The following is a 71710-nucleotide window of genomic DNA, read 5'->3' on the forward strand; positions in this document are numbered from 1 at the left end:
AATGTCCCAGATCTTTAGAGCCTGCATTAAACTATCATCACGGGCTAGAATAAATAAACTGTGTGGATCAGAGACGCTTACAGATCAAGGGGAAAGCAGGTGGTAAACAATACTGTGTGGAAGCAAGTATCTTTTCCTGGATACTTTCTTTTTACTGGCGATTTGCACACAGTAGGTAAACCAAATCCCTGGGTGCTTGGGAAATCTCGTGGTTAATCCAGAACTGAAGGACATGTTTTATAAATGCTGCTTTATTATCATACTGTTTGTCCAACTACCTGTACTGATAACAGGATTAGAGGGAATTAACATATGGAGAAAGCTAAAGACAGTTTCTTGGGGTATATATTATGGCTATTAACTCTAAGAGTACCAGTGCAATACCTATAGTTTGATATAAAGCTACATATTTTGGACTAGATTTTGTTTCACAAAAGATAAGTCAAGCCCAACATCACTGAAGTTCTAGGGGAAATTTCCATGGGAAATGGGCAGATGTAGGGAGGACCACGCCCCATGCCTAGGTAATACATCAACATGTGAAACAGTGTCATGAGGGATAAGTATGACCCAAGTGTCCAATGATAACGATTATGGGGTTGCATTCATTTAAGCACAAATTGAAAAGCAAATATTTAAAAACCATTTGGTGTAGCTAGCTGACATTTCTGATATGCACACCACTGAAGTATGTGCCATGACCCCCTCCAGGCTCGCTCTTCTCACAGCGTGAGCATAGGTGAGAACTCCCAAGTTGGGATAATATTTAAAGAAATGCCTTTTCAAAATATCCATTTAAATTTTATTTTATTTCTCGAAGAGAATGAGGAGCAACTTGAATGGAAAAAAGAAAGATGAAAAAGGAAAGTAAAAACCTCCCTAAAACCTGGGAAACTCAGAAATCCAGTCGGCTGTCTTGGCTCAGATGTACCTCATGCGAGGCCAGATCCTTGGCAGGGCAAGCTGATTTCAGTGGAGAAGCCCTCTTTTGTCAGCTAAGGATGGGGCCCGCACACGCACGTGGAGGACGCGGTGGCCCCTCTCTTGCGCTTGCTGGTGACACGCGGCCTGCCTGCTTTGGCCGTCCTCTAGGCTGTCCTCAGGGCCTCCATCCTGCCCCCCTCTCTTCAGGTTGGGTTGGGGGTTTGGGTTTGTTTTCAGTTCCGTTGAGAAATATCGCTCTGACAACCCTAGAGCGTGGGGGCTGTTTAGCCACCACAGAAGTACCACAGAAGTGGAAATCTTCCAGGCGCTGCGTTGCCAAAAGGCTGCAGCCCCGATGCCGGCCAGCGCTGGCACGTGCTAGTGTCTGGGCACCTCTCTGCTGCCCATGCCCATGCCCTCAGCCCACCCGTCCGGGGGTTTTACACAGGACTCAGCACCTACCAGATTATACCGGTATTTGGTTTGGGGTTTTCTTTTTTGTGTGTGGGGGTGATTATCCCATCGGGCTGGATCGAAGCTGAGTTGAATTTCAGCTTCGCTGCGAGGCATGACCGAGCTGCAGGCTCCTGCTGCAGGGCTGAACTGGCCCCTCTGTTCCTTCCTAATGCGCGTTAGGCACATTGGGGCCTTTCTCCACTGTGCATTTGTAACTCCCATTGACGCTAATGGGTGTGACATGTGTCTATCCAGTGGAGAATAGACCGCATTGACTACAGCAGCTCCCCGGCCTTGAGTGATGCTCGTCACTTGATTAAGCCAAACTAATGAGGCACGACTGGGGCCAATGGGAATGTGTGGGACTCAGGCATCACAAAAGCTGGTGGAAACCTGCAGTTTTCACTGGGGGCTGGGTTTTGTTTTGCCAGGCAAGATGCAGGATGCCGCAAGATGGGGTGCACGGTAATGGGTGCTGTCACAGAAATAAGCAGTGGGGAGAGGGTTCACCATCGCTGAAGAAAGCACCCTGAATTGCCCTCTTCTAGTGGTAATTGCATGTGGGAGTGTCTGGTATGCTCGGCACAGTTTGAAGCTAGGTTTGGTCCTGGCTCTTGCTCAGTGTGTTTCGACACCAGATCCTGAAGCTGGCCCTGTGGCTCTTTCTGCGGGGCATATGTACGGGTGTATTTCTGGCTCTTTAGCAGGCAGCCCACAGGTGGCTAAGGCAGGCAGCGTCCTTTTCAGCAACATTAAACAGCATCACTTTGGGAAATGGGAAAGGTGGGGAAAAGCAGAGACCCTGCAGTGAGTGTTTCTTGCAGGTTGCCTGCTCTGCAGGAAGAGTCGTCAGAGGCAAAGTGCTTTCGCTGTGCGCTTGCCCTCCAGAGCATTGCTGGCCACCACCTGGGCCCAAATCACCCACAGGCTGGGCCAGCGCAAGAAAAGAAACTTAAGGTATGTACCTGGCATCTCAGCCTAAGTCTGAGTGTGACTGTGCTTGTGGAGAAGCAGGCCGGGAGGAAAATCAGGACTTAGGAAGAGGTTGACACCTAACAAACGGAGAGCATGGACGTGGCCTCTGAGAACAGGCACATACCCCACACGAACACGAGATGCTGCTTGCCGAGCCGAGGCCGGGTACCCTGGCCTTCCTGTGAAACACAGCATCATCCAGAACCACGCTGGTAATGCGAGGGCACCAGCTCGTAGTCCAGGGCCAGACTACAAAGGCAGATGGGTCAGATGTAGGTCTCGGGGGAAACAGTGTTAAAAAAACCTAAGTTCTATTTTAAGACTTGCTGTTTTGGAGACCCTGGCTGAGAAGTCGCCTGTACCTTCCCCTGTACTTTACCTGCTGGTACATTCCAGGTCAGAGGAGGTTTGTATTTTTGTCATATTGCAATACTTGCCTTTATGTAAGTGCTGCTAAGAATAAAATTAGCAGTGGGAGAAAAACATCGGTTTGATGTCTAAATTTGGAAAACTTGATGAATAAATCTGTTAACGTCGTTGTGGAGAAAGAAAAGAATAGCAACCCTTTGTTTAAAGAAAAGATAAAATAAATATAAGAGCTGATAGCCCCCTCTGGTTTTCTGAGGTGGGTTTTTTTGTAATGTTCTCTTGTCCCCTTCAGAGGGTAACTATTAATTGACTCTGACTTGTGGGACTCTGGCTTGAGAAGGCATGGTCAGTTGGATCTGAGGGGCTTTGCCATGATTATCAAGTGCTTTCAGCACCTGTAAAGGGAGAGAGCAAAGGGGGGAGGGGGTTCATCTGCTCGAGCAGGTGTCCCTCCAGAAAGCAGGCTCCTGCCAGATGTTCAGCATCACCTCTGTCCTCGCTAGCACTGTCTCTGTGGGTTGTCCCCTGTCCTAGGACACTAATTAATCAGCAGGGAGGCCATGACAGAAAGCAGGACGGGGCTCTCCAAGGTTTGGCAGAGAGACTCCAAGCTTAAAACTGCCCCAAGCACCTCCAGTCTCCTCCTGACCCTGCATCGCAGGCTGCGTGGGCCAATGTGCTGCAGCCAAACCCCATGGTGACCAGCGTACACATGAGCCTTCTGGCTTTGTCCAGAGCTGTAGAGGACGCTGCCATCTGCACCTTGCAAGGCAGGCGCCTCCTCTGCCTGCCCCAAAGTACAAGCTAGTAAAGTCCCTGTCACAGACCGTGGCACTTTATGGCAAGCACCACCTTCTCTGCCCAGCATCTCTGGCAGTTGCACCCACCACTTTTCTTTGCATATCCAGAACAGGTCACTCTTACCTTTACTGGTAAATTATACCTTTAGTGATAAATCAGAGATCATTAAGCATTTGAGGTTGAAAACAAGAGGTTAGAGATGAAAAAATGTATGTCAGACAGTAGACTAGTATAGTCCTGGTCTATCTTAAGAAGTGGATAACTTCCTGGTCGTCTCATCTGTTTTTCTCTTGAGGTCCCTTATTTTTGTTCCAGCTGTTAGAATTGCAAGTTCAGCATTCAAGTCCTGCAGAAATGCTGCCTTCAACCTGTTCCTTCTTTCCTCTCATCCTAATAGTCCCCGCTAAATCTTTCTGGAGTAAGAAGCTGGCATAGAAATGTGAATGTCCTGTTTAGTTCTTCTGCCCAAGTGGCAGCCTTGGGTGCTTAATGACCACTTCCCTCTCCTGTTTCGTACTAAATTGGCTGGGCATGGAGGAGAGGCAGTGCATAAACTAAGCAAATGCTGTTTATGTTCTTCCTGTAGCTGCCCTTTGGACACCTACGGGTCATTAATTCCTTTGTTCCCAGCCAACCTGCCAGCTGGCAGCTCTCCTGCCCAGTCTGAGCCGTTCCCTTCGTGTGGGCTGCTGATCCGTTCCCACTGAGCCACACTACAGGATGTGTTTGGGAGGGATCGGGACTCTTAGGATGTTACTAAGTCTCTGCTGAAACTAGAAGTGATACAGGTGATACAGTCATAATACAGACAACCAGGAGCTCGGTCTCTTTTCCCACTCTACCCTCCACATACTGGCAGTGTTAAATGAAAGAGCAATATTATTACTTTGGTGGGGGCATCAGGCCACGCTAGCAGGTGGATGCCACTGCTGAAGAGAGGCTAAGAGCTAAGCTGTGACTATAGATCCATCACACAAAAGCCCAAAGCTGTTACCGCAGCCTCCAAGAAACAGCCTCTGATGATGGAAAGAAAATCAGCGTCATCTCATGACACCGCCGTTCCCGTAGGTTGTGTATCTAAAAGAAGGCAGGCTGAGGAACAGAGCATGGAAATCCCTGCTGATCAGGAGCAAGACTATTTTTCTCCTATGAGAACATTTGCTCAGCTTTTTGATTTCCAGTGTTTCCAGTTGCCATATCAACCTGAGAAATTTGCCTAGCAATTGACAGCGTATTTTGCAACAGAAGATTTAAAAGTTTAGTTGCATCAGCTCCAGCATCTGATTGCTTGATTTCACTTAATCTTATTTTATTTTACTCCTAGTATTTGCTTTCCAAGCCACATCAGCAGATGACCAAGGATGCCCATGCTCCCTTTGACGCGGCGCACCTTGGGTTCAGCAGCCCCTGTGTAGAAGTTAGGCGACAAGCCAGACTGCAGCAGACATCAGTAGCAGGGATAAAGCCTGCGGGACACATCCTTCTCGGGTGGTAGGCTGGGAAAGGCCACAAGCATCAACAGAAACACTCTGGCTTAAGCTGTGTGGCAATGTCAGCTTTTACGTTGCTCTGAAGGGCAGGTGCAGGAGGCACAGTGACGGGCAGGGAAGTTGCTCCTGGCTTTGCTGTTGGACAGTGTGTTGGTTTTTCTGGAGCCTGCATCCACCCCTGTCTCCCTCCCAGCACCGTTGGGTGGGGAGGGAGCCTGCATCCGTTCCCGATGGTAGTCCAGGGCCTCCATGTCCCCCCATCCATCCATCCATCCATCCATCCATCCATGTCCTCTCGCCAGCCTATCCCTGGCCATTCATGGGTCACTGGTGTAAATGGGACCTGAATCCACCCCAGTGCAGATGAATCTGTGGGGACTTAACAGTGGTTTGTTGTGGGTTTTTTTTTCTTTAAAAAGAATAAGAGTGGAAACCAAGAAAGTCAAAAAGCCCCAAATGTTTACATTTTGAAGTGGAGACACCACCACAGCAGGACATAATGGCTCTCTAGTGGTGGTTTGCCTGAGACCCTGGAGATTTATGTAACAAGAAACACAATTCCTGCAAAGAACATTGTTGAATCTTTTCAAAATTTCACTCATAAGCCATTTTATTGCTAATAATATGGCTAGATTCTCCTTTTGAAGAATCTGGGAATGTTTGACAAGAGGGGAAAATGGAGAGGACTTGAGGCACCATAATCTGTATTTTCCATTTACCTTGCTTGAAGCTTGAGCAACACATGTGCCACAAATGATTTGTTTATTCCCAAGTGCCCCCAAGGAGCCCAGTCTCCATTCTCAGGCATATAATGGCTATTCAAGCGAAAGCTTTAACAGATTGTTGCAGATCTGATATCAATGCAGCAAGAGAAAGTGATATGCAAATATTCAAAACTGAAAAAACTACCTCCTGCCCTTTGCCTTTGGAGGTGCAGTGTCAAATCTGGGTGGTGTCACCAATGCAATGAGTTTGTTAGAATCAGCTCTCCAGAGAACTAGTTCCTCTTTTTCTTTTTTTTTTTTTTCTTTTTTCTGCTTTGCCTCACAAAACTGTCTCATTGGTTGAGATAGTTTCTGTCCGTAGCACTCATGAGTAAGGAGAGCCCAACTGGGGCTGAAAGCCACAATGTGTTCTGATTTGAGGCTGAGGAACATTGGTAGGAGAAGCTCCTGCTGTGCTGGTTTGCTCCCCGTCGTCTTCAACCAAGGCTCTTACCCTCAACGCCTTCCCCTGGGCATTTTCTTGTGTGGTAGAAACAGTTTTGGAAGAGTGACACAGCCAAAACTTGAAGAGCGTGGAGCTGTAGTTCAGTTTGGGGCTACAGTCTGAACAAAACTTGGTTCTGTCCACACCGCAAGACAAATTAGGGGCTTTGCTAGTTCTTGACACAGCCCATGTTCCTCTTTCTCTCCGTATAATGTGTGTGGGAGCTGGGCCCAAAACCCACTTCAAAAATGTAAAAATAACATGTCATCCACCTAACCATTGAAACTGTGCCAGCAGCTACTGTGTGCATTGAGCAGCAGGGAAAAATAGTAATTTTACATCAAAAACACCATAAAAGTTTTCAGTGTCTTCTAGGCTCTTGTAAAACTGCTATTATCTTGTCCAACCCCCAAGGCTTTTCACACAATTATCAATTATGCTGTGTGGATTTCAAAAAAGGCAGCGTCTGAAGCACGGACCACGTGGCAGATTGCACAAACAGCAGCGGCAGCGCGGCTGTGCCCGGTCGGCAGGAGGTCCCCGTGCACCTCAGCTCTGACGCAGGCTCCCGCCTCAGGGGCAGAAACCCTCAGAGCATCCCCTGTTGCCCTCCTACCTTCTGCGCTCTGATCACAGGAGCTTTGAAGCGAGCCTTGCCTCTTGCTCCATTGTTACTGCTGATCAGCCAAATGTTCCCAAGGAGCGTGGGAAGGTGGGTTTGCATCTCAGAGACTTGATGCTCCGCTTCGCTAACGCCAGCCAAGGCTGGGCACCTTAGGGTCTGGTGGGCTCTGATGAGGGCAGATAAGGAAGAGGGCTTCAGAAAATAAACTCTCAACTTTAATTTAGCTAGTCGCTTGTTTCAGCACTAAGGAGGGAAATGCCCAATAGCCCAAATGATAGGGAAAAGATATTCCCAAACAAGCGTGACCAGTATCATACAGAAAATTTCCTCAAAGCTGTACTTTGTGAGAGTGCTTGGAGCCATAGCCAAATCCCATATCTGACTCTGGCTAGGCAGTTGGTTTCTATTTTGAATTAAAGGTGATCTCTGAAAACCACGGCCATGTTTAAACATGAACTGGGCCATAAGCGTCTTATGGGCTGTGGTTACCAAAAAAAAAAAAAAAAAAGCTGACTCACAGTGGGAAAGGATTGGTTTGGAAGGTTCCCATGCAATCCTCCCCACCTTCCCGAGGTGCCCAGCCTGTCCCTAGAGATCGGGACACCCAGCACTCCCCTGTGCTTCTCTTGGCCTGTGCTGGTCATCACTATTTCTGAAAGACCAACCTAAGGTCATCAGATGAGAGGTGTTTCTTCTGGCCTGTCAGTAGCACAAATGAGAGGAAAGAAAGTGGACTTCAAAGCTTCAAATATTTTCCAAAATGCGTGCCCAATTCAGACAGCTTTGTCCAGTTTCCTTGCAAGTGTGAGTTCCAGATCATAGTTAAGTCTGGCACAAGCTGCCCTAATACCATTGCCAACCACATCATTTCTGCATTGAGCCCTTGATAAGCAGTGTACAGAAGCAGATTTGTATAGGAATTTTCCAATTAAGCATTTTTCTAATTCAGAAATATTAATTAAAACCTGATGCATCTTGTGGGAACCTCTTGGTTTTGGCATATCTCATTTTCTGTTTAAAACTTTTTTACTTGGTCAGCATTTCATAATGAAAGATCTTCTCTTTCTTAGAACACATGATTCTACAGGAAAAATGTATTAAGGAAAAAATAATATTTAAGCATGGAATAATGCCGAAAGGTTTCATTAAGAGTCAAGCAGCACCTAACTGGTTTTTGTTTCTTTCAGACTACCAGCTTGCAGAAATTGAGATTGCCATTTCTGGTCCTATTTTAGGCCGGGGAGAAAATGTGAAATTCTGAAATCTTTGCAACACTGGAAAACAGTTTTCCACCAAACTGTCCTCAGGTGAGATTGCAGAAATTCTTGTTTTCTCCTTCCTCCCTGGCTCTGTTACCATGCAATTCTGCTCACACTGTTCTCCAAGACAAAACTCTGAGCTAGGCTGAGATTTGTGCTGATGGTGAGCGCCTGCCTGCCTTTTTTATTTTTTTCTGTCTTTAAATAAAACAATTTCCTAAGGCAATGAAATGGGGCTGATAAAAAGCAGCTTTTAAAATTCATTTTAGTAAATAATTTGAAACCAGACCATAAAGTCTCATAACCGTAGGTTTGTCCTTAATTGTACCTCACTGACAGCCCGTTTTCCTTCTCCCCTGCAACCAGTCTCCTTTTTCTTTAAGAGCAAAACATTGTATGCTACCTTAGAAAGGTTTGTGGGGTTTCGCACAAATTGAACAAGATCTGTAGGTAAACAGTGTCACCTAGTGGATAAACGGCACAAATTTTCCCAAAATGTGAAAGAAGTTTGGCCGTGTGGGTTTTCCATTTTGTCCTAGAAAAAAATATTATTTCAGATTGGAAAGAGCCCTGTACTGAGAAATGGGATTAGGTCCAAATCGCTGCAGAACTAAAGGTGTATAATGCGGTGGCCAGCACTGAGCTGGAATATATGTCATGTGCATGGGCACAGAGCCAGTCACATCAGCAGATACAAAGGGGAGAACCGATTCTCCAGCTCAGCGCCTGAAGAGTGGAAAGTTAAAGCAGCACAACGTGAAATACTTATTTCATGGATATGTAAAGGTGTACAGGGCTCCACGTCATCTCCTGCACCATCAGCTGCCCCTCTCCAGGCGCAGAAAACGAGGATGTCCGTAGGTGCCTTTGCCGTGTGATCAGCTGAGGCTGCTGAACAGCAAAAGTAAAAAAAGTGTGAAGTACTTGGGGCGAGATATTTGGCAGAGAGCATTCATGGAAAAACCTCTCATCCTGAGAGGGCGGGATGATGAATTTGGGAGTGTAGTGGTAGGTATCTATGAGAAAAGCTGCCTAGAGCGAGCAGGAGATATGATAAGGCTTGAAGAGCCTTCAGAGTTGGAAGTGACAGGTTGGAAATTCAGGGCACGATAGCCTCAGTCGGGTAAAATGCTCCAGAAGGAAGGATGTGCTCATGAAAACTAAACTGAGGCTGCATATCCTGAAGAACACTTAGAGTACGTACTTTCTGACTAACTTGCTGTCAGGATCCCCTGAAGTCAGGCTGAATTTGAATTTGAACCAAAGCACTGGAGGAAGAACTTTTAATATAAAAAGAGCTGAGCCAAGAATTATGTGGAAAACCGTTCTTCAGGCTCTTAGAAACATGGGGGGGGAGGATAATTCAAGCAACAAAGGTAAGGAGTCAGGTACCTTGGTTTCTAAACAAAAGAAATATAGGCGTTCATCTGACTTTGTGCAGGTTGGGTGGGAAAGGGGTGGTTTTGTGATCCCCTCTCCCCAGCCCCCCTTCTTTCTCCTCCTGTAAAGCCATCACTGCGGTCTCTGAGCAGATCCTGGGAGCAGGGTTGGACATGACTCTATTGTTAAAATTACTTTTTTTTTTTTTTTAATTCCTCTAACATCCTACTCTTTTCCTCACACCTTAATGTAGCTGCTTCCCCAACAGACCCCCTTGATGGGGCAGTGAGGGCACAGCTCCTAGGGGCGGGGAAGACAGAGAGGACCGTGCCAGTGGGAGCGGGGAGCCGATCATGCCTCATGTGTTTGGGCAGGGTGGTTCTCTGATGTTATCACCCAGTGCAGGCAGATACCGTCCCTTGGCTGCTGCTGGGTGATGGGATCATAAGGTAATTTGGGTGGGAAAGGACTTGGGGACATTTCCAGTCCAACCTCCTGCTCAAAGCAGGGTCATCTCAGGCTATGGCACGCTGTTCAGCACAAACCTTAGATGATGGAGAGAAATAGCACAGCCCCTCTGGGCAACCTGTTCCAAAGCTTGGCTGTCCTCATGGTGATATAGTTTTTCCTTATATCTAGTCAGAACCACCCTTCTTCCAGTTTATATCTGTTGTCTCTTATCCGTGTCCACCATGTGCATGTCTACCGTGCACCCCAGGCTGATTTCTCTTGCTGAAATCTGTGGGTTTGCTGTCTCAGTCAACTACTCTGCCTAAAATTAAAGCAAGCCCTGCCAAGAGCTCTCTCATCGGTTGCATGGGCCTGACACAGGCAAAACCATGATTTCACTGGTTTCATTCATGACTTGTGTAAGAGTCTCTGAGATCAGAAGGGGGGGGGGGGCTGCATGTTCCCTATGGAAAATTCTCAGCGTGCTGGATCTTATTGAAAAATGCATTTGTGCAGGGATAGAGCATGGAGGCTTCAGTCACAGACCTGCTGTGGTCTGCAAAACCAAGCCCTGGCATGCACCTCGTTCAGGGGGCTGACAGGAGATCACACAGGACACAGAAAGGGGGAGAAGCAAAAGCAAAATGCTGATCGATTTTTATGGCAGGTTGCTCTGCTAAGTTTGTGTTTGGCCTCTGTTTTTTTAATTTTTGTCTTGTATCAAATGGATGGCCTGTCATTCTTCTCCAAAAGGGTGAAAGTGAGTATTGTGAAAAGCCCAGGGAGCTAAAATATGCTGCAAGTTGGGACACTTTCTCACCTAAGTATGCACTCTGTTTCCAGACCAGACACTGGCATAACTGTATTTACTCTGTTTGGTACAGTCTTCCTTCAAACTATTTCATTTTTCTTTTTTGTCCTAGTCGCCTTGGACCAGTTCCCACTGATCGAATCAGTGGAAGGCACCATCTTCTACTGGTCCTCACTGTGGGCATCAGCTGACACTGGCTTGGTCACATCACTTTGATTACTCCGTGCCTCAATTTACTCCTCCATTAAGGTAAGCTCTACACTGACTTTCCTCAGTGCTTTTATTCCTGGGAACTCAGAGCTCTTCCCTTAGCTATCCTCTCTCAGATAGTCAAATCATTACTAAATCACACGCTTTTCATTTTTCCCTTCTCAAAGAAGAGGTGATACTCATTCCTTTGCTCATTTAAGTGTCTATGGGGGGCGGAATCCTGTTTCGGTCAGTGATACTATGAGATGTAAAAGCAGTGTCTTCCTCACAAGGTGGGAGAATCTTCCCACATGAGTTACAAGTGCAAAAAAACCAGTGAGCAAAAATGCCTGAATGGATCAAGGATCCCACTCCTGGGAACAATAGAAGGAAGTAATAGAGGTAGCACCTGGAAAAAGCTGCTCTCATCAGGAAAGGCCTCCTCCCCTGTAAATATCTGCTAATTCTAATATTAAACAAATAGAAATTCACCGATTCTGTGGAATCCTCTTTTGCTTCTTTACAGAGACACTTGTAGTAAAGCCTGGGTTGTTTCTTTTTTCAACAATAATTTAAAAAAGAAACTCTTGTTCCATCAGGAAATCATTTTTTTCAGCCCAGCCATCTAGTCTGAAGTCTGAGGAGAGCTGGCATATCTCCATAACAGTGTGTAACGTCAGCCCAAACATCTTAACATTCTCAGCCTGGCTCCATCCCTGCTGTCGGCAAACCTATGGCTGCTCTGGCTCGGCCTCCTGGCTGCGTATGCTCCCACGTCCACGGGCTCGGACGGCACCACGCCGAGCCCAGGGTGGGCTGCCAGGACTCCAGGGACAGAGGTACTGCGTAAAGAGGGGTTCTGCCCGGCAGCCTGCCTAAAGCTGAGAGCTCTGTCGCCTGCGTGCAGAATTCCCCTCCGCGCTAGGAGCGCACACGAGTGCTCCTAACCCCCGTTTGGACCTGCTTGTACACACGTGCCAAGCGGTGGGAGACGACGACTGCGCCGGCAAAAAGGCAAACTGCATCACCCGGGTAGATGAGGAACCTCTGGCAGCCAGGAAAGGATATAAAAATATTACCACATTAACATCCATCCCTTGGGCTGTCTGCGCAAATGAAGATCGAGGGCAAGCAGCAAGCGTGTGTGTGTGCGCACAAACACCACAGCTGGTTTGGAAACTTTCCGTTCCTGTTCTTTTTTAATGTGAAATCGGGCTTCAGAGTTAGTGGTCTTTTTTATTTACAAAACAACATTTCTAGACAACATATTCTATACCTGAGTTGCAAAGAAAGGTTAGAAAAATCTTCACTTGCCTGTTTTTAAGCATGTCCTTGTTTTAAAAGGTTAAACTCTCCCACTTCTTTGATTTGCTGTTTTCAGTATCCATTGGCTCTCTCCAGTAGTTCCAATCTCATATTCTGAGGGAAAATAAGCCTTTTCTAACCAGCTCTATGAATGTGGTCTACAGAGGACATCTGTTGACTCCAGCTCCAGTAACGTGGCCCATGATATAGTGGGAAGGAAAAGGCACAACACAATATATCAGCTTTAAGAAGAAGGGGTGGAGGGAAAGCATGTGTGTATCCTCTGCCTGAATATGAAAAATGCAGCAGCTAGTGCTGTAATAAGGGAGGCCATCTTTTATCCATTTAAATCATCAGCACGCAAGAAAAGTGAAGCACAAGGCTCACAAGCTGTCTGTATCCCGTCCTTCAAGGTGGCCCCATCCACTAGTCACATTGCTGAGTGCTGGGGAAATTTGAGGAGCAAATAGCTTCCTCTGACTCAAAAGCAGAACAGCAAAGCAAAAACAAACCAAAAACCAGCCAGTGTGTTTCTGAAGCTCCCTGTTTAAATCTGCTCCTCAGTGTGCATAGGATTTGTTTATATTAGAAGCTATTTCCCAGGGTGATTCAGCTGAGGGCATCAGGGGTGTGAGGCTTGAGGACTTCAACAACTTTGAAAGGAGAGCCTGGAGGAACTATGAAAGACTTCACGTTTCCTCAGCTTCCCTCCCAGCTGCACATTCATATTTTCCAGGACTGCTATGAAATAAGCTTTTTATCTCCATCACCAGGTCACATCCAGTCCTGGAGGAGGTTGTGCCTTCCCGTAAGAAAACCTCTGGGAGCTTTGGGAGCTGGCTCTGAGCTACGGGCCATTCAGTGGCATCTCCAAAACGTCAGCAGATCTCAGGTCCTTTCCACATGAAACAGCCATGTGAAAACCCACCCTTGTTCCTGGCTTTTCTGGTCTAAGGCTGACTGGCTGTAGACCCTGATTTGCCCTCTTGTCCCTTGGGGTGGGCCTCCAGGGTAGGACATTAACGAGCCAACAAGGAGGCAGTGATACCACTCTGTACATGTAGGACTTCAGCCTTCGATGGTTTCATTCCAGCACCTTTCCCCCCAGTAAATGCACTGTTGATTCTTGTTCGTGTTCTAAAAGCAGCATTAAATGAGATGTTTTAAGCTGAGAACATTTTCCCAGCTCCTGGAAAGGGTTAGACACACAGCCCTGAGGTGGGCCAAGTGTGTGATTGCCATCAAACTAAGCAGCCGCGTTCTGCTTGTCTTGGATTTCTTAATATGAGACGGGATGATTCATAAAAGGAAATGCAGAGGCCACACAGGTTGTCAAGTCTCTAGTCTAACCAGGTGTAATGACTGAGGTTTTGCAGGCGAGCCGCAGTTAAGGCAAAAAATAACAGATCATGGGTCAAATTCATCCCTGCTGCAACTCTGCCATCTTCAGTGAGTTACCGCTGTGTGAATCTGGCTCCGTGATCCTCACTCATAAAATAAAGCAAGATCCCTCCTGCAGCAGAATCGGTTGGAACAGGAGGAAGGAAAAAAATGCTTCTTTCTAACTCACATTAAAAATAATCACTTTTTCCTTGCACAATGTGGCAGACAAAACCAGTTCTGATAGACACCAGAGTACAATTTCCTCACAGGGAGGAAAAAAATTGGCGTAACCAAGAGGCCTCTTTCATCTCTGCTCAATTCTAGCCGATACAGGGAAGAGGGGACAGCATGTCTGTGTATCTGTATTAGGCACATACATATCGATATATAAATACAGACACATATATATGCAGAGATACAGATACATAGATACGTAGATGTGCTGCCCCCTTTCCCTGTATTTATATCTATAAATCTGTATCTAGATATATATCTATAGATAACTATATATCTATATAGCTAGATATATTTGTGCTTCCTAGGTTGATTGTCACCAGCATGAGATCTGGAGGTATTTAGGAGGAATTTTGCACAAACACAGCGTGACTTAGAAAAAAATGATTATACTTCTGTTGGTTAGACCTGTTGTTTAAAAATAGTGAAGTATATGTGTTTTAAATGCCTGCTAGAGTATTCACTGCTGTGTTGTGTTTTCTGTCTCAGCTTTTTCTTCCTGTTTGGCAGGTCTGTTGTGTATGTCAGCCCTACGGGAATGCAGAAAAGCCACCTGAGAGAGAAAATTGCTAATCACTAAAAATTACTAATCATTCTTTCACACTAAACAAATCCCACTGAGAGGTTTTTAGTTACACAAAGGTGGATTTTTTTTTTTCTTTCCCCTTTTCCCTCTTTCCTCCAGCTAATGATACAGAGGTGCAAAATGCAGGATGTCACATCCTACCATGCATTAGCTGCAGTATTTTTGCATGATGAGATCTAGGTCTGAGTCCAAAATAAAAGCACAGTAGCCTGAAAATCTTCTAATGCACACCGCTAGCACTTCACAACCAAAACAGCAGGAAAAGCAATTCAGACAGTCGTAGAATAATCTTTCTGAAGTTATTTGTATTCCAGCAGCGGTGAGGTCCCCTTCCTGAGAGGGTGCCCCCGTGCACTTGCCACCTAAAAGAGTTTACAGCATTGGCAGATGAGGCATTTGATCTGGAATTCTTACAGCTAGGAAATGCTGAGAGTAAGTGCTCTTCTCAAGGTTGTCTGGGGCCTCTCTAGAGGAACTAGAGGCTAGACACACTTCTGAGTCCCAGAGTCCGAACCACGGGAGCCTGCTGCCCCTCAGCGCGACGCGCTTGCTCTTAGAAGGACCTTCAGTGACGCGTCCTGGGAATGCGGAGCTGTTGTTCTTCCCATTATACTTCAACAAATCCATTCACACCTAAAATTTCTCCTTTGTCTTTGCTAACGACGCTCAAAACCTTTCACTGGCTGAAGTTCCTCTTGCTTGGCATGAGGCACCGGGCAGCAGTGAGCACATGGCAGGCAACGAGCTCGGGTGCTGGTGTACGGCTCCTGCTGCACAAGGGCGTCCCCCTGCTGCAGCCCCGAGCTGTGGCCTCCCTTGTGCGACCTGCTCCGCCGAGTGAGCTATTCAGAAACTGCAACAGCTGGCAGCGGCGAATTCTGGGGAGTTTCCAGAGAAATAGCCTTTCTGGGCTAATAACTGGGAAACCGTCTCAAACTGAGGGGCAAGGAGTTCACCATAAAGGAAAAAAAATCAGTGGCAGCCCAGCTTGTATTTAGTTATGCCATTAATGTATAGTTTTAAAACAGTAAAAACCAGCCTGTATATCTTTGCACTGTCTATTCCACTTCGGGCCCCAGAGCACAGCTACGCACCTTCTGCTGACAAGAACGCGGCACATTTTGTCATTTCTTCAGCCTCTTTGGAAAATGCTTCAAGCCTTGGATTTCCCAGCCCATACGGGGCAGCTGAGGTTTCCTCAGGCTCAGCCACTACACCACAGCCCTGCAGCGTTCCTGTTTCCTGCCTGAACGGGTAGAAAATGAAGGTGACAAAATTACCTTGTTTTGAGTCCATCATCAACAATTTTATTGTGACATGGGTACGGATGCGCCCTCGCTGAAGAGGGCCTGTTTAATCTATGTTTACACATTGTCGTTTGATTCTCTGGACCAAGTTTAGGCCTGCTGTAAGTGAGCTGATCCCAGGTACATAATACTTGGAACAGATTTTTCTTCCCACCCCGTTACCCTCGGGTTTTTCCTATATCCATGAACACAGATGATGTCATCTAAACCAAACCAAACAGAAGTGCAATATGTTTTCTACCACTGCTGTGAAGTACTCTGAAACTCACCTTTCTGTGTCAGCTGTGCCCATTCAGGTTACAAAGCACGAGACCCTCTCCAGAGTGTTGTTACTACACCCACAGAGAAATAATGGAAATCCAAGAATGGCTCCTAGGGAAAGGCTGCCGTGAGGTGTAAGCAATGTCTAGCTACAGGTCCACATCTAATCTCTTCCCTGGACAAAACAAAGGCAGACAGTGCACTTAAAATACATCTATTTTCTAACCAGCCCAGCTGCTGCTTTGCTGTGCTGACGAGCAGTGACATTTAAATGCTGTTGCTGAACGTTAGGGTTAACACCTTGTGGGAAACACCTGCAAGGAGCTGGCACGGCTCGGCTCCGCAGCTGCCCGGGGAGCACTGCCACTCTCTGTTCCTGCGGGTTGCCATGGCTTGTGGTTTCTAAATCACTAAGTACTTTGCCTTGAAATATTTTGTGTATAGAGAAGACACACTGGAATTCTCTGAAGTAGAACATGACATTACATAAATTTGATGTTTTGACACACTGATATTTTTTTAAGCTTGCATAATTCGCTGAATTCCACCCAAATATGCAGTTTCAATACTTCAGAAACATAATTTGTTGGTCAATTTTAGGCTTCCTGAGAAAGACTTATTTTTTCCATTGCTCCGTTCCCCAGGGGTCCCAGCAGGCTCCAGTAGAGCCTCCATGGAGCATCCTTTGCGTGAGAGGCCGGTGATGACAACAGGCTTCCTCCAAAGTAAGTGTAAGGACTGTGCTGTAAAGCTCCTGTTTTGTGGCCAGAACATGCCCAGCCTTTATCAACCAGCGATAGCTACTGGCATTTGTAGACCACAGTGTTGCTGTGAGGTGGGTTAGTACTAATTACAAGGTGTTTATTCAGTCTAAGTAAAATACATGGCATTTTACTCATTAGCACCCAAAATGGCACATTTAACTGGAACAATATATTAATACAAACAGGGGATTACAGCTGAGCAGGGTGCTTAACTGTCTACAGTTAATTTATAGCTAACTGAAGTGCTCGTTTACCCTGGTTAGAGTATACATCCACACAGCAACTTTGTGAGCGAAGGATTTCATCACACTTCAGAGAAGCGTACTCGCATGTTATCTGACCTTACTGCCATTAACGTGCTTGCAATAGGAAAATGTACCTTTGCCCAGGTAAGGTTAAAATGGCCTTTGTCAACACAGCTTTTCTTCAACTGACCATCTAATAACTAAAGCACAGCAAAAATTCAGTCTATTTTCTTGTGTCTTGTATTTACTAATCTTTCCTATGTCCATAATCAGGGCTGATTCTCAACTAGTTCCTATGAGATTTATTATGAGATCATAGGCTGGTTTCATAAAACTCACACAGAAGTTTATATGGACACTTTTATGACTGATAAAGCTTAAAATGATTAAGAATGGGTCTCAGCTCAACCCAGAACAGTTATTATAATCCAAGACAAAAAAGTTTTCTATGGGATTTGTGTTGATTGAAGTTCACGCATACATTCATCTGGTGGTTCCTTGCTAGGTATTTCACCATGCTACCTGCAAATCAGATGAAGAACAGCTTGAGCTGGTTGAGCCATTTAATTGCTCCATTGAAAACAACTGAGGAAGAAGCAGACCAATGGAAAAAGAGGGTGTTGGTCTTGTTAACCCACAGGTGAGGTAACTTTCTGCTTTTTGGCGAGGTTATAAAAGGAGGAAAAGAAGAAGAAGGTGTTTTTCTTAGGAGCAAGCATGTAGGAGTAATTTGGGACAAAAAAAGAACTTAGGTAAGAATTATTGTATGGGATGATTCAATTCACTAGGCCTGCAGTTAAAAATGTAGTTGCTATGTGAATTCTAATTTGTTCTTCCTTTTTTGACAATGTTTTTACTTCTGTTGGTTTCAGGCAAATTTCTGGGGTGAAGCCTTTCTAGAGGTCTGTGGATGTTTGTTTTGCTCTTTATCAGGTAGGAGGCAATGCTTTTCTGGTGGATAACTTTGGCTGTCTGCTAGATGCCCATCAAGCTGCTTTCTCGCTTTTCTTCCTTAACAGGGTAGGGGAGAAAATTATATATAAAAGCTTATGTGTTGAGATAAAGACAGGGAGACTGATTAACGATCAGCATCACTAACAAAACAGAAAAAAATTAACTTTGGGGGAAAATTACTTTAATTTAATACCAATTTAAAAATAGAGGAGGGTAATGAGAAATAAAAACACCTTCCCCACCCCTTCTTCCCGGGCTCAACTTCACTCCCTTGTTCCTGACTCTTCCACCCCCTTCCCCCACGAGTGGCACAAGGGATCTGGGGGGCTTGTGGTCAGTTTGTAACACTTTGTCCCTGCCACCCCTTCCCTGCACTTTTCACCTGCTCCAGTGCAGGTCCTTTCCCACGGGCTGCACCTCTTCAAGAGCTGCATGTCCCGGCGTGTCCCTGGGGCACTGGCTGCTCCAGCATGGGTCCCCCTTGGGCCATGGGTCCTGCTGAAACGCCCGCTCCTGCGTGGGCTCTCCATGGGCTGTAGCTTCCTTGAGGGCACATCCACCCGCTGCAGGGAGGGGTGCCTGCGCCAGTGTGGCCCTACGTGGGCTGCAGAGCAACAACCTGCTTCACCATGGTTTTGTGAAGGGGGGAGCCAGCCCCGAAACCTTGTACGTACCTGTTCAGTATTTGTGCTTGACTGTGCTTGTTGTGCACTCTCTGTAAGCGCATTTTATCGGCTGCGTTTTTCTTATTAGGTGTTCATCCTAACAGGGATTGCTACCCAGTGAAATCTTGTCAGTGTTCCGGGTTTTTTATATCACTGGTCACTCTGCCCTAACCCTAGATGTGTGCGCTGAATAACCACATTGTTCGTTTATAATGTCCTTGGCTTTTTCTATAGCCTTGTCCCTATGATATTACTTGTGGACACAGTGGGCTGGATTGAAGATGGTGAAGTTAAAAGTGGTGATGTATGCAGCTATGTAACTGTGAGAAGAAATCTATTGATCCCGCACACTTCCTTTTCTAACCTGCTGTAAGGTGTTTCATCATGCAGGATATCACGGAGATCTTATATTTGTTACTTAACATACATTGAAAGGTCTGACTTCTGTTTCTTGCTGGCTTTCTGAATGGAGAAAGCTGTTGTTAACATATCTTGCGTGTCAGAGATCAGGCTGTCGTGATACCTTATGAAGCTTTGATTGCATGTAGTAATACGAGAGGAACGGCAAACTGTTATATTAATGTAGCTGAAGCACAAAAAGTGGAACTATTGACCTTGCTAGCTCTGCATTTGGGGCAAATGTTACTGCAGTGAATAGAGTAACTTAGGCATTAAACAGAAATTGTTTTGCAGATATTTTTTGTATGTGTGTTTTGCTCTGGTATAGATAAATGAATGCCTGAGAAGGGCTGGGCAAACTGCTAGAGATAGTTGCAATTTCGCAAAGGTCAGGAATTTTTTTGGTGAAAACTTTACTTTTGGACAAAGCGGCCAATAATGAAATAGAAGCAAAAATTATTTCTGTGGGTTTGTAAGTCACTGAAAAAGCCTCTGTTACTCAACTTCCTCATCTGACATACTGCCTTTTAAACCAACCAAACAAAAAGCCTTTACTATTGTCCTTGCCTGGCACGGCACTGGTATTCCCTGAGCGGGACCAGCAGGTATCCAGTCTGCGATGCAACACAGCTCGTGAGCATCCTCCAACAAAAGGCCCGATGAGCTACACCGGCTGGTTCCTGGGGTACACAAAAGACACTGCAAAACCATATGGCAAGAGATACTAATAAGTGTGTGCTGAAAGGTACGTAGAAGCTAGAGGGAAAAGCAGAGTGCTCAGCTGCTTCCCGTTCTCTTCACCCAAATCCAGTATCAAAATCAGCCTTGCAGGGCACGTGTGGGAAGATACAGCTTATCTGTGGGCCGTTTCCAGGCTTGGTGGTGTTATGTGCCTGCCCGAGGCCCTTATGCCATGGAAGTGATTCCTGCCTCACAGTTCATTTACGCAGCCTTGGTCTTTCGGCTGCATGCGCATCGCATTTGCTTACGCAGCTGCTGCCCCAGCGGGGGATAAGGAAGCTGGGGCAGAGGCACCAACCCACCCTGCCCAGCCAGCCGTGGGGTTGCGTGGCTTGCATCACCCAGTGCAGCCGAGAAAAACTGCCCTCTGCCCTTTCCACAAAGGAAAGCCCATACATTCGAGCCCAGCGCCTTTTCCCAGTCTCTCTGGAAGTGGCCTCCTTTCACCCCGCTGGCGTGCAGCTGCCTCGGGGCGCCGCAGCACGGGGAGCCTTCTGGGGAAGCCCGTGCTGTGGCCATTAGCGCTGCGCCGACAGCAGCCTCTGTGGATAACGAGAAGCCCTTCTGCCTTGCTGCTATTAAACTGCTGCCTTTTCACGAGAGGAATCCTGAATTCTTCCTCAAACCTAAACAAAAAAGTGAGCCTTTTATTCGTTTCATCATTATCTAGGGCTGCCACATTCAAATGATTCTCCAGCAGTCCCTTCATTTCCGAGTGCACACGTCGAGAAGGGATCGGAAGCCTTTTGATTAAGAATAAGAGGTGATGACACTACAACCAGTGCAGGGTTGTCATCATTACCGTGTACCTGCACTTCCACAGAGCTCTCGCTCTGGGTTGCCTCTGATATAAAGCTGCTGTACTCTGTGCCCTAATTGAATGGAACTATTTTATAAACACGCATTCCCTGAATCCCAGAAAAGATCCTTTTAGAGGGGAGGATATGGGGAGGGTGGTGGGGAGGTGGGGAGCTAGATGGGCTCAGTTCCTGGCAGACCAATTTTGTCTGAGAGAGATTTCTTTGTTCCCTGCAAAACTGCTTGTCGTCTGTGAGCAGATATCATGGGGTTTTTTTCCCCTGCAACTCAAATGATCTGACCACCCACTTTCAATCCTGCGATTTTCTGCTTTTGGCCTGGACTACAAGTCAACTATGTCCACCTTTAGCTCATAGCAGGCTGCAAGTTTACACAAGACACCTAAAGGAAAACATCCTTTCCTCCCTGGCCCTGTTTGTTGACTGTTTGTGTCTGATAATTTAACTGTCTGACTTGGCTACAGTGATGACCCTTTAGCAGCAACCCAGGGAAGAAACCTGCCATCTGCCCCCCAGGATGCTCTCGTCCGTCTCATGCGATTGTGTTCATGTGTGCATCCTAAGCCCGCACCGCTTACTGTGGGAGCGACACTCTGCAGATGACTTGTTAAGCAGCGTCCCTCTTTCCAAGCGTGCTCTGCTCCTGCTCTGCAATCCCCACCGGTGATATACTGTTTTCCAGGTTAACTTTTAAGTGCTGATTTTGACCCATATTCCTGTCCTGGCTATTTTGCTGTTCCCATGCAATATAACTGCAGCTGTAGCAGATAGAAGTGCTGTGCCTAAGCCCTGAAGGATGCAGGATTGGTGCTGGGCCAGTGCCTTCTTGGAAACTGGTGCCCTAGTTGCAGTTCAATAGTTAAACTAATCCTCTGCTACCTGTGTGTTTAAAGGTGAAAGGCTTTTATTGTTAAACAAGCTTTCCCTGGAGCAGACATTTTAGTAAGAGCACTCTAAAACTGCTATATGAAATTGTACTAATAGACAACAAAATTACAGCCAATTCCTGGTGATATTTCAATAGCTATGTATGAAATTTACTGCATAAGGGATGTTGAGTTAAAAGTGGCCAGAGGAGTTACTTTTATCTTGGCTTACATATAGCATTACATTTACACCTGAACGCAGGGTGAATTATCATCCAGAGGAGTTGAGAAGGAATCTCTTTTCTCCAGGAATGGCAATTATATTTGATTAGGTACATGGGAGCTTTTTCCTCTCCTGGCCAAGGAGCTGAGGGCAGTGCTTTGAAGACACCCAGCCTCATGATCAAGGTGTAAAGCATAATGACAAATGTGAAGTTCCTGCAGGGTCAGAGTCAGCTACAATGGTTCAGGGGAGAGGGCATCGGACTGGGACTTAAGAGGCTTGACTTGACTGCCCTGTTCCTCCACTGGGCTGCAGGACAAATCACTTCCTTTCTGTGCCACAGTTTCCTTATCTGTGAAACGGTAGTAATGAGCCTTTCTTCTTCGTTTCTCTTTGTAATCGCTCCAAGAGCTGCAGGTAAAACATGCTATACAAGCACTTGGTATTGCTGTGTTTGATTTGTGGGATTTTAATGTGTGATAGCCTAATGCAAGGAGTTGTTTCAGATTTGCACACATAAGCTCAAGGACCGTGGTGTTTGTCATCCTGCTGTTAACAGCTCTTCCCTGAAATCATTTGGATGTACAGGCAGTACTCTGGTTTTGTTTCTGTTAGGATATCTGCAGCCTGCAATCTTAGTGCAACAGGATTTGCTAGTCAAGCATAGCCCTCGAACAAAAGCACCCAGAGGATGTGCCTTTTTAGTTCCTCTCCTTTGCACAACGAACCCCCTATCCCTTTTGCCTCTGGTCTCTGCTGGTCCCCTGTTGAGAGGCCTCCATGCCTGTGGTCGTCAACAGTTTGCCAACATGATGATGAGGGGGAGGAGGAAAAAAAACCCTTTGACATGTGTAGTAACCCAAGCCTCATTCCAAACGTGTTTGCTTAAGCATTGTAAAGGGTTCCCTCCTTCCCATCCCCCATCACTTCTCCCCTCAACCTGTCTTTGTCTCAGGATGGGAGGAGGCTGTTGGAGGGCTGGGGGGGTTCTGGGGGGGTGCCTGCTGCGATCTGGGCACTCCTTGACAACGTGTGCAGAGTCCTGGTCACCGGCTCCTCTTGCTAATGAAATGCATTGGGTTGAAGAGTCCTAATTGTGAGGTGATACCCCACTGAGCGTCAGAGCAGGCGGGGTGTGCACGATGCTCTTTAGTTTGGGTCATTGGAAGTGATAGATGCGGGAGGATGGTAGATTAGGTCCTGCTGAAACATGAGAAGCTGCCTGTGTTGGTGAATGTCACCCAGTGCTCTGCAAATGCATTCAGATGAAATCGCTGCAGTCTTGGGTTTCAGGCCTAAGTGACCGCTACAGGCACCAGTAGTTCCTGCCTGGGGAATAAACATTTGCTGAACACGCTTCAGCATAATAACACTTGGTGCAGCAAGTGGTCACTCACCACCCTCTGCTGCTTCTCGCTGTTGTGATTATCCAAATGCCACACAGACCACAACTATGTCAATCTCGCCTAGAAGCGTTTTTCCAATAGGCTGCTGCACTTCACTTCCCTTGACCAGAAGTCAGGGTGCAATATTTGCTCATTGAATATATTTGAGTTTATTGTGCTGGTTTTCCCCATCTGTTACCTGGAGCTGGAGAGCAGGGCTCTAATGGGAGATGCCGGACGTGCCGCCTTTCCACTAGTGTAATATGCAGATAGAGCTTGGTGCTATGGGTCACCTGAAATATAAAATTACTTGTCCAAGGCCATAAGCTTCCCCGCCTTCTCCAACCCTCCAGCTCATGTGCTGAACACCATTAGCATTTTGGGATAGGAGCTGTACAGTGCAGATCAGATCATTTATTCGGTGCTGTGGGATGTGAGATCTCACTAATACAATAAGGTGGATTTTTTTTTTAGTGGTAGATCAGTTTCCAGGAGGTCCAATGGGTGTACCTTCTCGTGACAAAACCATGACTTGCAGAGTGAGGACATGAGTCAGGTTTCTGGACTCCTGGCCCAGTATGTCATCTGCAATGGGATCTTGTTCTGGGGTTGGAGCTCCACGATGCTACTATGGATTTATGCAAGAGACCTACTTGCAGTAAGAGATGAAGGGGTCTGCTTAGTAAAAATTAAACTGTACCTGGAAAACCCTTGTAACAATGTGTGAGAAATGGACAATATTATGAGTTCTAGATCATGAAGATTACAAAAATGGAGAAGTGCTTCTCTTGCGTTTCATCAGGCCTTTCTGAAGTATTTAACTCTGGAATAAAATTTCTCCTCCTGTTTTCAAAATTTATAGAGCCAACGATGAAATTAAGGATGTCAACTGGAAATAAGGAAGCATTTGACTTTGACACTAAAATTAATTAAACTGTTATTACATTGATCTCTACAGCATCTGTTCCACTTGTACGCAGAAATGCTAGTGTGCGCTACGGGGCCATTTCATACTGGTGGAATTGGGTGCTGTGATCAGCCATATGCTGATAAAATTATTCTTTTGTCAGCAGGTCTGCCTGAAATTGCTCCAGGAGCTGGAAACATGCAAAGCAACAATGCTTAGTGCTGAGTGCTTAAGATTGCTGGTATGAAAAGGACTTTTGGTCTAGTTCCATACCCCACATACACTTCATACCTCACATGCAGGTTGGCAAGCGTGTTCCTGTGTAAGCATCAAAAACTGGACGGTTAGAGCACTTGTGTTTTGAGACCAAACTTTGTTTCCTGAGTGCTTTTTCACTTGTTTGTAAAGCTCCACCCAACTCTAGTCCACTTGAATCCAGTAGTTCTGTTGCCACTTTGGGGGGACTGGGTCAGACCCCGGGGAAGTCAGGGTAGCAGAAAGCTGACATACAAACCCTGCTGACTGAGCGTGTCAGCTGGAAGGTATACGTAATTAGGTTGGCTTGTTAGATGGGCCTTGGTGACCCGTCTGTGTTATACTTGTGCAGCTTAGAGCTAGATCAGTCACAGGCACCAAATTCCATCAGAATCTAAAAGGGTCGTGTGGCAAACGACAGAGCCGCATTCACGCTTTGCCTTCCTCTACGGTTTGCATGCAGAATTTGCAATGAGCTCCTGTTTCACGACCACAGAGAATGTGAGATTTGTCAGGTGCTGGGAGGGGAACTGGGAAGAAGAGAAACAAGTCGGCCATTGCAGTAGCTTGTAGAGTAATGACAGAGGAGCTGTCTCGGTCGAGCGGTTGCCTGCACTCCTCCCAGTGTGGTCAGCATTTCACGTGCAGCCCTGCAGGGATCAAAAAAACAAAACATGACATGGGCCAAATCCATCCATGGCTAAAGATACCCTGATGATGAGCATTTTGATTGTCTGGGTACTGTCCGTATCTGTAATTAGACCCTAAATATGCACCTGAAACACAGCTGTTAGCCGCTTTTCCCAAAAAAAGCTTCTATTTAAAATGGGTATTGTGTCAGAGAATTTTCTTTTCAGTAGTTTCTGTTTACAGTTGAAAGCAATTCTCTTCAAGCCTTGAAAAGGATGTAATTATTTGCTTTTACAATTAAAGCCATAAAAGCGGCTAGCTGTTGTTGTACGTTCCTTGAAAACACGCTATCGCTTTTGATGACTGTGATATTATTAATCAGTTAATTATCATCACTGGATTAAAATAAAAATGCCCAAGTAAACACAAACGCCTTCCCCTTAAGGAGTTCATCTGAATGCTTCTGAGTTTGCACGTGTGCTGCAGAGCCCTTGTTACGGCTGTGCCGTACCTCCGCGCGCAGCCGCCACGCGCTCACGACGCGCGCAGGCACAACCCGCAGCTCTGGAAGCTTGCGAGCCCCGGAAAGGTTGGTGCTTTAACAGCTCCATCAGATGTCACCGCAAGGTATCCGTCTGTCAGCAGTGGCCAGCTAAGCGATTAGCTGACACAGCCACTCACTCTATGGGTCGCTGGCAAAACAGACAGGTTCAAAAATTCAAGACATTTGTTCCAACTCCTCCCGAATGTCTTGCCGGCTTTGTTCAGCCATCAGCTCGGCTGTCTTGTGCAGGCAAAATAACCCATGTTGGCACTTAAAACAAGCTGTTTAAAAATAGGCAGTTGACCCATAGTGGGCATAAATACTGACTTTTGTTTGTCTGGACGGGAATTTTTTTGGCCTTCCTAGGGCTCTTTGCCGCCTCTGGTAGAGTAGAAAGGAAAGGCAGCCCCATCTTCCATGCTGAGCATTGCATGTGTTTTGCATGCACACTTTCACCTGTCCTACCTGGTAACCACATTAAGGTTCTTAACTCTGGCTTCAATTTTGTCCTGTTTTCACAGTCCTAGAAAAATCCGCATCAGCCCATGAAGCTGGTTTTAAGAGACACATGTAGCTTTTCTGCCTCCAGACATGCAGGTATCTGAATCCACACTGAAGTGGGAAATCTCGTTTCATCACGTTGCATTTCAGACTTGCCCCTCCCATCTCCTTTATTCAAGCAGGATTTGTGTGAGCTATAACCAAGGGAGAGTTTGGTGGCTTAAAAATTAGTGGTAATGTCCTAGCCCTGTAGATAAACGTAAATGGGTTTTATGATTGCGAGCTTTAACAAGCCACAAAAACTAATGTCCGAAGACATTAATAAGTATCAAAGATCTATGGTGGAGATGATGGCTTAAGCAATGGACAGTCCATTCTTAAGGCACACGGAAAAAGCTTTTCTTCATTAAAGCTTCATTTAGCACTTAGTCAGGAGGTTGAAAGTTGCTTTCTGTTTAACATTTAACTTCTTTGAGAATTACCCTAATGATATGTTACATCAAAGTTTCGTAAGGGCCTGCTTTCTTGAATTGCCTCCTCTGCATTCATGCATGTGATCTCTCTTGAAGTGGTAATGGCTGGTGATGAAAGCTAAGGGATGGGTGCAAGGTGATCTTGCTGGCCAAAAAAGTTGCACAGATGGAGGAAACTAAAGAGCAGTTTTCATGAAATATAAAAGAGGCAAGTGTGATTGAAAGTTGGAGGATATATTTAGATAGAGCAGGATCATGTCCTGTGTCTAGTTTCCATGGTGTCAAAATCTTAGCTAAATCCTCATATCATAAAAATAAAAGTAGACAGAAATGTACTGTTTTAAATTTCGATTATGTGTCAGAGGGGCAGTAGGATTTGAAGATCTTGTCAACAGACAAAACAGAGGAGTATTATTCTTTTGTAGGGTTCAGCACACAAAAGATACTACTATGTTGACCACAAAGACAAATGTTGAGATACACAAGCCAAAGAATGTTTTGTACCATGTGTGTAAAGGACTTTATGTAACTTACACTGGGCTTGAAGCACCCCAAAAAAAGGCCCATGTTCTCCTATTATTAAGGTTTTGACTTCAAGCTGAGAGAGAAAAGCTATTCAGATCCTGAAAGCAAAATGTTCTGCTATGTCAGTTGTCTGTAAAAGTCATGCAGCATCCCACTGAGAGGCACGGCAGAGGGAAATGAATCTACCATTCCTCTGTCCACCCCTCCAGCCCTCAATTTAACACACTTTTTTTCAGAAATCTTATCAAAATCAGTGGGTGTATTTCAATGTACCTTTCTTATTTCTTCACACAAAATATGGCAAAACCATGAAACCCATTGTCCTGGTTTCAGCTGGGATAGAGTTAATTTTCTTCACGGTAGCTAGTATTGGATTTGTGCTAAAAACAGGGCTGATAATGCGGAGATGTTTTAGTTGCTGCTGAGCAGTGCTTACGCTGGTCAAGGACCTTTCAGCTCCCCATGCTCTGCCGGCTGCACAAGAAGCTGGGAGGGGGCACGGCTGGGACAGCTGACCCCAACTGGCCCAAGGGATATTCCACAGCATGTGACATCATGCCCAGTATATAAAGCTGGGGGAAGAAGGAGGAAGGGGGGACGCTGGGAGTGATGGCGTTTGCCTTCCCAAGTCGCCGTTGGGTGTGATGGAGCCCTGCTTCCCTGGGGATGGCTGAGCACCTCCTGCCCGTGGGAAGGAGGGAATGAGTTCCTTGTTCTGCTTTGCTTGCACATGGCTTTTGCTTTCCCTGTTAAACGGTCTTTATCTCAACCCAGGAGCTTTCTCTGCTTTTCTGATTCTCTCCCCCATCCCAGCTGGGGGCGGGGGAGGCAGAGTGAGCGAGTGGCTGCGTGGTGCTTAGTTGCCAACTGGGGCTAAACCAAAATGCCCTTTTCTCCCTTCTCCTTAAAACCTGAAGAGGAGGAAATTTGTCGGAAGACACAGCACTACTTTCATGTGTTTGTGAGCACTGAAAGCAAAGATGGCCTTATTTTGATGAAGCTCCTGTATTCCCCACTGGTGTATTTTAGCAGTCCTGTCCTCAAGACTACAGAGACTCCCTGAAGTTACACAAGTCTACAGATGCCAGCAACTCGGTAAGAACAATCCATGGCTCTGCACTCAGGCTAATTACTGCTGAAGTCAAAGGGAGCCGGATTATTTCATGCCAGAAAGTGCTTGAGCTGCCCCAGAATGAATTCTGTGTGCAGAACCATTTGCGTGAGTTTTATCGTTTTCCATCCTGAATGCTAAAATTGAGGCAGAACAGAAATTAAGCAATTTGCCAGAGGCTGAACAGAGAGATGCAGGCTTTAAGGGGGGAAAAAGGAGGGGCTGGTGACTCCCAAGATATATTAATCAGTTGGCAGGTTGCTCTGTCCTACCAGCATGCATTGCAAGGAAAATTAACTACCTAAATGGCGTGATTTTGAAATGATTTTGACTTCTAGCATCTCCCTCAGCTGTTTTTTTTGGTAGAGGAAAATGTGGATGTTAGCCAAAACTATGTATTCCTGTATTGGCCAGGTATTGTTCAAGCACCAGTACTAAGAGCAGGACTTGGGCCTGTATGTTTGTCCTATGCTCGTTGCTCTATACTACTTGATGCTGGGTCAGGGATTACTCCTCGCTGTTCAAAAACCAGCAGAGGTACGTTCACATGAGAAGCCCTAAAATTCACTGAATTGATTGTTAATTAGGAAGGGGCAGAGGACAGAGCCCTGTCTCTAACTCCCTTGCTGAATTCTTGCAAGAAAAAGTCCAGCCTCAAGTACATTTAAATTTTTACTGCCAAGTTAAATCCTTGCACGAAAAAAAAATAATAAATCTTACAATGGAAATGCTGACAGGTCCTTAACTATAGTAGCAGTAGCAGTCTCTGCAATAAAGATATTGCATGTTATCAATAATCCTCTTTTTGCCTGAATCCCTGTCTTTCTATCGAGAAAAGGCTTACTGACTGGGCAAATCTATTTATAAATGTTGTCTTGGCACAAGAGGAACACATGGACAATGCAGTGGAGATCTGGGGAGGCAGCCGTCTGACGGCACGCATGCAGCAAGCTGAGTGTCAAAGCAGGGCACTTAAATTTTCTCTCATTTCTCTAAAAGAGGGAATGGGGGGAATTAAGGAGGAGAAAAAGAAAAAGCTTTGCTTTGAACAAGGCAGAATCAGAGGAGTTACAAAAGATCGAGTAAACTGCCACACTTGGCTCGCTGAAGAGCTCTGAAGGGCTTTCACATACTGCTCACCATCGGACAGAGTCACCTGAATTGGGAACCGGGGTGTCTGTGTATTTATGCCGTGCAGAGGCACGGGCACCACGATAGCCCCAGGTGATAAGGATAGCTCTTCCTGGGGTTTGGTGATACCTTGCTTTGAATAAAATGATGGAAGGGTAAAGCTGGAAGGAAAAGCAATAAGATCTCAAGGAGGACACTCACTCTTTTTCCCCTCCATGCCATTTTTTTAAACAATGTTTTTCTTTGAATATGCTGTAGTGGATTTCACACCTGTTCACTTCTAAGCAAAGTCTTACAAGGATGATGTTGGATTTATTTCATCAGCAGTGTAAACTGGCAAAAAAGTGGAAGTCCTGTAATTTACCTTCTTTTCACGTTAGTGATATTCCAGTAGGAAGTGGCCTTTTTAATTTCAAATGGTAAGAAATACAAATTATAATGTTTCTTAATCTTCCTGTGTACCTGCAGCTGAGCAGTACCAAGTAATTGTCTCATTTCCCCAGGTCCTTGGTCCATTTCTAACCAGTGTGATAGAGAATAAAGCCACCTGGATATTTATAGTGACCATGTTCCTGTGAGTACCAGGGCTTGCTTTCTCCTTTCTGTAGTTGCTTTTCACGAGTCATTGTATGCATAGCATCAACACCGCACACGTACAGACACTGAGCTGCTGTGCGCTGCAAGTTACCACCCAACTCTGCCTGCAGACTTTCGTTACAACTCTTCACAACCCTTCTGTACGTAGTCATCTTCTGGAAACACCGAGCAGTTGATAAGGGAAGCATTTCACTCTTATTGATGGGGTTGACAAAATGAAGTGGTAATGGCATATGTGTGGAGCTAAAGGGTGCACTGAGATGGTGCGCAGTGGGAGCAATACAGCTCTGGTAATGGTAAGACGGGTGTTTGGACAGAGGTGAGGATGTGTGCTCCTAGCTTTGCTTCTCGTTTTCTGGCAGCTGTGTTGTTTCGCAAAGCCCACAAGTGCTTCCCAACAAAGCACTTTATGAATCAGTATACCTTGGGCAGGATTTCTTTTTTCTTTAAGAGCTCACTGTTGTGCTAGCAATGTTTGATGTCAGGCCAGGGATTTTGAAAATCCCACTCTGAAAGTATATGGCTATCCTCTATTACATGGATGTCAAATTTTCCTCCTTTTTTACCCAAAGGCTAAAGTTTACTCAAAGCAAAACAGCAAGGATCACATTGCTCTCGTCAAACTAGGTTACAATGCACAACCAATAAGTAGGTCATTTATCTGAATGGGATACTGTATAAGTAGCATGTTTGCCACAAGAGACTTATGAGCGAGTCCCCTATGGTGTGTATACAATAGTCTGCCGGTCTGATTCAATACCCACTGATGTTTAAACCAGACCTTGGTTTAAATGGAGATGGATCAAGGGGTATGCATCATGTATGAACTATGGATGTGTCTTTTTCCACAAGGGCTTACTGAAGTAACTGGGGATGTCACAAAAGGCCAAAATTGATTGTATAGGTTCACTTTCAGTCTTCACAAGCCATTTGAATGATCCAGACATATTTGTCCAGAAAATGCAGGGTATGCAGGGGAGGAGAATAATGCATGTGGTGGCATTAGCTCGGGACATAGATGAACTGTTCAAACCTTGCAGGTGACCCGACTCTGACCCTTTTAGCAACTAAAGAGATGTTTTTCTTTTACGATTCTGTTTTCATTCTCGGCTGGCTTTGGCAGAGCAGCTCAAAGTTATCAGGAAGATGATTGTCATGGTTTTAGATGGGATGGAGTTCACTTTCTTCACTGTAGCTGGAACAGTGCTGTGTTTTAGATTTAGTATGAGAATAATGTTGATGTTTTCAGTTGTTGCTGGGTAGTGCTTACACTATCAAGGACTTTTCCAGCTTCCCATGCTCTGCCAGGTGCACGAGAAACTGGGAGGGGAAGGGGCACAGCTGGGAGAGTTGATCCAAACTGGCCAAAGGGATATTCCATATCATATGACATCACGCACAGTGTATTAACTGGGGGGAGCTGCTCTGGGGAAGCAGCGATCGCGGCTCGGGGACCGGCGGCGTTGGTTGGTGGGTGGTGAGCGGTTGCATCACTACTTCTTGTTGTTTGGTTGGTTTTTTCCTCCCCACAAGGTTTTGCCTCTTTCTCTCTCATTATTTTCCTTTTCATTATATTATTGTTGTTATTATTACTATTACTGGTTTATTTTCATTATTAAACCATCCTCAACTGACGAGTTTTCTTACTTTTGCTCTTCCAATTCTCTCCCCACCCCACTGGGTTGGGGGGACTGAGCGAGTGGCTGCATGGCACTTAGTTGCTGACTGCGGCTAAGCCACAACAATGATAAAGACAAAATTCCCAACTAAAGCAAAGAAATACTGAAAATCTTGCTGGAGAGGCTGTAATCTGGGCAATTGTCTGCTGACTGCTTTTGCTAATGGAGCGCATCACATCCAACAGCCCTAGCTTGGGAAAGCAGTCACGATTCGGAGCCTGGGAGCTGTTAAGCTTCCCTTCCAGCACTGTGCGTTTCAGCAGCACTAGAAAAAAATCTCCCTCCCTCTGCAGTGAAATTCCATCTAGGGAAGAGCATGACCCAACATGTTTAAGTTTAAACTGTGACACGGCTTACGTGAAGGATAACCTTTGACAGCAAGGACTCAGGAAAGCGCTCACCACAGGAGTCATCCAGCTGAAATCCCAGTGCCGAGTTTGCTTCCCTCTGAGTTTTGAAGACTCTGACTATAATTAGGAGGTGCCTTTGATGGATTCCACCAACACCTCTTCTCCCAGAGGACAGAAGTCAAAGACTGTGGGTAGTGGGAGATCAACTGTGAAAGCCAAGACTCCAAGTGTATTGTACTGGAAAACCATAAAGAAGGGGACAGCATGATCATTAATTTAAAAATATTTACAGTGCTGATAACATGACACAGAAAAAGGATTGGCACTGAGAAAGGATTGTTCTGCAGAGGCAAGTTCTTCCACAGTCCTCATTACAGGAATTGCCTTGCTCTGCAGAACTGTTATTCAACAGTACAGCATTTTCCAGCGATTTAAAAAAACCAAACACCAGAGAAAACAGCCCTCTGCCCTTTGTGTAATTGCTCAAAGTCTGGTTGGTCAATCTAGGGTAGAAAGGTTGAGCACTGAAGAGCTGAGTAAGACCAGACTGCCTGGCTGTACGCTCTCTGCAACTATCTTTTTTTTTTTTTAAGGGACAGGAGGTGCATGTGGATTTATTCCCCTGGGTATCCGGGGTTATTTGATTTCAACCAACATAACAAGAAAGAAAATTATGTGCCTTATTAGAGGTTCTGTATATACCTCCCTGGCTGAGTCCTCATGCCCCACCTTGTTGTAGCTCTACCTACTAGCAGCACAGGTTTCATGCTGGTCTACCTTTTGCCTTTGGTCTTTGCACAAAATTTTAGTGCTGAGAAAAATGCACTTAAACCAACTCTTCTGGTTAAGGTGTAAAATTAATTGTGGTTTTGTTTCTCTTGCCTATATTAAGAGACTTCACTTCAAGGAGCACCCTTTAAATCTGTGTACAGGAACCCTGGGTGCCATCACCACAAATACTGTGTATATGGTGTGCTACAGAGCAGGAATGGGTGACCAGGGCCTTCATTAGACAGCAGATTCCCGCATTAAGATGAACATTAGCAATTTTGGCCTCAAAAACACTTCTGAAAACAGTTAAAAGGCACTGACAGCAATAAAATATTAATAATTGGCAGTTTTAAGAAGGTAAAAGCACTTCCCAAGGGGCATCTTGTGGTGCTACAGCCTTGCCTTATGCACAGTTTCCTACCTCTCACTTCCTTCCTCATTAGGTTAGCATTGGGATAAAAGAGCAGAATGGGTCAGGAGGTCCCGTTCCAAGTAATTAGAGAGTTGCTTCTTTTATCTAAGTGTACCTTGTTAAAGTATATCAGTGTCAGCCAGGTTAATTGGAACTTTAATACATAATTGATGCTAATTTATGGCCCTTTTTGTTCCAGGATGCTCATGCGGACCCCAAAGTCAGGATACAGTTTTCTTGTTATTAATTATATACTGAAAACCAATATCCCGTTGGGAGGAGACCCACAACTTATTATAGTTGCATGGCTTTTCTGCCCCTAAACCCCTCGGTTCACTAGCATTTCATGTTTTTTTTAAAAGCTCCTGCTTAGCCTCAGCATAAAATAAATGTAAACGTTGATTTCTGCTTTCACCAGCCAGCTTCCCTCAGCTCAGTGGAAATGTTCCTTGGTTGCGCTGCTGTGAGAAGGGTAGGGCTCCAACGCTGTAGCTGACACTGTTGTTCCCACAAAATGCTTTTCCTCCCCAAATTGGCAAAATACCCATGAAGAGAGAAGTAAAGGCTATCGTCGCCTCTCAGTGACTTTAAAGGGCGAAGTCAGGGCTGCGCACTGCTTTTCCGGGTGGACACTGCTGAGCAGGAAACGCCCTGCAAAGGCCAACGCGGCCGAGTGCTCTGGTTTTGCCCTGGGGGCGGCGGTTTCCCCCCAGACAGGAGCATTTGGCACAGCTGCAGAGCCGAGCTTCTGGTGACGTTTCATCTGAGGCACCTGGGAGCCTGGGACGTTCTCCTCCATCCCGCGGCGACCAGGAAGGGCGCAGAGGAGGCCTGCGGTACCCATGTGAGAAGAGGCTGCCCAAGGGAATCGCGGCAGGTTCAGGACAGCCCGTTCACTTGTTTTCCTTGTGGTCTGCACACCTCAGTCTCAATGTCTATGGGCTCCCAGTGCTTGTGCAGGCAAAATGTGAAGAATACTTCTCCCTCTTGTCAGTTTAGCTGAGATTTTAGTCAGGTTTTTTTCTCAAAGGTGTTATTCTAGCACCTAAGTGCAGCAGGGGTTGCACAGATAATGTGTTACCAGATGCCGCCCCTGCTTAGACGCGTCCCAGTTAACGGTGGTCCTACAAGTACGCTGGACGCTCACCTGCTCCTGTACGTTGCCAGGTATTTGCACTGGTTAGACCCAATACGTGTGCAACCGGTTGCTCCTTTAATTTGCTCCTCGGTGGTTCTTGTTCTCTGGAAACCAGATGTGGCACAACACGATAACATACCTGTAGTGGGTTGTGCTGGAATACGACACAACGTGTCAAGTTTCTTCTGAACCTTTCTGAGATCAGGTATCAGGCAAAAGAGGGTCATTTTAATTATCAATGATTAATTAGTTAGATGATTGTTGGACAGATGAATCCAAAGATTATATAGCACGCTCTATCAGTATCTGTAACAGAGAAGAAAAATTAAGATTTTTAGGTTGAATGAATGGAAAGAGTGGTGCTCAAAATGTCACATTTTGAAATGTGACATTTGTGTAGCATTTCAGAGTTGAAGGTGATGAGGTGAAGTTGCATCTATCAGTGCAACCTCACGGACAGTGACAAATAATTAGGGATCACCCTGCATTTTAGAAATTACTTCTTGATTTAAATATATTCCTATGGCTTTTTGGTTCTGGTTTCTAGATGTCCAAACGGAACTATTTGTATTCTTACTGGTATTTTGGGATTTGAGCGCTGCGCACAGCTGGTCTGCGCCAGCAGTGCTTGCCCAGTTATCCCACACGGCTTCTCCTGCTGATGCTGCTGGCCGGTTTGGCTGGGGACCTGTAGGAGAGAGTGATCCTGTCCAAATCGAAGGCAACACTGATCACAGAAGGCAAGGCACAGACATTGGGATGGGATGTTTTGGCAGCAGAAAACCCCTTGTGGTCAGATCTGTTGTTTTTAATGATGCCTTGTGTGTTTTATGGCTCTGTATATGCCCGGGCCCCGAGGGCACCAATGGTCCTTGCTGGCCCTGAGCCCCGCTGCAGCCAGCGCTGCGGACACAGCTCGAGCGCTCGTGTGCCCAATACTGCACATAACCTGAAGGGATGCCAAACGTCGATATAAGCTCAGTGCCCTGTGCCCTAGACCGGACAGCCTTTTGGAGACCAGTTTACCCAGAGGGGAGCTAAGGGGATGCTAACGCTTTGCTCTCTTAGGTGTTTTAGCAGCGTTTGCTTTTGCATCGTGTGAAATGTTCACATTAGTCCAAGGCCCACCACTGCCCCAGGTATGGTGCAGGGAGCCTGGAGGTCAGTCTGCGGCTCCCATTGGGAACAGAGAAATACAGAGCTGCCAGTGAGCTCCAGCCGCTGCAAAGCGATGCGGGGTTTGGGCCTTTCGGTAACAAAGCTGCTTTTGTGACTGCCCCCTCAACAGAAATGGTGTCGGCCACTGTGGCAAAGAGGAAAGAGGGTTTGGCAAGTTGATTAGGCGCATTGTTGCCTGGATGGCTCGATCGGCCAGCGTTTAATGCTTCAATCTCCATGTGACTATAACCACTTGAACTAGCTTAGCTTCCTTGCACTCGATGCTTTTTGGGTGCCAGGCTACACAAGGCGAATCTCTTTTCATGAAGTTTTGGGAGGTGTAGGTAAGCCAGCATCTTGAGTGGTTCTGATAACTGACGTGACGTTGCACTTTACCTTGCTATATAGTGTTTTAAATGTGGCACAGACTGGGTGCTCTTGACAAATTAAAGGCGCAGTTCCGTGTTCAGGGTTTTTTATTTAAGGAATAACATGAATACCTAGAAGCATGCTTTCCAAGGAAGGTGAGACTGAGACAAATACCACTAAAAACTGAAGAAATCTTCAGGCTATAAAGATTGCATGAAAATCTCCCTTGGCTTTTTCTTTCCTTATTCTTTCCTGTTTGAGGATTTCATGAGAGAGGACTGAGTGGAATCGATTAACCTCACAGAAGCCCCAGCAAGACTTAATATTCTCAAAGGAAGGTCACCAGGTTTCGGTTTGTGCCAGCACTCACTGTCCTTAGGTATTGAAGGCTGGGGAGCTGGAAGTGAACCTTGGTCTCCAGCAAAGGAACTAGAGAAATCTGCCGAGCAATTTGAATAGAAATTGATGTAGCAGTGATTTTTTTATTTTTTTGGAAGTTGCTCGTGTTTTCAGGACCGTGCTCACCTCAGAAAGGAGGCTGGGGAATAATGCTTCACACGGCTGATTGTTACTGCTTTGGTGGCACAAAATAAACAGAATGGGAAGGCAGTGAGTGCATTAGGGCAGGGGAAATAAAGAAGCATTTCTAACCTCTCGCAGCAATAGGCAGCAGGGCACATAATGAGCTCTGCTGCACTAGTGTGAACTAAAGGAGCTTTTTCTTTCCCCACCTCCCTCCTGATGCTGCCTCTACCTGTGCCCCGTGGGGAGCAGTCAGCCAGGGTTAGCAGCAGATAACCCTGTCTTATTAAGTGCAGGGTCTGATTTTAGGGGTTTTTAATTAGATTTGATTAGAGTATTTTCTTCTCCCTAAAGGGTGGCTGAGAAGCCTACAGGCCATCAACTTGGATGGAGTTGGCTGGGATTTTTTCAGAGTTGGGCCAGAAACTGTCATCTCCATCGTAGCTGCAGCAAGGCTCCTCAGATGAGGAGCCAGTGCTGGAGTAAACAGCCCTTAAGAAAAACAAAGCCCCTGTTTTCCTGTAAATGTCTGCAGTAATTAAAAACAAGTGAATCGTGGGTTGCCTGACATACCCACAGCCTTTGCGTCTCTGCAGGCACAGGCTTGGCATGACAGGCTGGTGGTGGGAATTTCCTTCCTCTCAGACGTTTCTCACTCTTGCTGAGACTGCCTGCTTGTCCCTACTGCTCTCCGCACCATAGGTACTGCTTTGAATTAAAAGAATAATGAGAATACTATCAACTCATGAGCCTCTTTAAGACAAAGAATGTGCAAAAAGTACCTCAAGGTCACCTATTCCTAACCAGCCCCCCAAAGAAGCCCAAGGACTTTTTTTTATTATTATTTTTAGGAAGAGAACGTAGAAAACAGGGGGCTTCACTTATTAATAAACAGTTTACTCCAGCAGTGACTGAACAAAACTGGCTAATCAGAGCTCCCTCAGGAGGGCCAGCAAAATTGGGAAGGGTACCACTGCTCATACCAGGAAAATAGCTCCTTCTATAGCTCCATCACTTGCTAGAAACACTTAAACAAAATGAGAACTACTCTCCCGCCTGGTCCCCAGCCCCAGGAGCAGCCCTTCCCAACTGTCACTCTGCCTATGGAGGTCCTTTCTGGCTGTTATACAGGTTTTGATTTTTTTTTTTTACCTCAGGGATGCTTAAATTACGAGGCTGTGCTTACCACACATAGCAGATGCTGCTCCCTGGGGTTTTTAGCTGCTTGGTTTTTAAATCACGCTGCTGTTGCAAACCAATTAGGTCTCTTTTTGTGTGTGTTGTTTTCCTGGCCAGAAGAGTCCAGTGGATGTTTCTGCTCGAACTGTTCTGCTTACCTGTAGCCATGTTTTTGCACTAGCGGGCACTGATTGCACTGATGATGCTGTAGGTGTCCCAAACGGCCAGTGCTTTCGTGCGAAAGGGTAACGCGCCACTCGGCAGATGCCAGCTCTAACTCAAAAATATTCAGGCGTTATACATCACCCCTTCAAAGCGGTTCACGTTAAATCAGTAGCGACGTAGTTCATTTCAGATTCAAGTTTCTGTTGTAGTCATCAGCGTACGTGTTGCATAGCAGTGTTTTTAAAAATCTTAGACTTCAAAAAGAGAGGAATGGGGTTGGGGTTTTCTGGAGTCTATGTTGACAAGCTTAGGCTACAAGCACTTTCTAACACCTATGACTGTTTGGCTCCAAAACAAAATGTGCCTGGAAGGTGTTCCCGGGGAACGCTGTGTAAGCGCATGGTGCGGCGCAAGCCTCGCGCGTCCTGCAGGCGCGGGGGGCTCCCCGGGGAGCTGGCAGCCGCCCTGCTGCCAGCCCGAAGCTACGGAGCGGGTTCCCGCTCCACAGCTGTCGCCAACCCCGCGGGCGCGGGCGGCGCCGGGCCCCGAGCCTGGAGCTCCCGTCAGCGGCCCGGGGCCGCAGCGCACCGCGGCGCCGGGCCGGGCGGGCCCCGCCGGCCGCAGTCCCGGCGCTCGGCGGCGCTGACTCGAAGCGTAAAACGACGCCTCTGTTACAGGTGGGGACAGATGCCAGCTCGCCCAGCTCCCACCTGCTGCCGAAAGTCCCGTCTCTCCATTTGCAGTAGCCTGCTTAGCAAAAACCCGGGCTCCTTCGTTGGGTGTACGTCTGGACTCGAGACCCCCAGCTGAGCTGGCTCTCCTGCTTGGAGTGGAAGGCAAGTGCCTCTTTAATGCTGAGCTCATAGGGCTGGGACTGCCTTAACGTGAAACAGCGCTCTCCTGCCTGGCTCAAGTGGGTTACAAAACCAAATGTGCTCGGTCGCTGTGTGCCTCCAGCCCAGGACAGTGGGAGGCCTCACGACCCAAGTATTTATCTGCAGGCAGTAAAAGAGGCCGCCTGAGGAGGTGACGGGCAGGAGGGAATGAATTGTCCCCTCTCTCCACTGGGTGTGAGCTACCCTGCCACTACAAGGACACACCAAGGGCCTCCCGCATCTCAAGGGCCGAGCGCAGGATTTGCTTGCTTCACCTTCCCTCTCCCACCTACCGCGGTGGCTGCGTCTCGGGCACTTGGAGCAGCGTATCATATGGCCTCGCTCCCCGTCCTTGGCCCCACGGGCAGACCGTGCTGACCCCTCTGGAAAGGTAGGACACGGCGTAGGACAGTGATGCCAACGACGAGCCCTCGGGAGCAGATGGGCGCGCCCTCGCACGCGGCCTGTGCTTACCCGGGCCCGTGCTTCGGGAGCGGGTGCTAACGCACGCCGCTGCTGCGGCTGTCGGCGAGGTGAGGGGGGCGCACAGCAGGTTTGTACTCCAGCCTGTTCTCGGGAACTCATGTACCTCGTTGTCGAGTCCCTGAGGTGATGATGTAGAGTGCTTTTGTTTGTATGTTTGGATGTGGGGGGAAAATCGTTACAAGCCTGATCCTTTGCAACTTCAATGTTGCCTGCTGAGGGCACTGGGAAGCTCTGAAGTAGCTACCTGCTGCTGCAAAGCCTCAATGTACAACTTACAAACCATGACACGATTCTAGAATTAAAGGTGCTGGTTACGAGCTATGTGAACGGCCGGAGCAACTGTGACTGGAAACATGGACAATGAAAACCTGGTTGAGTTATGTTTCTGCAGATAAACAGCTGGAATTTTTATTCAAGCTATGAGGAAAACCTTTGCTGTGCGGGTGCCAGAGCAGGGGCACAGGCTGCCCAGAGAGGCTGTGGGGTCCCTTCCCTGGAGACATTCACCCCCCGCCTGGACGCGGCCCTGTGCCCCTGCTCTGGGGGTGCCTGCTCACGCAGGGGTGGGACGGGGTGAGCTCCAGAGGGCCCTTCCAGCCCTGCCAGTCTGGGATTCTATGAACTTCAAAATCTTGTATTGACTTTTTCAGGTTGTGACAAAAAGCATCCTTCTAAGATTTCTTTCCCCCGTAGATCCCATGCAAATTTTAGATTTGCATCCGTTATTCATGGGAACTATTTTATTGTTGGTTCTTTGGGGTTTTTTTCCTCTGTGAGTGAAGTCATCCTTATATAAGAGCTAGTATTTGGCCTGAACTGCCAGGTGATGACTGTTACTTACATGCCTGACTCACACTTGTTTGTTTGACAAAGAGTTTATTCTTATTTTTACACAACCGTTTCCAATCCCTTACCTCGAGTCTAGCACGCCAAAAGTGCTTGCCTTGCAGAAGTTCAGACTTCCCATTAACCACTAAAATTCACACTGCAATGTATGGCATCATAGATTTTTAAGGAAGTAATCTATACCACTGATAATAAATAGTCAAAGGGCACTAATAAATGTCTCTTGCCTGAAAGTATGTCTTGATAGGGCGAATGTGAGTCTAGCCTCCATATCCACTCTGCATGGATAAATGCAAACCAGTGGACCGAGTTGCTGGCAGCCTACACTGACTTTGGCCTGTATGCAAAACGTATGATTTCAGTATGAACTACTTCAGCTGACAGGTCCCCAAGGGCTTTTCTTTAACATCCTTCAGTGTGGTGTGATGGAAAAATGCTGATAACATGCAGGCATATTAGCGTAAATATGTGAATTTGAACCCCCCATATTATAGAATTTGTTGCATTTTAAAAGAAGATAAAGAAGGAACGGCTGCTCTGGGAGCAGGAGCCAGTGCCTGGCTTTGGATGAGAATCTAAATTTCCTCGGTCACAGGAGCGGCCAGGTCTCGTGTTGGAGCGCTTTGGGGAAGGCGAGTTGCGTGTGGCTGCGCGTTCGACAGATGAGCAGAAAATGAGTAGCAGGTCTACTTGGTGACTGCGAAGGATGGGGGACCTGGCAGGAGAGAGCAGGGGATAAGGTCTTGACAATGCTGCAACTTCCCATAAGCTTGTTTTGTTTAAGTCCATGGTTTTGAACATCTGGTCTATCAACTCCTCACAAGCATTTAAATTCCATTTCCTAGTGGCACCGAGGGATACGTTATTAACGCAGGATGGTGGGAGGTGTGTTCACAAATCCATTTATCAGGTAACGGGATTAACACGCATACCTCCCAAGCGCTGCTTTAAAAAACTTACCTCTAGATCTGCATATGCAGCGAGTACAGCAGCCGCGTTACAGCACACGAACGAGAGCACTGGACAAGGGTTGTGTGGGCCTTCCTCACGTGCTGGTATTCGGCAGCAGCCTGAAAGGGGCCTCTTACCGAGTCGGGTGGAGGACACCAGCTTCTGAGCCACAGATACAGTGAAACGAAGGCAGAGGAGGTTGCAGCTACATCAGAAGCAGAAAAGCGTGACACCGAAACACCGGAGGGCACCGTCCTGGCTGTACCAGCCTCTCTCTTGCTTATGGTTTCAGTGGGAGACCGAATGGGCCCAGGCAGAGACGGGGGAAGATGCAGGTGATTTAAACGTAGGATCAGGCCTAAACTTCACAGTTAATTTCTGCTGTGTCCTATACAGCTCTGACCATGCCACAGCCTATGTTTGTTCGCATGCACCGGTGTATTATGACTTTTTGAGGTTTTATTTCTTATCCAACCCAAATTCTATATTTTTTCTACTTTCTACTATATTCTTTATAGTTAACTGCTTTTCTAATATGCAAATTGTGGTTCAATGTGTTCTTTTTTTTTAAAAGTCTCATCCCTAGAAGCAGTTCTTTGAGTTTAGAATACGATCAACCCAGCATTTTTACTATTATGAGCATCTTGCTTTTATTTTACAATAAAGGTAGAGAAAATGCATCAGGGAGGTTCTCTATGAGAATTAGGAGAACAATGTTCTGTTTGTACAGGGACACGTACCCTACTTCGCATGACCTTCTGCTCTGTATGTAGCCAACCACAAAGTATATTGGCAAACTATTTCCATAAGCAAATACAGTTTAATCCAAACTTTATCATTTTTTTCTCTTTCTTTAAAAAATTCCTTGAAGAGGAAAAGAGTTAGAATTTTCTCTTCATCTTTGTTGGTAGAGGCATGAACAAAACTCCTCAAGCCGACACCGCTGAACCTGTAGGTGTTGGAAAGACAACCCGCGGCTCTGTGGCACCTCCCTTTATAGCTCGCTCTTTCCCTGGTTCATTCTTGCAAAGCAGAGATGAAGGAGCAGTTTCAGTATGCAAGGAACATCCCACCATTTGCAGAATGAGCTGGTTTTTAGGAGATGCTGGTTTCCACATCTGTAACACCCTGGCTTCAGTAGGAAAGCGCTGCTAAAAATTCCCCTCCCCTATGCAACCTGCTGCTGCTTCTTACTCCCCTGCTGCAGTTCCGACCCCAGCCCCATGGTGCTGACCGTGCTGGTAGGCATGGCTCGGGGAGACATTTCTTACCCTGACTTTGCTGCTGAAGCCAACACAACCAGCACGCTCTAAGTTTAATACTCACACAGCACATGTGTTAATGTCCACCTACTGAAGAATATGCACAAATTTAAAGATTAGCAATAACACAGCAAAATATATTGTGAGATAGGATATGGAGTTTTATGGAGGGGGAGAGGATTAGTAGATCTTGCAAAAAGCTGCTGCAGTAAAGGAAGTGCTGAGATTTTAATAACCCAAGTTATTAAGTTTTATCTCTGTTTTTCTAAAGCTCTGCATCAAGGTTTTTTTGAGCCACAGGGAGGATTTACACACATGCATCATCTATTAGTGGGATCTGGAAGCTGAGCAGAGACTCTGGACATCCTGGGACAAGCTGGGCCCTAACTCAGTGGTTCTTCTCATCATACAAGTACAGGGTGTGGGCTGGGCCACGGCCCCCTCGGGAGTTGCTGTTCTGTTTTGGCTCTTAACCTTCAAATGTCAAGGTAGACTAGACCTGTGCGAGCCCAGCACACGCTTTTGTCCCTTGGAACCAAGCAGAACATAGAATAGACAACGTTTACTCTTCTTTTGCTGCTGCAGGGCCAAAATTGGAAAGAATCAGTCTGGCATCTGTACGGGATCCGGAGGAAAACATGTTTATCGCAAGCACCCACCTTAGCTGTGACACTTGCAGTATGTGACCGTGAGTCCCTTCCATAACACTTCAGGGACCTCTGCCTTTAAAGAAATTTCTGGTAATGGCACTAACGAAGTGTAGCTATTAGAGTACACTGAGCTGCTGCTGTCCATGTTCATGATGAGACCCCTTGCTGACTTGTCCTCGGGAAAAAACTGGGTGCAAAGTGAGAGAAACTTGTTAAGACTCTACAGTTTCAGGACTGACTTCAGGAGTAAAACATATGTAGTATCTTTGTGAGGCTAAAATAAGATCTCCTACAGGTTAATCTTGTATTAATCATTGGTTTATATCCTGGTTCACGTGCATTCAGTATCCAAATGAGCCAATTTGGAAAACTTGGGGAAAATCCTTGTTTGGTTGAATTTTTTTAATCGAAGGAAGACTTTCTGAAGTACAAGATGTAATTGAGGTTCCTAGCTGGCTGTCTGGGCCCAGTGAGATGAACAGCGCAGCAGTAAGTAGAGGTGGCAATGGATGAATGAACAGGGATAGGAATATTGGCTGTGGCTGTGCTGGGCTGGCTCTGCACTTCCCTCCAGCACAGCGTCAATGGGTGCTCCCGATGCCCTCTGGCAGAGCAGGCTCAGAGGTCTCCGCCTAAGACCTCTCTGTGGTGGCAGCGAAGCAAAGCGCTAGCTGCCATCGCGACCACGTCTACTGCAAAACCCGGCCATTGCTTCTAGACCTTTGTACCACCCTCGGAGGAGGACTGCTTGATTCGTGTTGTCCTTGCTGGGAGAGCCCCGGCTATAAAGGGGCGCGTTCGCAGAGCCAGCGGGACGCCTGTGCTGTTGGACGTTGTCCTCCTTGTGCCCTGTGCGTGTGCCGGGAGAACAAGGCCTGCAGAGGCTGCGTGCGAGAGGGTGGGTTACCACCCTGTTCTGATGTGGTAGCGTGGAGATGAACGAACAAAACTTTTTCATTAAACCACCTTGGTCCTTCTTGCGTGGTCTGCCCGTGCCATTCTGCATGTGGCCTCTGATGGGGAAGGACTGTAGGCAACAGAACACGAGAAGCTCAAGGTGGATAGGGCAGGAGCAATGGAGAGTGAAAGGTATGTGCAGGGAGCTTAAGTCCTTAAATCCCAGTAGGTAGTCACCTTTTTCCTGTTTTTTCTAGCAACAGCTTGTCTTCTCAGTTGTGACTATACCCTGATTCCCTCCCAAAGAGAAAACCAGACCATTTACTCCCAGGGAATCAAGCCCGTATCCGAGCTCCTTTTTTTTTTCCTTAGTGCATATCGCTCCCAAACAATCACTGCACCCGTGGAAGTCTGGCCTTACACAGATTTCTTTTTCCACTAGATGGTGCTTGAACACCTCCTCACGGCACGCCCCTGCAGCTGCAGCTCCCCGGCCCTGGCGATGCTCTCTCTGCCAGGGAGCTCAGCTCAGGGGTCTGGAAGCAGAATCATTCAGCAGTGCGGGTCTGGCTCTCGGTCTGCACCATTGGCATCGTGCTTGCCATGCCACGTCGTTGTTAATGCATTGCTTTTCCTCCACCGAAAACAGCAGCAGCAACAAATTATTGCCCAGTGGAAAGCCAGAGACCCCACAAGCTAATTCCTTGTGAGAGGATTCCTGAAGTCACACACTTGTTTGCAGAGCACCACCATGTCTTATGTATAATGAGGCAATTTGCGTGTCTTTCAGTGTTTTATTTTGGAAGTCAGTACTGTAGCTGTGTTCCAGCATAAGCTTTGGGCTGTATGGTTTGGGAAAGGCGCTTCCAAAATATGGCTGGACTCTGTTCTGGCCCAAGGGCATTTCACGGCAGGTTGTCTGAATCCACAGACCCGTAGTCATATCAGCATTGATAGAAGGAGCGACACCTGCTAGCTAGGCTGTGGGGCATGTTAGCTCTGAAGCTCAGTTACAGTATGGGTCATGTCAGTACTAAAATTCACTGCAAATGGTTCTAGACAGATATGAAAACTGCTCTGTGAGGGGCCCTGCGAAGACCAAGCTGATAGTCATTGATATTTTCCCAGAGCCTGATGGGAATGAGAAGTTTAATTGCTTTCCCTGGAGGGGAAAAAAAATAATCTGATTTTACTGTCCTGAAAGGAAAGAAAAAAACCATCCCTTTCCTCATACCTTTTAAAAATCAGCAGTAAGCCTACTGGGTGTTTTGCTGAGTTTTTAAGACTGTGCCCTTCTCAACCTTGGCATATTCTAATTTCAGCTGGTTTTATACTGTGTATTTGTACTTCCACGAGTGAAAGCTTAAAGGTCTCTGAAAGGGAAAAGAGTTTCTGTTGGCGAGGGAGGAGGGAATCACCAGCTGCAGAAGGAATTCAGTGCTCAGGGAAGTGAAGCTGTTGATTTTCCCAGACCTGGGCCTCTGCATTGCTGAGGGAATGATAAATCAATCTTTTTAAACAAGCTCATGCAAGTGAAAAAATGTGCTGGTCTCTGTCCTATATTGGTAAAAGCTGAGAGCTTGTTTATTTAACTGAAATGGTCCTCTCTGAAGAATTGTTTCCCCTATGCAGTTAGGGAAAAACTGTGTTATTAATCTGTATTCATCTGTGTCTATATTAAATCTGTGACATAATACTATGGGGAATTGATGCTTCTGTAATTTTCAACAGTTGTGACTATAGCATTGAACCCTCTCAGTGGGACTGGGCCCACCTGGCTGGTTCCTGCGAGTCTGCATAGCACCTAGCTCAGCCTGCATAGACTGAAACGTCTGGTAAATCACAGGAGTATCAATGAGGAGTGTGTGTAACTGGAGGGTGCACTGAGCAAGCGCGCTTCCTTAGGGAAACATCGGTTAGTAAATATTGTTCCCAGGCTATTTGTTCTAAACCAAAGTCTTAGTTGCTAGGCAATTTATCAGCCTTAATACAAGATGCTCCTCAAGCTGAATTTTGCTGATCATCATTAAACTGTAGAAGAGGTATTTTCCTTTCTCCTAAGCAGGAGATCTGGAAACTTGCTGTTGACAGAGCAGTCATTCTGCTGCAAATGAAGATTTCTGCCAAAACTGCATCAGACATCCTTGAAATCTCAGGCACATGTGCGAGCTTGACAAGTGGCTCATCTCGGAGCCTTCCACAGGCACCGGTGCAGCTCGACACGGGTATCAGTTTTCTGATGCCGCTTTGTAAAGTGCTGAATTGTGATTGAGCCCAAAATGATCAGCCTATCGTGCACTCTCCTCCCCAGCGAAGGGTGTCCTCACGAATGGCTCCTATTACATGAGCTCCCCAATGTACTGATCGAGGGGATAAAAAACGTATGCTGGGAACTACCCAAAGTGAGGGATGAGCTTTTCAGAGCCTGCCGGTTGCAGGCTTCAGTCACAAAAGGCATTGCCTTTTTTTTTCCTCCTCTTGTTCTCTCATTATTTTGGGGAGTGTGTTTGGTTTCCAAAGCTAATAGTGACATTGTTTGCTTGCCAGTCAGCTGATTGCCCATTGTTCTTTTAAATCGGAGGGATTAAAACTAACGTTCTTTAACGCTTCTGGAAAAAATACATCTTTACAACTGGACTCAAACAGATAATGGCAGTGAGAAATGCCACTCAGTGTTGCAGCAGAGCTGCTTTTAAAAAGGTCTGTGGGTGCAGTGGAAAAAAAAGTTGACTGGCAGCTGGTAATGTAATGACCCATCTGGTGTTTTGATGATGCCGTTATAGCTGGTTTGGCAGGAGAAGAGTCAGCTAGTGCACCAGAAAAGCGAGGGAAAAGTTACCCTGCAAATACTCAGAAAAAACCATATCACCATTTCAGGGTCATCTCCCCAGTGCTGCTTTGTATTTCCAAGGCTCATTTCAGAAGGGAAACGTAATTGGAGGATATTGCTCTGCTTTGGCGTTTTCAAAGGCATCTCCACGATCCCCACGCCAGAGCAACAAGACTGAGGCTGGCCATAAGAGCATCTGAAAGCCGGGGAGGCAAGCACATTTAGGGCTGAAGTCAGAAAAAGTCCAGGGTTCATTCAAAGGAAGGCAAGAAGTCTATCACGTACTCAGAACACACCCTCCCCACGGAGCACAGGAGCTGTCACGCAGACATCTCCGATCTATTTCAAGCATTCTCACACTCTTGTTTCTTTCCTATTTGTACACACAGAGCGGGATAGAAAAGGGCACCTCTGTTTCCAAACGGGGCTGGAACAAGAGACCAGAAAAGCATGCCTAGTGCTCCCAAACCCTTTCTATCTTGCATCTTTCCATCTGCCTGCCTGGAGTCATGATAATGCTCACAGGGATTTGCACCTTTCAGCTGGAGCAGGGAAGTCCCGCAAGCATGGCAGGGAGCGACACAGTTTCCGAGCACACTGTGAATACAACCGCCAGGCTCAGGGGAGCGTGGGTCGGAGATGTTGACTGAAGAGTTAGAAGCTGGGGCACAATCCACCCTTGGCAATAAGGATCCGGGTACAGGGCCACAGCGGTCAGAAGGAGTCAGTGCAAAACTTGTAACCAAACCCCTGTAGCAGGTTCTCGGGTGCTGGGCTGTGTTTCTTCAAAGGCCGCCGTCTCCTCTGTAGGGGAACGCTTCATCCCGCGATCGGTGCGTTAGTTGGCCAGCTGCTTTGACACCCTGCCTGTCCCATGGTCAGCAGTGACTTTCTGAACCCTCCAATACTCCTGATCTCAAATGTATTTCCTTATTATTTTCCCCTGAGATTAATCTCTCTTGTCACTTCACTTTACGCTATGCTATAAGTTGTTCTTCAGTTGTGTTAGTCTCTAAGTGCTGGTGTGTAACTGAGCTGCCACAAGAGCAAATCGGCAAAATAGTTGTCTCTGACAGGGTATTAGCATCATGTAACTTCCAGTGCCTGCAGAGATATTTAAACTAGCCAGAAAAACTGCTCTGAATCACGGAAAGGCTTTGATTTTTTGAATGTGTCATAGTTCTGAGTGCTACCTCTCTGTCTTGTCTCACCCTCAAGGTCCTTCTCCTACCCTCCCCTCCCAGTCTTGAGGTAGCCTTTGCATTGCAACCGTGTCCCCCCAGGAATATTAATTGAATCTGTGAAAGATGGAGAAGAAATCATGACAACTGTCTCAAAACAAGCCTCTCCCTGCCCACTACCCATTGCCCTGCTTAGTGGCTTCAATTCACACCCAGGGATGGGGCTAAGGATCTGGTTTAGAGGTAGGGCTGGCTTAGTCCAGATCTGCTGGTAGAGTTACTGCTGCTGGCTGTCTACCCACCCGTGCTGCTGGGGTGGGTTGTGGGTGAGCTCCAGCCCAGCTGCAGCCTCCAGCTCAGTACCGCAAAGCCAAGCAGAACTGGTCATACTGGGGAAGATGTGAGAAACTGCACTTCTCACATTGGCATCTTATTTAGGCACAAAAAATTAGGCTGTTTGATAACATGCTGGTTTGTAATTTGTCCTGTTCTCCCTGTGCTTTGATCTTAGAAGGAATGAAGAATAAATTTTATGAGGTGTGTTCAAGTATTTAACTATGCAATTAGGAAATGCAATTTGAAAGGCCCACTACTGCCTGTCTACACCACTAGCCATTTAAATAGTTTAAAAAATCTATCCCCTCAGTACCTGACCCTGTTTAATAGACCAACTTCTTTCCACTTGGGTGCCCAGCCAGTACTCTGGGTGCAAAGGCAAGTAACGTGGTGCAGGGGATTCTGCCTTTAAAAAACCCCAGAGTTTCTCCTGCAGCCATGGGGCTCTTCCTTCTCCTGCTTCACCTGCAGCCACTGTGTCCTCACTCTTCCGTTGCAGGCAGACTGACTCCAGCCATGAGCAAAGGAAATATGTGGCAGTAACACAGGGAGTGTATCTGTACTGGAAGGGATGGTTAAGAAATAAAAACAAAGCCCTAAGGTTCCTTTTCCACCCACCTAGCTGAGATCAGTTTCAAAACTACCACCCTGCAGAATATCCAAGGTTGATAAGAACTACGATGTCCAAATATGCTGCCTAAACCTGCCATCAGATTACAAGGAAGGCTCCCTCATTGTGTCCCATGTTCTTAGGCTCCTTCCCTAACCTGCTGCTGACTATTCTGGAAGCGTGATTCAGGCCAGCTGTTCACGTATATGTACATATATGTCTTCATATGTGATCGCTTTATGGCTATTCTCGGTAGGGTCAAGAAAGCTATCAACCTCAGACAAGACTTATTAAAGGTTTAAATTAGCAATTTTGTTTAGATTAATACTATATATTACTAGTTAATACTATATATTGGAGGAGAGCATTGTGCCTAGGATTCACGTATGAAGATATGTAATTTTAGAGTAGCTCAAAATTTCTAGTTAATATCGTGTATAGACAGAAGCAAATATTTGTAATGTTCTTAGGTAGACTTTAGTACTAGAAAACTGTAAGCTACTAGCTAATTATCACTCTTACTGAACGTCTGTCTCGGAATACAGCTTAGGAGCTCTAAAGCTTACACTGATCGAGAAGGAAGATCAACCACTGATGTAGGTCACTTATAGCTCAGGTGATACGTAGCTGCTCTTCATCAGTGTTACCACCATAACATTTATACTGATGAAATAAAAAGTTGCAATTCTAAGATGTGAAGTAGGGGAATAATTACATTTTGATTATTAGAAAGTCAGTCACCAGTCCCATTTGCACAAACGCTCAAGCAGATGAAAGGACAGAAAACTAAATGGATCCAATGATCCATCATCTGAAGTGTATCGCTTATAAAACTGCTGGAGCTTCCATGTGAAAGTCTTAATTGCTGTAATATTGTTATTTCAACCACAGTGATTGGTTTATATTGCAGAAGTACTTAGAGATGTGTAGTCATTGGGCTGTGGGCTGTTGAGAGGGAATATTGCTAAATCTCTCACTTGTTTATGCAATGCAGAGATGGTCCAACACCTGCACGGAACAAGTTTGTGGGCACACATCTCAGGTGAGTGGCCTAACCAGCGTATGATGTAAAACAGCCTCTCTTTCTGTCCCAGTGATTGGTTTTTTAATTCACTGAAAAACTGTTTCATAGGCAGGCTGCATCCCACGGGGCACTGTGGCTTGCTAATCAGAGTTCTCCCCTAGAATGGGAGTGATGCAGATTCGGGTCTGCATTTCACTCCTGGCTCACATTGCTCTCTTCCCTCGGTTTCGAAGGGTATCCCCTGATAAGTGCTTAACATGCTTACCAGAGAGACCTTGGATTGAGGCACAGAAATGAGGAAGAAAGAAATTAGAGTATGTCAGGCAACTCTATAGCAACTGCATCCTTCTGTGAGTTACCAAGCTGTTAATTCCTACTTATACTGGTTCCCAGGGAATGCAACTGCGTTATTTTTATGTATTCTTCACATTATGAAAACTGCTGCCGTAGAAGTTTACAAACTTTGGTGCATGTTAAGCATCATTAGTAGTTGATATTTATATCCTAGTTCTTCTTTCACTTGTGCTGGTGTAACTGGGAGCGGTTTGCTGAGCACAGATCCAGGGCAGATGCAGATCAGCATAGGGCTACTGATTTTTTAACAGTAACTGTGGCTTTGCCCCAGTAGGATTATACCAAAGTAAAGCATTACAATTCAGTTCTTGAATTCAATACCATAATTGACAGCAAAAAGCTTAAAAATGGAGACAAGTACCCCATAGCTGTGAGGTCTAGGGCTGCTTAGCACAAGTATAGGAGGAGAATACTGCAGGAAGAATATAAAAGGATTGAGAGTTTATTAAAGCTTAGAAAGTCATTCACTCTCTCCTTGGATTACTTGGACATGTATTTTAATAGCCTCTCTTTTCTAGTTTAAGTAACATTGAGGCCATGAACCAAAGTAGCAAAAGCAAGAAAGTTCATATTTAATGGTGACGTTGTCTTTAACGTGCCCTGAGCTGGAAAGGTGTCCTCGTGACACAGCGGAGCACTCTAAGGACACAGCAGCAAACTTAACTCATGTTTTGCCTCTGGCAGTGTACTGCACAAATGTAAAATAACTTAAATCACTTGGTTTTGGTTAAGAAGCAGGACCAGTGAACAAATGTCTGAAATGGGCTGCTAAAGAGAGAGACCCAGTTTCTGAGCCTCCGTTCTTTACTTAGCGGTGCTGTCCTGGGTCTGCATTTATGTAATAATTTGGCCAGGGTTAAAGGAGCATGTGGAGGCTTGGTCTGCCATTCCTTGCACTTACCGGTGATGGTTTTCCATGGAGTGCAGTGAGTACTGGGTTAGACCCAAAACTAATTAATTTTCCAATAGCTTGTTCTAGAAGTTATTTTTAGTTTATCCTGACCTAGCTGCATTGTCATTTTGTTAAGAGCACTTTGATAAAGTAATTCATTCGGATGTACTATTACACAGCAGAATCCATAAAGCAGCATCTTGGGTAACAAGCGAGATGTAACAGGAGTTATCAAGTAGGAACCATCATTTCCGTGTGTGGTATTCAGCTCATTGTATGAGATTCTGGGTAACCTTAAATGACAATGTTTCATGGGTTCTAGCTAAACACTTGCCAAGAATGTTAAACCTTAATTCTTGCTTTTAGCTGTCTCTGGTGTAAGCGCACATCTTTGTCTTGGAGAATACCGCTCCGTTTTCCAAGCCCCTGCACCAGGAGCTTTGCGAAACAGTGGCTGCCTGAATATCTTGCCATGTGGCAAACAGCCTTTTCTTCCTCCCAGCTCCATTCTTGGAACTGGCTGCTGTTGTTTAGACATAGCTTTTTGTTTTCCACAGAACTTGGCCTGTTGCTGATCCCGATATAGAAAGTCACAGCGCAAGTTTTAAGGTGGAAAATTTGGCCCTGCTCCTTTTAACAATTTGTTTCGGCCACAATTTTCAAATCACGCTGCCTAGACGTAACCCTCTAACGTACATCCTTCGAATCCATCTGCAAGGATTTAAGAAGCAAATGCCCTCGAGTTGACGTGGCCTTTCCAACAGGAGATACTACACATCGAGGAGGGCACAAGCCCCTAGTTCAGGGGCTGCAGTTCATGGTACCAACCTAGGCAATCTAAATTGATGATTTCTGTTGGATCAGCAGTGGAAATAACAGAGCCTGAAGTTAAGCACCTGCTTGAAGTTATGCCTGATACTAAATTGGCACCTTAAATCTGTGCTGAGGCCTCTTAACGTAAAGCTGAGTGCCTTGGCAAGCTTATGTCCACATTAATAATAAATCCTGGTGACACAACCCCTTTAAGAAGAGGAATAAGAGCTGAAGCCTCCTTAGTGGAAGCAATCTGCTTTGTTTTGTTTCAGTGCAGCCAGAATAGTTGGAAAATCCTTCTGTTTTATTCTGTGTTCTCCCTCACTATCAGAGTTTCTAAAAACAGTATGGTTCAGTCAGGATTCTTTTAGCTAGCTTGTTACTTTATCTGGTTAGTCATTTCAGGAGCCATCCACTTGCCTAGGGAGGTCTGTGTGTTTTTATTTTACTTCTGTTCTGAGTGACCGCAGTCACCCGGCTGTTCATGTGAATGATTAAAGTCTTTAAAAGCCCTGATGGATTTTTTACTCCCTCGCTCCCATTACGTTCCAGATTTCTGCAGATGCAGAAAAACGTGTCATTTTGTTAAAACAAAAGCTATTAAACAGTAAATAAACAGAACTTAACTGGACTTCTGTTATGATGGCAGACACCTAATGAGCCAAGTAATTTGATTGGGATAAATAAGAAATGGCCAGAAAGTGAGAGAGGCTGTAACAGAGTCCATCGTAATAAGAGACTGAGTTTACCAAAGTCTTTCAGCAGAGTGATTTTTTATAAAGAGCCTTATAAGCAGAGGCCCTAGGCTTGATCCTGCTTGTACTGCTGTATTGGTCATGACAGGAGAACCCAGTAAGTGTTAGTGGGGTATGGTTCTCTTGAGTCCCAGCAGAACCGGAGAGGAATCCAGTCTCATGGCTAACATCTCTCATTGGTAGCGCCTTTCAACCTGGAGTGCAAAACTGGGCTGGACTTCATGTGAAGGAACCCTTCGCGTAAGGTACCTGGCTCAGACGTGGCCCTGGCAGGGGACGTAGCACGGAAAGGGCCCCCCAGCTTGAAGGTGCACAGTGGGACAAAAGCACCACCTGCATGGGAGAGGGTAATACGGGAATCAGGGGAGTAGCAAGGTGTGATTTGAAGTGGGAGGCTTTGTGGAAAGGACGGTATTAAACTACATTGCCTCAAAGACAAGGCAATATATTGCATTTATGATATGTGTATATACATCGGTTTTACCGAGCTCGTTAATAGATTTTGGAGCATCAGAGTATAGGAAATAAACAGGCATAGGCACTGGATATGACACTGAGGGTGTAGCACTAGATAAGCAGGACACTTTAGGGATTATTATCTGTATTTGATGAACTGAATGGATCCTGTTCCACAGCACCAAGCCCTGTACAAACATGCTCCAGGACAGAGAAATGTTTCTATGATACTCTCTTTCATAACAAGCCATTAGGATTGGTATACAGATTTCTTTAAGCCAGTGTCTTCCTTGCAGAGTAGTGTGACGTGGTGAGACACAGGACCAGACGAGGAAAAGGGAATCCTGCCAAGGTGTGGATATATGCAGGGTTTCTATTCATATTGGCGGAGCTGAAGATGTGCCGATGAAGAGTAGTCCCTGCTATCCCCGCATGAGCTCTTCCTTAGCCAAAGTTAGACATTTCTCCTAGTCTACTGGCTGCCAACAAGTGCCACAGGATACTATAACTACTTTTCACTCCTGTCTCACACTTCCCTGACAATGATTTTTGAATGTGCTTATTTGTGACTGTTTTGAAAGAAGATGGTGTAAATCAGAGAGTTTTAGCTGTTCCATTGTTCAGTTCTGTACTCAGGTTTTAAATTACTATACGCTCGTGCCTATAGAAGTGTCTCTGTTTCCATCAACCTGTGTTTGGTTCCAAGCCACGTACCATCACTGAAATTTGTGTATATTGTGCGGCTTGCGGATGCTTTGTGGAGATTTTTGAGGAACTGTGCCCTCCATAGGCTTTGAAACTGAGACTGTACTTGAATGGAAAGGGAAACAACGAACAAGCAGAGTAAAAGCAGTTTCTTGCAAGCATAATGGCTGGAAGTTTAAAGCCATTTAAAAATGGTTGGAAGCGTTTCCTGAGCTATTTCGGGCATTGTAGAGTAAACAATCATGCCTCATTTGTACAATCTATGACATGACAACCTACGAGGACAGGCTGGGAGAGTTGGGGCTGTTCAGACTGGAGAAGAGGAGGCTGTGGGGAGACCTTACAGCAGCCTTCCAGTACTGAAAGGGGGGCTATAGGAAGGATGGGGGCGACCTCTTTAGCAAGGCCTGTGTGACAGGACAAGGTGTGATGGTTCAGAGTAGATTTAGGCTGGATATATGGAAAAAACTTTTTACTATGAGGATGGTGAAACCCTGGCCCAGGTTGCCCAGAGAGGTTGTGGAGGCCCCATCCCTGGAAACACCTAAGGTCAGGTTGAACAGGGCTCTGAGCAGCCTGGTCTAGCTGAAGATGTCCCTGCGCATGGCAGGGGGTTGGACTGGGTGACCTCTGAAGGTCCCTTCCAACACAAACCATTCTGTGACTCAGTGATAAGAACAGAACTTCATCACCTCATTCCTGAGGTGTCCTTGAGAAGGTCAATGCCATAAAGAATCATGTTAGCTTTTCTGTGTGCTGCTGAGCACCATGGACATGCAGTGCTGGTGAGAATGGTCCACAGAGAAGGACCAGTGGATGTCAGATTTAGAGCCAATGTGTCTCTGGGTTTTGCTTTCCACCAAAACTGAATATTGTGTCATGCTCTTCTATTTAGCTGCTGAATGCCACCAAGCAATGGTCTCCACTGCATGCATGAAGTGGTCTGTCCTCCTGTGATGTCTGAGCTCTCAGAAGAGACCAGAGAGCTCTTCAGACCTTGCAGGGGCAAGCAAATAGACATCAATGCTTTTTCAAAAATGCATGCAATGGGCATGGGGTTTTTTGCCTGACTCTTCACTGTGTCTTAAAACTGAAAAAAAGATGTCCTTCTTGTAATATCCTTCAGGTATTTGTAGTAAGTAACTGAAAATGTAGTTTGAGAAATGCTGCTAACGCTGATTTGTTGCACAGGAATATTTGTGCTTTACAAATACTGACCACTCTGGAATGGTTCAGCTTGCTTTTGATTCTATTTTCCAGCCACATTGAATTTTTCCCCGTAGCAGGTGCAGATGAGTACGAGAACTGAAACAGAATGCAGAAATGTGCTTCTTGGGGAAAGGGCAAGTGACTATATAATTTACTCAGTAGTGTATTTCTACTTACAATTATTTATAATTCAAAAAAAAGTTAGCACAAATTGCATGACAGCACCGTGTAAGATGTGTGTAGAGATAAAACATGAGTACAGCCCATATCTTGTAGGGTGACAAGTGAAGTGTAAAACACTATTGTGTGTTTACTGAGTGCCTAAGCATGTGATGAACAATTATCTCTGCCTCAAGAGGTAGCCCAAGGTTTCCAGTGGTATCAGTCTTCCTGTTTGTGATTCATTTGTGCAAACAGTGGAAAGCTGAGCATGTAACCACGAAGGCAATTACCCGATTACTTCTCTGTCCCTTAAAAATTGTGTTTTTTCTCCACCCCTTTTCAAAACTCAGGGCTGCACTAGAGCGAGCCCAGCAGGGTGAGCCCCCCTCCAGCCTGAACCCAGCGGGGCAGGTCCAGAGCCACAGTCGCGCTTGGAAGCCTCTCCGCTGCAAATCACTGCTTCCCAGCAGCAGTACTTTTCTAATGAGCTCGTGGGGAGTGGGAGGAGAAGCGGGATTCGCTGCGGTGCATCCGGGACTGCCAAGGGGTGGGAGCGACTTGTCACCCTCCCAGGCAGAGGTTGCCTTTATGTCTGTGTCAGGAGACTCTTGGATGAGGATGTTTTTAGGGTGTGACATCCTTTTTCTGCTTCCTGCACGGCAGTCTGAGGAAGCCACAGGGGGTGAGGCTTTGCCCCAGCTCGCACCAGAGCTGCAACAACAAGCTGCGCCTCTGAAAAGTGCAGTCCTGGGCCTGCTCCATACTGGCCCAGCTAACGACAAACTCAATGGGGAAGCTGTTCTGGGTAGCAAAAAATAAATAAATAGGAAGGTCAGGTGTGAGCCCAATGGGTATCTGAGACCTCTTCCGCGCCCGGCGCAAGGTGGGAGCGGAGCAGCAGCGGGTCGGGGTGGACCTAGTGCCTGGGGCAGCTCCTGCCGTCTTAGCCCAGCTGTCAGACCGCTGCATTGCTCTGTCTCCAGGGCTTCTGCTCACAGCACCTTGCCTGGGCGCTTTGGGAGGAGCCGCTCCCCATGCCACGCAGCACATCAGGAGTACTTCACCTTTGAAGGGTCGTGGCGCGCAGATTCTGCAAGGCACCCTCGGCGCCGTGCACCGCACGGGAACCGGGTCGCAGCGGCATGAAAGCCCTGGTTTCTGCCAGGACGTGCCACGTAGCATTACTGTTTTCCCACACCAAGCAATTACGGTCAAGCATTGTTTTACTTTCACAGGTGCTTCTTTCTTTCTGATTTTATCTGTAATATTTTATTGATCCCACTTCTGGCCGTCTGATTCCCCACAAAGCACCGCCTGTCTGCAAGCCAGGCTGGAGGAGTAAACTGACCTCTGGAATATAAGCAAAGCTCCCAGTGAAAACTGTGGAAAGCATAATCCCTTTAGTGGCATAATGCGAAGGTTAAGTGGTGACCAGGCAGTAGTTTGTAAATATTTACATAAACAAGATATCTGATAGTCTTGTACTCTAGTCTTTAAAGTACAAGGGACTCCTAAAGCCATCGGGTACCTTACATCAGATTCAGGTTAAAGTCTTGCCTCCATTTTTAGCAAAATGATTGGACACTGCAACAGCTTTGTAAGGGAGGGCTGGGCTCTGCCTCATGTGGAGAGTAAGTAAAGAACTGGTTCTTCTATCAAGGAAGAAAAATATCTAGTTTATTCAAAAAATAGGGTCTGCGCTGAAACTTCCCGGTCAGTGGCAGGAAGAAGGTTAGATTAAATGGCTGGCTGGCCTGTGAATCTACAGGATCATTAACTACTAAAATAAATACTTTAAAATTAACTTAGCAATTACCCAGCAGCTCTTGAAGAGAGAGTTAAAAAGTTAACTGTGCCTGCAGGAGCATTACTGGAGCCCGAGGATGATGGAAAGAGATTAATTTCCATGGGCCTGTTAGAACTAATCTCCCAGGAGATTGACTCTCCCGATCCACACATCACTTCCTTTTCTCTATCCAATTCAAACACTGATGTTCACCCTCTATTAAAACTGAAAAAAAATGATTAATTACTCTCCAGCAAATAGGGATCTCTTGCTGGACTTTTTTTTTTATTACTCTTAACCTCGCAGCGTCATTACACGGCCACCAGAGTGGAAATGCATATGGTACAGGCTGCAGCCTTAGCCACCTGATCTTATATAGTACAGTCTGTCCATGTACCAATTTGTAACGTGTCCGAGGCCTTGTGGAAGCATCCCCACGTGTAGAATTACATTTGTGTCATATTTATTTAATGATAGATTTGCTAATAGAGCACCTGCTAAGCAGAATTGCAGACTACATTAAAATCAATCACCGTATGCAAACTGCTTCTAGCAAATGGGATAGGATAGCTGCCCAGCTTATTTCTAGTCAGACAGCTGAGTATAGTTTTAACTATGCATATCTCTGTGTGTTTAATCGTCTTTTTTTAACATAGCTAATAACCTTGACTGTAAGACTTTTTGGACACATATTAAATGTTTTCCAGTTTCTACTGTGTTTGACTAAATGAAAGCTGGTGCCCTCTCCAGACTTGAAACCAAACTCCTGGGAGGTCAGTGGGTGTCAGGAGTCAGGGCCTCTAGCAATTAGGGAGAAAATTTGGTTTCCAGCAGAGATCTAGCTAGAGCAAGAGTTTCTTCTCAGCCTCTGCACACACATCCTTGGAGATGGATTTAGAGAGGGTCGAGCTTGAAAAGGCTGTGTTGGGGTTACCGCTTTCCGGCGATGTTTTCTGGGATGCTCGTGGCTGCGATGAAGCAACGTGGGCTCTGACCTGCTGTCAGGCTGGGGAGCATTCTGCTTGCCCTCCGCATCAGATATGCCTTTGGGGGCGTGCCTAAGAGAGGGAAAATCCCTTTCCTCAGTGGTGTGCTGACCTAAAGCAGCCCCTGGGGAGGGAAGTGTGTCTTGGAACCCAAGGGCCTCATTCTCTCCCCTTTTATGTCCCTGCGGTAACTCCACTGGCTTACACAGACTTCTTCCTGGATGACGACCACCCCGAAACAGCTCCAAAAAAACTTAACTGAAGATTTCCCTCTATAAACTTCAACAGAGTTTCCTTGCTTTGGAAAACTCTTTTTAATACTTACCTGGAAGTTAGAAGTACTTCATATATGAAAGGAGCTTTGTGCACTTGATGCAGCTGATCTGATTTCCATCATGAAAAATATATTAATCATCAGTTGCAGGAGTATGTCTTGAATGTTTCTGATTAAAGTGCCCCCAGAAAAATGTTCTAAAAGTTGAGATAACCAAAAGAAATCTGGATTATTTTTTTTTAGGCCTTAGTATGAATTATAACATAAATAATGCTATATTAAATAAATATAGCATTAATGATAATTAATGATTGATTATTGATGCAGTAAATAAATTAATGATTCTATATATTATCAAAGACTAACATGGGGTTAATTCTGGCCATCACTGGAGGGAGAGCCAGAATCCTTCCATGATCAATATTAAAGTCTTTTTTTCACAGTTCTGGATGACAAATAAAGCGGGTATAAAAACTGACAGTGTTTCTTTAGCTTTAGGGGTAACTTTCACGTTGGTGTTGTAGGCCCTCGCCATCATAAATCAAAGACGACTGTACATCAGTTCCTTTCTGTATACACTTCTTGCTTTCTGGTAAAAAGACTATTTTTCAGACCTGCCAAGACAGAAAGCTTTGGCTGCTCAAATATTGGAGAGCTTTTCTGTGACAGGAGATGCCAACAGAAAGTGTTGCTCAGCTGTATGCCATCATTGTCCCTATAAAGGGCACTGGCACCTGAAAGGTATCTGACAAATTGACAACCTGACAGGGAGATGAGATGGTCAATTAATCCACCTTGGCAGCAGGCTATTGGTGAATATTTAAATAGGTTAATAGTCAACATTAGAACCCTGAAACCAAATACAGGCTGGCAGCAGAAGAGAACAGGTAAATGTGATACGTAAATTATGCTGTTAATAGTGCGCCTCAATCTCAGAATGAAAATCAGATTCTCAAATCTGAAATAAAAGAGTTCATAAGCTTTCCTTACAGGTTCTTTTCTGAGCAACGGCCTTTTCTGTCAGAAGAAGGATTTTTTTCCTTTAATTTATGTGTCCCTTTACATAGGCAAATCCCCAGTTCCTTATTCAGCTCAAAGATACATGTATTCAAATTGGAAGATAGGTAAGTTCGAGAAAGAAAAATCTGTTAAGAATAAATAAACTCTATCTGGATTGGTTTTGATAAATTTTGAACATGTCCATGAGTCCCTCGATTTCTCTGGTCTTTCTCCCAAAACATCATGAGAAGTGCCTGCTGGTCTGACCTCGTATGACAGACAGACAAGAACAAGTCTCTCTGGGGTGGCTTTCACGGTGCGTTTACAGCCAAGATTTGTATTCCTGAGGGCACCATCAGCCCAACACCAGAGCTGGAAATGCAATAAAATGAGAAGTGAAAAAGGAGCATAAGGAAGCTCAGCAATTGTGTAGACAATCTACCTGTTAACTGCTGTACTTTGTGGGTGACCTGCAGTATCTTCTTGGCGAGATGCAGACGGGCTAACTCAGCTGGCACCGCACAGATTTACCTTGCAGAACATCATTAAAAATGTACAAGTTGGACAACGTGCTTTGCCCATATCACTGTCCGGTACTTTTAGGTGGCATTTCTCCAAAGGGCTAACGCAATTCAACAATTGTTTTAGCCATCTGTGTGCTTTGTAATGAATTCTTTGACTAGCCCAGGATCCTGTTTATCTCAAGAAAGGCTCTGGGGTAGCCATGCAAGCTGGGTGCACTGGAGACTAAGTTTCTAAGGAAAACTCAAATTCAGGTTAATAATAAGAGCTAGTGTTGGTCAAATCCATTTTCATTGTGAAAATGGAAGGGCAGTTCTTGTGGGAGTCTCTTCTGGGTCCAATACTAATCAGTATTTTCATTAAGCATTCAGATTAGGGAATACTGTGTTATTATATTTGCAGATGATAACGAGCTGGGAGGGACTTTGAAGGAGGGGAGCTAAATTCAAAATAACCTTGATAAACAGTCCGGGTGGTGCTAAAAAATGATCAATGAAAAAATAGGAATGACTTAAGAATAATAAATTACATGAATATTAGATATAAAGTGACTGGTTTGGCCTGCAGGAAAAAAAGTTAAAAATGTCAAGGCAGAGCACACATTGACAGTAGTCAACAGCATAATAGCTATGGGAGAAAAAAACATGGTGTCTTGTAATGGCTATACAGATGTATGCAATGTATACAGATATGCAAAATGATTTTTCCACTGTGCAGCACATACAAGGCCTCAGGTAAAGCACTGGCCCTCTTTGGTGCTTGGCAATTTGGAAGGGAGGTGGCCAAGTGGTAAAAGTCCAGATGAGAGCAGCAAAAATAACCACAGGTTTTATGAGCAAAACTTGAGTAAACTGGGTGTTCTGCAGGTTAAGGAAGAAGGGCTATTTTCAGACAGTACAAAGCTGTTGCTCACTCTTGTTCCTCATATTTGAGCCAGGATAAGAAGCAAAAAATGTAACTTCTAGTGAAGAAGATGTATGTTAGAGGTTCAGAAAAACTTAATACTTTGGGGGATGTGGAGCCTTTGTAATTGATTTTTAGGAGCGGCTGGATGACTAGGATTGGCTGGTGCAGCAGGTCCTGCCTTGGGCAGGAGTGTGGGGCTGGAAATCTACAGCCCATTTTATTTTCTAGAACACAGCTTATCTCACAACTGATGTCAGTGATATTGAAGTGTCTGAATATATTTTTGTGGAATGAGCAAAACTGGGTATGAGCAAAAGAAAAGGAAACACAGTTACTTAAAAAACATGGAACGCCATCGTTTTGGTTGCCATTGCTCGCTATCTGATAACATAGGCTCGAGTATGATTGCTGAGCTGCTGCCTTGCGTTCTGTACCTACCTGTAGTAGTACCTGCGCAGTACCTTACCTGCTTTACTGTTAACTATAATCTCATATTAGATTAGAAGTCTTCGTGTAATTCACACAAGCAATCATGTCACTGTCGTTATCGCAGTGATGCTACAGTCTTAGTCATGAAAGACGCACGAGTTGTGTGGAAGTGCAGTAGCAGTAATTAAACCTATAGATACAATGGCAAAAGAAGACAGACACCTGAGCTCTCGTTTCCATTGACAGGCGCTAAGTTTTTGACTGCATGTCTTCTTTTAGCCTCTGACCAGATGCTATTATATATCATGTCACCAAAGGTTAGTTACGCAAGGCAAAACTTAGTTAATCTGTGTGGACTCCAAAGAATCACTATAAGTTCCAATTTATAAACACATCTACAGTGATTGCATTGGGTTTCTTTCAGGTATATTCTAGCAAACAGATTCAAGGGGAGGCATGATAGTTAAAAAAAAAAACCAACAAAAAACCCTGGAGAATATTTGCAGGACTTACCAATTTATAAATGTGAATATTCTCTGCTTAAGACTGATTTCTGTTTTAGCGGGCAAGAAATAGAAGGAATAATATGTCAAATGTGAAACAGCTCATTCTCTCAGTACTTCCAAAGAGTAACTTTGGCAACATTCACAGAGTCAGGATAAGCCTCCAGTGGCCTAGCACTGCTCCCACTCAAGTCAATGAAAAGCCTGCTGTTTATTTCAGCTGGACGATCTCACAGCTATTTTAGCAATTAGGTTCATGTAATGAATTAATTACATAAAATTATAAGCAATTTGTAGACAAACACAAAGAATTCAAACTAACTGGATAAATTATATGCTGCAAACCACTCAGCTGTAATACTTATTTTTTGCTACTGTGCACCCTTAGAAATATTCCAACTAAAAGATACAGTTCAATAAAAGGGACTTTTTTTGTAAAAATTAAGAATAATAATTGTCATAAGATTATTTAATTGATATGTGGATTATTTTGTAAAGTTTTGGTGAATTTTATGAAGCTGGTAAATTCCAAAACGTCTGGAAATATATCACAACGCAATCACTAGCGCCCTCTCCCTTGTTTTTCTGAGTCCAGCACTGAAATCTGTACAGAATCCTGTCCCTCCTGTCCAGTTTTTCATTGAGCCATTGAAATAATTTTTTTAATATACCAGTGGCACAAATCCTAGGGTAAAATGAGAAACAGGGTCAGGCTGCCCACAGAGAACTTAGTGCTCCAAAGCTAGAACTGATTTATTACCAACCAGTTTGTTTATAGCTATCGTTGATGTCTTCTGGCTACTTTGAATTATGCACTCAGCCGAACTCTGATATTAATAAAACTCTGGAAACAATAGATATTCACCTAAGGACAGAGTAAAAAGTGTTTAAAGACCTCTAGATTTGTTCCAATAGGTGCTTCCACAGGGTGAGGCTTAACATCTTATAGGATTGGGCACCAGAATAGCAATAACATCAGTAAAGTACCTTTGCTGTTATCAAACATACAGTACAATAAGGAAGCTGGCAGGAGGTTAAAAACCAGACCTCTCATTCCATTAGAACCATTATCAACCAAAAATATATGCTTACAGAAAAAGACAGAAGATTGGCAAACAAAAATAAAAATATGTGGGAAAATAATGCAATATGGGAGATTTATAGATTTACAGCTGCAGCATCCCTAGATGGAGAAAGCGAGAGAGCAGAAAAGGGATTAGGATTAGGATTGCTTATGCATTTATGTAATGTTTGTTCTAAATTTGATTACAGTGCTAAGTAAAATGAGAGATCAGTATTCGTCATGCACAGCAAAAAGCTTCTTGTCAGCATCATCCATTTGCAAAAATAATTAGGAATCCTCTGTAAAATGCTTTAATTATGTTAATCAGCCAATGCTTTGCTACACTTTGAAGACATAAAGCTTTGTAGGAACTTTAGAAGGACCAGCCATATGTTTCTTTGACTCATATGGCTGCAAGAACATCATCTGTCACGTTCACAGCTGATTTCTTTTTTTTTGTCCCTGCATGGTAGGTTATTGCACCCCACTTCTAGAACACTAGGTCACGACTGGATTTTTAATATAAAATACAAACACTCAAATTCTGAGTATCCAGTTTCAGATTTATAAAGCTTGAGTTTAAGAAGTGCTAAACACTTCCTGTGACTTTATTAATCACTGTAGTTAGTTCTGAAGCTTGACTCCGAAGTTACAGGCAGGTTTTTGAAAAACTGAGCCTACGTGACTTCTTGAAGCTCAGCCAGAAGTGAAATGAGCGGTGTTGTGGTATCAGTAGTACCGAGATCTGTCATTAGACCACACGTATACGCTTTCTATATGAGATACAACTTGTGCTAAAAGTAATCTTTTAGTTATGGTACTCCATCCTAAAGGCCAGTAAAGTCTCATTCTCTGAGAGTAGCATATGTAACCCCACTTTACTATGTTTACCCCAAAGTAAAGAGGGGGGAAAAAACCCAAAACCCTCCAAGCCCCTCCTTGTGATCGTTATTCAAAACTGCCAGTGTACATCGGTGCTAACCTTTGCTAACCCACAACGCGCTGCATTGTGGGCTGCGGAAAGCATGACTGACATGCACGAACCAGCCAGGCTCCTCACAGGAGTGGAGCGGGGGGTCCCCACACCGACAGCCAGAGTCCATCCCACCACCCCAGCAAGGGAGTCGGGCCAGCCTGGGGAAGGTGGCCACATTCAGCCAAGAGACCAGATTATCAGTTTATGGTGACAGAGCTGAAATGAGGTCAGGGTCCGGATCAACAGGCCCCCTGCGGGGATGGAGATCCGAGTCCCATGGTGTGCTTGGGGCAGGATGGTGCTGTAGCGGAGCCCCCAGGCCCATGGACAGCATGCGGGAGGGCCCAGGCGAGGCTGCTGAGGCCCACAAAGGTCCACCAGCAGCCTCAGGGCCCTGACAGGGTGAGGGAGGTGAGAAGCTCTTCAGAGCAGCACGGCAGGCATTGCTGGTGGACACACGTACGTCTCTCCAGAGGTGTGCCGGGAGATACGAACAGAGTGTGCTGTTAGCACATGTTAGCACTTGGTATAGGTAGGAAGGATGGTGGTTCTTAAGAGACTGAAGATACGCCTTCTGAGATGCAGATAGGTCCCACAGCAAGTATTGTTAGAGATGTGACTAATTTACAATTTCTGAAGTGCCAACAACTTTACCCTAAACACTGTATTGGAAGGAACAAGTGGTTTCGTCAGCTTATTCTGTTTGGCGAATGCTTTTGCTAAACTCTTTTCCTGTATAAAATGCATCTCTGTTAGAAAAAAATTGCTTTTACAGCTGTACTAATGAACAGCCTCAACAGTGTTGAGTAAGTGCAAGCTAGTGTTTTTTGTCTTGCTCTGTCTCATACTCCCGGATATATCTGAAGCCTGTGTTCATGGCCAGCATTGGCAAAGCTCTCTTACTTTGTCCTTTACAGCCCAAGGTGGCTGTATCAGTTTTAGATGAGGCACTGAAATCTTCTTTACCTCTCAAGGTGTCTGCCTTGCCCCTCCAAGCTTTCTCTGCCTTGTCTGCTGAAGCTTTTGCATAACCCAAACACACTGGAGCCCTGCACTTTGTCACAGATATGCCTCAGCAAAGGAATAACAATTACTGTTTAAGACATCTGTACAAAAGAGGTAGAGTTAGAGTCACTATCCACCAGTTTAATCTCTCATGCTCTTGAGAAAGGGATGAGCTCGCTGATACTGGGTAACATCCTGTCACCTACCACTGATGCTCATGCTTGAACAGTGGGGAGTTGATGCCGTGCTGAATTAAGGCACTCCTGAATTGTTTTGCCTTAACCTTGGATGAGTTGAGAGAAGACCCTGTGTAATCACAGCTCATTGCTGCTGGAAGCAGTAGGAGCCATAGGCACCCAAGCTGGGTTTTCAGTGTTTGAGCTGCCTACAACCCAGGCAACAGCACAGCAAGGAACACCGTGAGGAATACCGACTTCATAGTTTGAGTGCAGTATAGGGACATCTAAGCTAGCTTTATATGAGTGAGCTCAAATACTAGAAAAGCTGACCCCTGGAAACATAAAAAATATATAATACATATACCTTTAGTTATGACAAGCTTACTTCATATCTAAATCCCACTGAGATTTAGTAACAAAGCTTCTTCCCACTTACGTGACTTGTAAAGTCTGAAACAGATGGTGCTCTCAGAAAACCTCTGTCCAGTTCAGGCATTTGTCCTCCAAGACACGGGGAGGTCCTACGTGAGGGTGTTTGAAGTCCTGTCTCCCGCTACCTGGAGAACGTCCCGCACAGTAGATGTTACACCATTTTGAAATAAGCTATTAAGCCCAGAGAGGGCATGTACAGCTATGTTCCTTTCCCACAAAGATCTCAAAGTTCCTTCCAAAGCAACATACCTAGGTGTGTGTTTGTGTTACAGCTGTCACAGCAGTGTCCCACGGGGCTGGTGTCAGGAGACCTAGACGCTAGTCCTGTGTTTACTCTCCAGAATTCAGTCTTTCATTATCCACTCAGTGGTCTTAACTGAGATGCTACAAAGCAGAAAAAAACTTCCCTGTAGTATATATTAGGAGAGGAGTGTTTATTAATAAATCCCAACATTGAGATGCATCCTTTTCTCCCTGGCAATTTTTTAAAAGGGCTAACCATGAGGTAATGGATGAATGAATCCAATAATCACTTGAGCATATAAATTAGAAGAGTAAACTGTTATAACAGGGCGAGTATAAGAATGAAAAGGTTTGGAAAAGTGTATTTTTATAAATCATTAAATAAAGAGTCTGGAGAAAAATTCACATTTTATAAGGCTATCCATGTTTATAATACAGAATAGCAAAATGATGTCACTGTCCAGTATATAATAGCAATTAACTGACTAATCTTAACAAATTTCTTCACAAAACCCTGTTTTGCAAGATTATGAGTCTTCCAGTTTCCATCAAGACAGGGCTATTGGAGATGTTCCAAGCCTTATGGGTTATTCAGCCTTATTTAGCTCTTGCTTTAAAAAAAAAAAATAAAAGGCAAGGAAAAAAAACATGAACAACCACAGTTCTGTCCTTCATCCTGGTCATACTCAGCTTCATGAAGATACGTGATGGCTTTTAAACACTTCCTATTTCCTATAATCTTGGACTGCTTCCCTAGGGGGAAAAAAGCCATTCTAGAGAAAGCCACGAGCCAAGCTTTACAGGCAATGCATAATTAAAAAGTGAACAGTGAGGATGAACTATAACGTTTTCCACAGCTTGCTGTTATCCTGGGGCCTTGCAAACTGGGTAGCACTGCAGGCTTCACTTTCTGCATGCCACGTGGAGCCCCTAACCTGGCACACTGGCAGCCGGCTCTGCTGAGCGTAATGTGCTGGGCAGAAGTTGAAGCTCTACACTGTAAATAGAGCTTTCAACTGAAAAGAAAAAAACAATAATAGAAAGGTGAGGTTTTACATCAGGATCCAGGTTTTAGCAACCGAGAGAATGGGTAAAAAGAAGAGATAACAAAAGAATGCGCTACTGTGTAGATCCAGTGTGTCTTGGAAATGTCGCCTTGTGCATCCTGTAATTTAATCTGATCTTATTTCTTGCAGGGCACAAAAAATGAATAACAAACTACACACAAGGTTTTCCTTTAAAAAGCTCAGTTCATTTTCTAACTCTTTTTTCCCTGAAGACTGGTTGCTCTAAGCAAGAATCCATATGTGTGCTCAGATGAAGGGCCTTGTGACTGAAAATCAGCCACCGATTATCTATATATAATTGGTGCTTCAGCCAGTAATTGAATGCCTGTGGAATAAGGATGCCCTGAGGAAACCCTGTGTCTCTCAGGCAGCTCTTTCTCTCTACGGATTAGAAACAAAACAGGCATTTTTATAGTTAATGCACATTTTTACTTAGCACCATAGTTACCTAAGTAAATAATGCATAGATTAAAATACTCATTTAAAGAAATTAAAAAATAATTAAAAACAAAATTATGAGTGAGAGGAATTCTCCACCAGGGTAATGGTGTGCTGTAAGGAGCGACTACTAGTCCTTTGCTACACAAACCTACACCCCTGCTCCACTCCTCCTCGGCTCTGCTGGTTTTCAGTTTGGCCCCAAAGGACACTAGTGCTCTCTGGCAGCAACACAAGACCTGGGCTGCCTCCCTGCCACGGGCCGAGTGCTCCAGAGTGCACCGGCCCCCTCAGCTAGCGTGTGCTTCATCTGCACCGCGGCAGCAGCCGGGGATCTGGCAGGGAAAAGAGTTCCGCTACCGAGCTGGAACGTTTTCGGAGGCAGGAATGCTGGAAGCAGCTCAGACTTTGGCATCAGTGCTGTACTCGCCTCATCTCATCTCCCCTCATCATATACCAGCCGTGGCCGTACAGCCATACAGCATGCCAGCGCTTCACCAGCGCCTGCTGGAGAATGGCCCCAAAACACCATTCCATAGTAATGGAAACGCATGAATGTCTTGCACAAGAGCAAGCGCAGGGAGTAACATCAGCAGCCCAGCGTCCATTTGATGCTTGCATGTTCAGGCAATGATTCTGTGGTTACCAACACCTAATTTTATAAGTGTAAAAGTAGTACCATTGATTACATAAGAATTACTCATGCACATATAATTAAAAGCTTGCTGGACCTAAAATTTAAGTGTGTGTTTTTATGTTTGTGTACACATTTTTATAACAGACAAAATTTGTGCCCTCATCTTGCTAAACAAACATTTGAAAGCCTTGCTTTCATAGATATTTAACTGGAAAACTTGGATTCTCATCAAGAACGCCTAGGCAGTTGGTTAAACCTCATCTTCATATGAGCAGGTGACTTTTTTCTTCAGCAGCTGCTTTTTTTCCTGTGTAAGCCAGCTGTGTGAATTCAGGTGAGGCTTCAGGGCAATATTTTAAAGTGGGATCTCTGATATGGGAGCCTTAATACAGTTGACCTTTGATTTCAGAAATTCTGGAATGTTACTGGCTAATCAATACCTGGCTTGGCTGCTCTGCTTAGGTTTTTTTTCTTCTGAAACCTATTTACCTCTCAAGGGTGAGAAGAAACTTCGTAAAGGTCTGGCATGGGCTTCTGAACAATTTAAAAGGCGCAAAATTTTACTAGCCAGGATGCTAGGCGAGGATATTACTCTGGTGGAATTTTCCTGTATATTGGAAGAGGAATGTGCTCAGACCCTTCTGCCGCAGACAACAACATAACTTCTTCCTATCAGTATATCATAAAGTATATCAATATACTTTCATCCATATATACTTTTATAAGTGAAAAATACAAACTGCAGGGTTCAAATCACTTATAAATTGCTCCCAGGTTTTGTCTGGTGAAATAGCATCATTACGGCAATGTGGAACAGGACGCGCAAAGTAGCTTTACGTCACGCAACTGCAAGCCGCGGACAGAGAGGCCTGCGGAAGGAGCAGCTCGAGCTCGGCGGGGACACAGCGGCAGCGGCAGCTGCGCTTCAGAGAAACGGCGTACGCTTTTTCGTGTGTTGTGGTCAGGGCCCTGCTCTACACCTCGCGATAGAGGGGGAGCGCAAGGACAGTGACTGCGTCGGCGAAGTTTCTGGCCGAAGGCCACTCTCCAGGCAACGTGCCATAGCTTGAAACCACCGTTACTGAGGCGTCGCATGGGGTGAACAGGCCAGTGCAAGGCGTTTGAAACTCAGCTTTGATGTATTTAAATGTTTTTAAATAACGCCTAGCATTTAATAGAGTTTTGCTAATATTAAGTTTCCTAAGTGCCTATTCCCCACTGTTTTAAGATTATTTTTCTAATTAAATGTAGATGCTTAAACCAGCAGGTTCAGTTGTTCAGAAATTATATCATCTATCTTAAATCCTGAATTATGTTCTAAATTTCTAACTGAGCACTAAAAACTATATTAGCTCTATGGCAGATATGATTATGATTTGTTGCTATACATCATAATGACCTGGAAACAATTGGGAACGGTAGGAATAGTACTCTGATCTTCACATGCAAAAAACCTTCTCTTCGAGTCCGTGTCAGTGTTGTCATTCGCTTCACTGACAACAGTATTCGGTCACAAATATCCAGGTATTTACTGCTTAAAATAATCTCCTTTAGTTCTTAGCCACGCAAGCCCAGGAGCTGCAGACTTGTTTCGGTGTGCGTGTTTGAAGCTGAACACTGTTTTGTTTTCATAAGCAGTAGCTATTTTCAGAACAAAATGGAAGATTTCAGAGATCGCTGCCTGATGCCAACACGTTTCAGCATCCAACATTAACCGACCCGCAGCTTAGCACAATACTGCCAGGAGCAGGAAGAGAACGGCGACAGATCCTCCCAGCTCGTGTACCTTGCTTTGGGACACCTACACACTCAGCACTTGCTTCTTAAGTTTAAATCAGTGGATATCAGGCCTCTTTTCAAAGTCTTTATTCCAACATGGACGTTTTGCCTTTTTATTTTACAAGAAAACAAAGATAAAAATAATAAAGCTGTGTAGTGGCTTCGCTTCATTAGAAAAGGGGAGTCCCAGAGACACTGCGGCCCTGGGCGGTGGGGCACAGACCTGGCGGGCTGCGACCAGGGCTCCCGCGCCCCCACCGCCTCAGCCTCTTCCCGCCTCCCGCCTCCCGCCTCCCGCCGCACCCACCGCGCTCCCCACCCCTCCCGGACGTCACTTCCCGGGGGCGGGCCACAGCGCCGCGGGGTGTCGGCGGCGGCCCTGTGATGGCGGCGGCGGGGCGCCGGCAGCCGCGGCGGCTGGGGGCGCCGGGGGGCCTGTGCCGCTCCTAACTCGGCGTCGGGCCCCTGCGCCATGGGGAGGAGACGCGGCGGGCGGCTGTCCTGAGGCGGTGACGGCGGTGACAGCGGAGGGCGCGGCACTGCCGAGGGGGCCCCGCCGCGGGCGCCGCGACCCCCGCCGCCGGGGATGTTGCGGTGGGTCCGGCAGCAGCTGGTAGGTGCCTCCCGCCACCGCGGGGCGGGGAGGGCGCGGCGCCGGGCAGCGACCGGGGGCTTCCCCTGCACCCCCAGCACCCCCGGACCCGGCGGCGCCTCGCCTCGGCCCGCCAGGGCGGCCCAGTCCCGCGGCCTCCGCTCGGGCCGCTGCGGCCGCGGGCTCCCCGGAGGAATCGGGGGTGCGGGTGGGGGGGGGCAGCGGGGCCGGGGAGCTCTCCCCTCTGCCGGGAGCGGGAGGCGGAGAGGCTGGCGAGACCCGCAGGCTTCGCTTGGATCCTTATTGGCGTTATTTTTAAATTTATTTTTAAGTTGTATCGGAGGGCTTGGGGTGTTCCGGGTTTTTGGCGGTTGGGATTTTTTTTTTTTTCCTTTTCTTTTCTTGAAACCACATTGACACGGGGAAAAGCGTGTTCCCTTCCCTGGAGCCCCCTTTGGGAAGGGCTCCCCAGACTTCCGACGGAGGAATGACGGTGCCTGCTTCCGCGGACCGACACTCGGGGATTTTGCTGGCCTCTCTTCCTCCTCCGCGTTGCGAAATCTTCCGAGGCTTCTCACCTGGCGTGCCTCTGTCTCGGTTATTGCCCCGGGCCGCTGCCTGCGTGGTAACGCTTTCAAAGTGGCGAGAAGTCGAAGGGCACCCGTGAAGTGCCGTTCGCCGGGGAGCCCTGGGCGGGCCGCGGTGGCGGGCCTTCCCTCCGGACGGGCGAGGCGCCCGGGGCGCTGCAGCAGGGAAGCGCCGTCAGTCGGGCGCCGCCGAATCCCGTGTTGGCCCTTGCATTTTATCAAAGGGAAAAATTCCTTCTAAATTATGTGTTTACAAACTTTTTACGTTCATTGGAGTTACCGTGCGTCGTAGATGTTGCCCAGGTTAGTACGAGAACTTAATTTTAGTTAGGTTTTTATATTTTAATGGTTAAAGCCTCTCTCTTGCTAATGATTTGTTTAATTTGTTAAATCACTTTTTACAAAAAAAGAATTTTTCTTCTTCCTTTTTTCCCCTTATCTCCTTTCCCATCACCTGTAGATTCTGCCGGATCTGTGTCCGAAGCACAGAGCTTGTGGTGGTGGTCTCAATGCCAGCTTGACAGCGCTCACTCGCTTGGTGTAACACCAAGAGATATTGACCTGGAAGGGAATTGCTCTGACTGAGCTTTGACTGCACTCTTCTATTCAGTTACGGTCATACACATGTTTTTTTTAGAATAAAGCCTGTTTGGCGTAACATAGCTATCATTTTTTTCCCCTTGAAGGTGGCTTGAGGTTTGTGTCTGTGGTTTTTAAAGCAGCATTATGTTGTCTTCTGTAGAGTCTAGATTAGGACTGCCTCAGTGCTAGGAATTCATGTATCAAACATGGTTGCTTTTCTCCGTGTGAGTGCATTGATCAGCTTTCCTGAAATATGTTTGCCCTTAACAGAAAGTAAAAGCTTAGGATAACAAGGTGAGCAATAAACCTAGCACTAGGAGGGTTTTGTTCATCTAAAGGAGATTGTTTGATGGGAAAAATAACTCTTCAAAACTTGCACTAGTTTTGACAGGGAAGGATTAGTATAGTAGAACAGGATAAAAAGTCAAGATGCTTGAACAGATGTTTAAATATGGTACTAAGGAAAAATTATTATTGCAATGATACATGTTTTGTGTTTTCTCTTCTATAAATGTCATTTTTTGACATTAATGGCTTGCTTGTTTCACAGCTTGTAAGATGAAAAGTGGCCTAAGATGGGTATCACACTGCATGTTTCTTCCAAGGAACACTCAGACAACTCATCCCTCTGTGTAACTGTTGGTTTAACGTAGATCCCACCATACTTTTGCTGCTTCATATGTCCATCATGTTTAATTTCCGAAGGAATGTGGAAGGGCTTAGAACCTGCGGAATGATGCTGAGAAAATAATCAGAGCGAGTGGGGTGGCAGAAATAGTTGAATCAAAGCGTGGCAAAATCTGTCTGATTTACTTCTGATAGAGGAGAAGTGTGGTTTTGGATGCCTTTAGAGAGTGTGTATTTGTAGCTGTGCTTGATGTGGCAACAGGTTTTGGAAAAAGTGTTCCCTTCCATGCAGCAGGATTGGAACCAGGCAAAT

The 71710-nt window shown here is 45.6% G+C and overlaps 1 protein-coding gene and 1 long non-coding RNA gene across 5 annotated transcripts in view; both read left to right on the forward strand.

The window, feature by feature from the left end:
• Window positions 1-16914: 16914 nt before the first annotated feature.
• On the forward strand, window positions 16915-38686 carry LOC135314216 (uncharacterized). The gene is made up of 4 exons (XR_010373661.1): window positions 16915-17167; window positions 17529-17775; window positions 17896-17956; window positions 38169-38686. It is a non-coding gene; the product is annotated as an uncharacterized LOC135314216 (long non-coding RNA).
• Window positions 38687-69362: 30676 nt separating this feature from the next.
• ATP11B (ATPase phospholipid transporting 11B (putative)) overlaps window positions 69363-71710 on the forward strand; it is a 68159-nt gene continuing 65811 nt past the window's right edge. For all 4 annotated transcript variants that reach the window (XM_064458069.1, XM_064458068.1, XM_064458067.1 and 1 more), the window contains exon 1: window positions 69363-69622. In XM_064458069.1, the coding sequence (XP_064314139.1) occupies window positions 69596-69622 (27 nt within the window). In that variant the 5' untranslated portion in view covers window positions 69363-69595. The remainder of the gene's footprint in view (window positions 69623-71710) is intronic.

The sequence above is a fragment of the Phalacrocorax carbo genome, chromosome 7 (genome assembly GCF_963921805.1).
Source record: "Phalacrocorax carbo chromosome 7, bPhaCar2.1, whole genome shotgun sequence".
NCBI classification, from domain to species: Eukaryota; Metazoa; Chordata; class Aves; order Suliformes; family Phalacrocoracidae; genus Phalacrocorax; species Phalacrocorax carbo.